Source organism: Mustela putorius, unplaced genomic scaffold, assembly GCF_011764305.1.
Source record: "Mustela putorius furo isolate JIRA1106 unplaced genomic scaffold, ASM1176430v1.1 tig00003845_pilon_pilon_pilon, whole genome shotgun sequence".
Taxonomy (NCBI): domain Eukaryota; kingdom Metazoa; phylum Chordata; class Mammalia; order Carnivora; family Mustelidae; genus Mustela; species Mustela putorius.
In genome coordinates this window covers 75,062,237-75,134,325 of record NW_025421998.1, presented here as the reverse complement: position 1 = coordinate 75,134,325, position 72,089 = coordinate 75,062,237, and the positions used below count along the sequence as shown (strand labels likewise).

The window sequence follows — 72,089 nt, the reverse complement described above, 5'->3', positions numbered from 1 at the left end:
CAGATAGCTTCTTTATCTAATCAGAATAGTCAGAGCATCTGTTTGTTAAAAAGCATTTCAAAATCCTTTTGTTCAGAACCTCTTTCTCAGAATTTTTCAAACTGGACTGGCATCTATGTGCTTCATTTTTAATAGAAGTACTGGTATTTTAAATTTTAATATAATTTTAAAATTTAAGGTTCAAATAAAATGATAAAATGCTCTTATACATATTTATAACTCCTACATATAAAAGAGACATTGGTTATCTTTTTAATACTCAAATCCTATCCCTTTTCCCTTAATCTGATTTGCTGCCAGCTCATTTTAGAATATATATATACAACTAGAATAATACCAGAACTGAAAACAAGGAGGCAACTACTAGACATATTTCATTTAAATCTCTCTATATTGAATTCTTCCTGGATCTGTGGAGAAAGACACAGAACTATTACTGAATCACCATTTTCCATTTATGCCCTAAAAATATTGTATTTGTGGATATGGGAGGATGGCATTTCCCTGTCCTCAGAAACAGAAAGAAAGAAAGAATGAGAAGATCATGGTTTGAGGTATTTACTGAAGACAGATCTGAATCTAGAGTTGTCAGACTCTGGACAGCCTACTCTCCAAATAAATATTCTTTAAGAATATATTCAGTCTTTGTTAATGGGAGCTGTTTAAGTTAATGGAGTTCTATTCTAGTTGATTGGCACAAATGGAAAAATAAAGGGAGGTGGGAAAGTGGAGCCAGTGTGTAAAAATGCCTCTTAAAAGAAAGCGGGCATTTAGGGAAGCAGAGGAAAGACAAGTCTTCAGCAAGGCATTTGGTGAAGACTTTTCTGACATCACCACACACACGCGCGCGCCCCCCCCCCACACACACGCACACACAGGCAGCAACATAACCTAAATGTAGGTATAACCAAGTAGACAAATACATAGGTAATTATTCATACCCAGAGATCACTGAATAATGTGTTATATGTCATTCTAAAGTTTTTTAGTCAATGCCACATGGCTCTATCTTCAGGATTTCCTATGAACATTTTAAACCTTGAAATGAATAAATATACAAATTTTATCACTTGTGCTCACACAGCCAAGTCATTGTAAATGCACTGAATAATGGAATCAAAATTTCGTAAACACCTTAGAATGTTAAAATAATATGCTGTATATTTCAAGATGAAAATTTTAAATGCTGGGTCTTACACTTAGATAAATGATAATTATGATACTTCCAGGTAGAGACTATGGTTTAGTGACAGAACTTATGGAAAAGAAGGAAAGTATTCATTATTAAATATACTTCTCTAATGTGTATTTTTGTTTGGTCCATTCTCTGTTTTATTTGCCTAAAAGAGACTCCAGTGTATAGTAGGCATTCAATAAATATCATTTGAATGAATGAGTCAAGTGTAAATTCTAACTACAAAGAGGTTCGTTAAAACCTTAGGTTGCTTTAATATAAATGGACAGGAAATAGAACAAGAGAAGATACACTCCTATTTGTGCTCTACAGCTAGACCATAGCTATAGTAGGATTATGTCCTTTTCTGAACAACAGACTTCAAAGTTGGATATATAAAGCCAGACTATTCGGAGGGAAGTTGCCAGAATAATGGTGATGCTCAAGACCCAGCAGAAATTCCAAAAATAAGAGGTGAATCATCAGTGTAACTGTCTTTAAATGTACAAAAAGCTGTTTATATAGAAGAGGGGTTAGATTCATTCTGGAGGGTGTCCGTGTGGAGGACTAAAAGAAGTGACAAGAAGAAAGAGTTCAGCTTTGTATAGAGGAAGGATATTCTAGAAGTAAGACCTATCCAAAGATGCCAAAGATGCCTTAAAAAGTAAGAAGTTCCTGCATTTTGAGGTATGCGAGAGTTAGATGGACAGCCAGTAGTCAAAAATGTTAGAAGGAGGAATAAGAACAACATATATTACTGGACTTCCAACCTTGAAGATACCTCCAGTCCTTATTCTTTTAATGATTTTTAAATAAGATTATAGCAAAGGTGAAAAAATGTTTTTACAACTCACAAAAACCATGAAAAGATAAAACAGAAAATACAACAAATCTATTTATCAGTAAGTTATACACACACACACACACACACACACACACACATATGATCCTGGTGTTTTTATCTGAGGAAATTTGATGAACTAGAATGTAGTGATATAAACATATTTTATTTTCAGCTGTTGTTTTCTAGAAGCAAAGCTATACACTTATAAATAAGTGGACAAGACCAAAAATCATTTTATTCTAATGCTTTCATAGTTAACCTATGATGATAATAAATGGTAATAAAAATGATAAAATTATAAAATATCAATGAAAGAAGGGGCCTTCGCAGTTAAGAGATAATCTAAGCCAATTCTTTACAAAAGTTCCCCAAAGCATCTGTCTAGACTCTGATTAAGCACTGACAGTGTGGAGCAATTCATTACCTCCATCCATTTTGAGGTCTGGCCTAATAGTTGGAAATTATCTTGTGTAAAATCATATGTTCCCTTCTCATAATTTTACCTATCCTGCTCCTGTCCGTCAGAACTTCGTAAAATTAGTCCATACCCCTCTATGAGCATCCTGCAAACGATCAAAGACAGCTGTCAGGCCCCTACTTCTTTCATTCACCAAGCAAAATAACTTCAGTTCTTTCATGTCTGTCACCAGTGACCCCAAACCATGCTCACTGCTTAGCCATGTACACGGCTCAGTTTTTTAAAGATTTATTTATTTATTTAGAGAAAGAGAGAGAGAATGAGCAGGAGGGAGAGAGAATCTCAAGCAGACTCCACGCTGAGCACAGAGCCCAATGCAGGACTTGATCCCAGTACCCCGGGTTCACGACCTGAGCTGAAACCAAGAGTTGGATGCTTAACTGACTAAGCCACCCATGTATCCTGACACTACCTAATTTTATTAAAGGATGGCCTTAAATTAATTAAAAGGAAGTCCTTTAATTAAACTAAGGCATTCCCATGGCTAGGCAATGAGCACAGAACACAGTGGTCTGATGAGATCTGCCCAGCATGGAGCTGAGAAGCTATATCCCTGCCTTTACCATGGATATTCAACTCCTATTACTTTTGACCACAGCTAAAATACCTTTCACTACTCATATAAATCATCACCTTACCTACCAGTGGTATTGATCAGGACAAGGAGTTATGTAAGTAGTGCCACGAAATTCCTACATATTATTTCCAGCCATGTGTAGGATATAACTCAATCAGTCAATAATGTGTAGGAGGTAAATATTATCCCCATTCACATATATAAAACATGAAACCCAGAGGTTGAATGATTCAGTGAAGGTCACATAACCAAGAAGAAAAAGAAATAAGAATTCTCTGCGTCTTGGGGTTCCTGGGTGACTCAGTGGGTTAAAGCCTCTGCCTTCGGTTCAGGTCATGATCCCAGAGCCTTGGAATCAAACCCCACATCAGGCTCTCTGCTCAGCAGGGAGCCTGCTTCCCTTCCTCTTTCTCTGCCTGCCTCTCTGCCTACTTGTGATCTCTGTCTGTCAAATAAATAAATAAAAATTTAAAAAAAAAAAAATTCTCTGCATCTAGTATACTGCACTTTCCATTGAACCATGCAACCTTCCTGTATATTTGCCATAATCTCCCCATCTATAGAATAATTTATCACAAAATTATTCATATATTAACATAGATTTGAAGTACAAAATAGTTTAAATATACAACTCTACTATTTGTCTTTTATCTTCCTGTGAACATTTGTTTCTGAACAAAAAGTTTCAGCTTGTTTGGTACTTTCAAACAGCAATGTTTTCTTATAATATTTTTTAAAAGAGGCTACTTTTAATTCAAACTGGCAGGTAATTTTTCTTAAGGTTCTAGAATGATGAAAGTAGCATTTTACGCTAAGGCTCTTGAGACTATAAACAAAATAAGAAGAATTATGTGTTTGAACCAAAAATTATGAACTATGGATTCAGAATTTATTAGCACAGACCTAAAAGCCATTTAAAAGATTGAAAATGATACAGTTTTCACTAGCTTTTCAGTTTCTTTCCAGGAGGGAATTGACAATTCCATTAGAGCCATAAACCTATGTCTACAGAGAAAGTTCAGTTCAGGTAGGATCCTACTTAACAAAGTGTAGCAGACTCCTGGGAAACAAAAAGAAGCTCTCTGAACTAGAAAACCAGAAGAACTTGGTATGTTTAATTTACACACCACCCAATGGCCCTAGAAAATCTATTTTTCATCAGTCCAGAGACATGTAGATGCATCTATAATGATTCTTTTTAACTTCTGTGGCATATTCGGGGATGATGTCGGAAAGTTCCTTTGACAGAGAACCACAGTCTATGCTAACTCACCGAGATTTCTCTTCCTAGTTCTGGTGCAGCTTTGGGGAAATTAGGTGAAAGTCTGCCGTTTCTACTTACTAAATTTCTCTCAAAAGTGGGGGTACTACCCTAGTCAGTTTTGTCAGGATGACCATAGTGGTTTAGCAAAAGATGCTTTTTTGTACACATTCAGTTATAATGACCACCTCCCAGCTGTGCGCACCATGATACTCTCCACAGTCTGAAGGTCAGGCATTTTACTTTGTCAAATTTTACCATATTATCTCACCTCTTGCTCTCAGGCATTTCTTTTGTCCCTGTTTGACCTTGATCCACACTCCACAACCCAGAAAAGTTTTCTCCTATAAAACATTCATTAAGTTCTAAATGAAAAATTTTCCTTATACTTTTATTCTCTCAAAAACAATCGAGCAAAGCATCTTCTCCCAGGAGGATTTAATCGCCTTTTCTCTAAAGATGCCTAACTTGTGACAACCACAAACTTCCAATGTACTGTGATATATTGTAAAGTCATGGAAAGAACATTGAACTTAAAATCAAAATATGTGACCTTGAATGCAATCTCTGTTACTCAGCGTGGTAAAGTTACTTCATCTCTCCGATTCTGGGTTTTGTTCACTGTTGGGTACAAAAACAATGCCTACTTCCAAGCTATGGTGATTAAAAAAAAAAAAATAGGCAAATCATCTAAAAAATAAGCAGGTATCCAAAATGTGCAAATTTTCTATCTAGAGATATAAGTTTTCCAACTAAGGCTATTGACTTTTTTAAGTCCTCAGAGCTCCAACTACATTGTAAATGTTCATCAAACAAAAATTATTATCCAGGGAAGTAAAAACCAATATAGTAACAGAAGGTGGTAAAATCTCTACTGAGCAAATTAAATGTATGCTACTGACTATATTTTACATATTGAAAATACTATTAGAAAAAAAATCACAAGGGTATTATTACCTCCCAGACTTTTTTTTTTTTTAAGCCAGGAAGATTTATTTTCCAAAGTCCATACTTTATATTCTATCAGTCAGAAATAAAAGTTCAGAACCTATAGTAATCAAAGACTTAAAGTGCAGAGTTACATCTTTAGGTCACAGGAAACTGAAATTTGATTTAAAAAAATACTTTCTTAGCTCTTGCTTCTTCTCCTATGCCCCATCATTTTCTCACCAATAACTTTTATCATAGTTAGGTCTTGTTGGCTATCTGATGGCATGAATCAGGTCTAATTTTCTATGATTAATTGTCTATACATTTTTTAAACTTGTTTTAAGAGATTTTATTTATTTCTTTGTTAGAGAGAGAGCACAAGCAAGGGGAGTGGCAGGCAGAGAAACAGGCTCCTCACTGAGTAAGGAGCCTGATATGGGGTTCCATCCCAGGACCCTGGTATCATGCCCTGAGCTGAAGGCAGATGCTTAACCAACTGAACCATCCAAGCATCCCAATTGGCTATATATTGCAAATATAGAATGTTTTTGATACCAAGAGATGTCTGCTTTATCTTCCTTAAAAGAGATAAGGTTTCCTGCAATTATACCACAAACCAACACTAGTGGGAAGAGAGTTGGGTTACTCTGATTTATTTACTCTAGATTAACAAATCTTCTGCTGCAATTAGCTGCTCAATACTTAAGAGGAATGTAGCTACAGGGTTATTATTATTAAATATATAGATATTTATTTTTGTTTTCTATTACATCATAAAGAAAAAAAAGTGTTTTTCATGAAAAAATCTACATCAGGTAATTCTACATCTTCTTCCAGCAATCCTCAGAGAAATCATGGCTCTTAATGCTTAATGGGGTTAAGAAGGGCACTAAAGACCTTTATGTGTAAAATTTAAATAATGGAAGACTTATTCAGAAATCTTGTAGGGCACTCATGTGTTTATAAAATGAATATACTGGCAATAGAAGGGACATTTTCTCATTATTAATATGAACTGTTTTTCTCCTGTGGAATGAATGATAAAGCTACTGATGATTTCCAGGTGTTTTAAAAGACGCCCACAGCAAGCTTGATGCTTATGTGAGTTTAAACTAAAAAGAAGCCATCTAAAGTTTCCAAATGGAAACACTTTGATGTGTGTTGGCAAGGGGGACCAAGAGCCTAAAATCCTAAGGTAAACGGAGTAAAGATCCCTGTGGGATGTATATCCAACATAGAATTTGTTGTATCATCATCCTGGTCTTCCCAACCATAGGGCTATTCCTTGAAGACTCCAGTATATTAAACACAAAGAATGAAGCAAAATTACAATTAACTCACCTGAACTGGAATTTTCCTTCAAATCTGAAAATAATGGCTTGCTTTCCTCCCTAAAGAAATTTGGTACTACTTTTATTTATTGCTATGGGTAGAATAGTATCACTTACCTATCAAATAGTACAGATAGCTATTACTTGACTTTGACAGTTTCTCTCAATGTATACTCACATTACTTTAACAGCTATGCCTCATGAAAAAATTACTTTCCTTCTATTTCTCTTAGCACATGTTACTTTGTAATGAATCCTAAGTAGTCTACTTCTCACCCAATGTGTGTATGACCATGTTCGGTTATTAGTATTCTGGCTTTCTTCATGTGCTATGCCTTGTTTTTAAATATTAGTATATATTTTTCTATTGAAAACTGGCAAAATATTCCCAGAGAAGCATGCAATCACAGTTCTTTTGTACTTGAGAAAACTGAAATACTCACTATGATTTTAGTGAATTCTTCTTTGAGTTTGCATACTAATTTTATTATTTCTGTCCACATAGTAACTTTTACATTATGCTTTGTACTCACTACAGTCTTTACCAAATTAGTTTCAAACTATTTTCTGTCCCTATTAAAGTTTTGTTTAAAATGTTGGTAAGTTGTGCTCCATATCTTTTCTAATGCTTGAAAGATAAATCCAACCCGTTGAAAATTTCTCAGCAGAAAATGGGTTATTTCTACCAGAGATAATGATTTTTGAAGATGCTAGAATATTTTTCAATTTCCCATGTCATCTCCTTCAGAGATGTGTCATATATATGCAGCTTAGTCCCCATGTCATATCACTAACAAAAATTGGCCTAACATAGCAAATCACGAGCATATGCAATTAGAAAATTTGTCAGATGTAAGACAAGATATTTTCTTTTCTAAATATGTGGAGCTCGGCTCCGGAAAATCTGGGTCTTCTTTAAGGATATTTTTTAAAATAACAGAAACCAATTTTGTGGGTAATGTGGTGGGAGGAGAGGAAGGACAACCAAGAAGAGAAAAATATTCATTTATGTGTAAATGGATTGACCACGTTTTCCAAGTATAGATAACTGCAGACAATAAATACTTCCTCTATATTCTCCTAAGGAGACTTCCTGGAACATCCACACTTTTGAATTACCCAAGATCTGGGAAAGAACTAGAACTTTTATTCTACTAATAGATGTGGGAGAGGAAGAAAAGAGCACAATTAATGACATTTTGCACTCTTTCCTCTGGCCTGGCAAGTAGTCAAGCAGTCCCTGGGCAGCAGGACAGGCTTACCACCCTCCCATAGATTTGGCTGTCAGGGGGATAACTAGTTCAAGTGAATTTAGATAGTTTATCCCTTATGGCACAGCAGACAACATGAGCTTCGTGTTGGTATTGGTTTCCTTCACTCCCATCAAGTCCACAGGGTGATGAAGAGGAGGGCCCAGGTTGCTGTTGCCTCCGCAGATCTGTGTCACAGTTGAGAAACACTGTCTTTAGAAAGTGCCCAACCTGTTGTCCTGGCTCCATCCAGCTCTGTGTATTTAAGGCCAACAACCTATAGGCTCAGGTCTATCCAAGGCCTAAAATGATCCTGTCTGACTGGTCCAGCAATATTTCCTTGATTAGGTTTAAAATTGATTTTCCTGCCTCAAGCCTGGTATACCTAGGGGAAGCCTCAGAATCATTTTATCAAAAGGTTAAAATGAGCTACTACATGTAAATTACCCAAAGTATGGTACGTATCATAACATCCTCTTTAACCCCAAGAGGTTTTGTTTCCTCTTTCCTTATGACAGTTTTGCCTTCACAGATTTGGTTGCCCTCCAGTTTCCCCTATAAAGCAAAGCAAAACAAACGAATACAAACCTGGAGGCCTACATAAACCCCAGTCCATTTAGCTGACATACTGGTGTCTTATGTCACTCCTCTCAGCTCCACAGTCCTGTAACCCAATCCCTGCAAGCTGGAATGCTTTTATAATGCAGATCTTCCAAGTTCAGACCATCATCATATAGCTGACTGGAACCACTACTTTTTCCTAATATGCCTCTGACCAGCTCCACTGGGACACTGACATCAACCAAGCCGGTAAACAAATTGCATCTCAAGCTGGGATACCACAACTTTATGGTCATTCTATAGAGGACTGTACTAGAGGATTAAAGAGCTTCCCCAAACCTAAATACATCCCTGCTCTACTCATCATTTTTCTCCTCCTTAAGTTATAGCACATCTCAAGTGCTGACCTTTTACAAAGTCTAAAGCAATGAGAAATAGGACAGGTCCTAATTTTTTAATGTCTCCTACAAGTTCCTCTCATCCATTTACAGAAAATTTTCTTTTCAGGAAACAGGTTTAGAATTTCTGCTTCAAGTATTACTAATTATGCTCCTATTGGATCAAACTTCCTACAGGTTACTATGAACACTGGCAGGAAAAAAATCTTTGAAGGCACTGGAGAGTGAACACTCACAGATTTTGAAGGAGAGTCAAAACATAGAAGACGGGAACTTCACAGGGTGAGTTTTCCATTTTTATGACTTCAGTCCAACAGTAGCCACCAATAGGTTCCTGGCCAAAACCTTACATTCTCTGTGGCCTGAAGAGCCAAGAGACAGAGTTTGGGACAACCGGAACTGCTATAAAGTGAGTGAGGATTCAGGAAAGAAGAAAACCAGAGAGTGAGCCCAATGTTTGAGTAAATATTCTGCCAAAATCCCTTGTTGAATTCTAAACCTTGTATGAACAATTGTTCTGAAAAAGAAATGAAAAAAAAACCCAAAACCAAATTAATAGAATCTTACGTATCTGTATGAGAAGACCAAGTCTAGCATACATGTAATGCAAATCCCAGAAACAGAAGACAAAGGGGGACAGTAAAATATTTGAAAAAATAATGGTTCAAAACTCTCCAAATTTAGTTAAAGACATAAATTTATAGATTCAGGAGAATTAACAGTATAAATATGAAGAAAATTAAGACTAGCCACATCACAAAGGCCTTAAAGCAAAGATAAAATGAAAATATTGGAAGGTTCCAAAGATCACATTATATACAAGGAAACAATCTTAAGAATTATGGGAAAATGAAGATATTTGCAGATAAAATAAGACTAAGGGAATTTGTCACCAGAAATTTATTATAAGATATGCTAAAGGAAATTCTTGAGGCTAGAGAAATGATTCCAGAAAGAAAAATGGATGTTCAGGAAGTAATAAAGATAAAAAATGATGAATATTTGAGTAAATACGAAATAATATTTTACCTGCATTTCTTAAAACACATATTACCAGTTTAGGCAAAAATTGTATATTATCTTGTAGGTTCTTTTTTCCTTAAGATTTTATTTATTTATTTATTTGAAAGGGAAAGAGAGAGAGATTTAGAGAGTGAGTGTATACACATACATGAGCAGGGGGAGGGAGAAGCAGAGCAGGGAGCCTGACATGGAGCTCGATCCCAGGACTCTGGGATCATGACCTGAGCTAAAGGCAGACACTTAACTGACTGAGCCCCACAGGTAGCCCTATCTTGTGGATTCTAGAGTGAATATAGAGGTAAAACACATGAAAAAAGGATGGGAGGTTGGCAAATTGGTAAATTTTTTCTACTCCATTTTATGTGACTAGTTACAATATTTACTTTAAAGAAAAGGTACTAGTGTGGAGAAGGAGGGAAGTTATTAGTCCACATTACACAGTGGCAGACACAATACCAAGCACTCCATGTGTAAACTGTTTGGTAGAAGGATATTTTTTTAAAAAATCCTTTTCTTCTTGAATTTTTTTATATAACTAGACCATTCTTTTATTTGGTTAACCAATGTGTCAGAGAAGAAATGGCAGAGAAGAAAAGTTGGAAGATAAACTAGTCTTTTTAAAAATTTTTCTAGGCTTTTTCAGTCACTATAAAGACTTTGGCTTTTACTTAGAGGAAGTCACAGGAGATCCAAGAGCAAAAGAGGAAGATATGCCTTACCTTGCAAAAGAGCTCTCTGGATGTCTTTTTGAGAATAAACTGAAAGCAAGACTAAATGCAGGAAATCTGATTGAGAGGGTATTATAATAATCCAGGTGATGAATGGTGGGAGTTGGACCAGGGTGGCAGCAGTAGAGAGAGTCAATGTAGTTGCATTCTGGATATATTTCAGGATGGTAATGTATTAGTGAAACGAAGTCTAGAGATGAGAGAGGTGGGTGGGACAGCCCAAGTTTAGGCAGATAAGCTAGAGATGCTCTAGCTGCCTTTGACGTTGGCACCTGAAACTGTTGAGGCATTTCTTCAAGGATACTGTCTAATAAGCAACTTCTCTAACTATATCCTGCTGGCTGACTATATGGTGATTAAATGAATCACTATTACTTTATTTATTTGAAGATCTTTATTATGGTTTCCCTCGAGAGGAGCTGCACAGATAATTTTAAAGTCGATGCGAACTTCAGTTGGATCCAGCCACACAAATGAACAATGTATATGTATATACATGCTGGACTATGTTGTACTGAATTTGGTAGAAATATGGTAGCAATTCTAAGACATGCCTCAAATGGTAATGAGATGCTTCATGGAGAAAGTGTTCTTGATCTGTAGTCTAAAGATGAAATGATACATGCAGAGATGGAAGAAAGGAAAGGCTTTTTAGGTGAACTCAGCAAGGACACTAGAACCATGACAGTTTCAAGGGACACTTAATGCTCTTCTCTGAGTTCCCAGTCTTCTGTATATTGAGATGAGTGATTTCCAATGGGGTGGGAGTTGGAGGACTTTATTGGGAACTCCCTCTGAAGAAGAATGTTCTGTAATTTGTGAAGGATGGGTAATTGAAAGAAGCCCCCTGCCAAAGATCCCAGCTGAAATCTAAAACTCTGGGTTGAGATGATTTGCAAGGTAGTTCAATGAACAGAAATATGAAGTTAGAACTCTTAGTTTCTCAGGTCAAGAGGAAGGGTTTAGCACAAGTGATGTTATGCAATCCAGGGAAGGAAACATAATCTGCATTTTTTTAAAAGAAACTATCATGTTTGAGATACTCTGTTAGGTGTTTATACTGTTATTTCATTTAATCCCCCAAACGAGTCAAGAATTAGGTATTGTCACCCTCATTTTACAGATGAGGTAACCGAGCTTCTGTAAGATCATGTAACTTGTCCAAGACCTGAAGCATCAATTCAAACACCGGGCCTCCTGATGCCCTTTCAGAGTGCTACTGCTTTTTCCACCAGTTCTTGTTTCTCCTAGCAGCCCCAGCTCCTCCTGCTTTGCTTTAAAGTGTTTACACACACACACACACACACACAATGATAGAGATACGTATTAATATAGATAGATACAAAGGAAGTTGCTACTCACAAAAAAGTTAAATGATCTGTAACTTAAAGTACAAAAGATTTCACACCATTGCTTTGTTGTACCCTAACATCTAGTGGGACATAGTTTCCTGTTATATTTTTTAAAGTTTTATTTATTTATATATTCATTCATTCATTTATTGGGGGGCAAGGGAGGCAGAGGAGAAGGAAAGAATCCCAGGCAGACCCAGAGCAGAGCCCAACACAGGACTCAATCCCATGACCCCAAGACATATTTTACTATTTTAAATAACTTAAATTTTCAAAGCACTTTGCCCCATAAGCATACATTAATTGTTTATGAAATCTCATTGTCTATCATCTTTATTTTATTTTTACAATATATTGTTTGTCTCAAATGTCACTAATTATAACACAGACCCTTCAGGGGAAAATGTTCTGCTTTAGAAGTCGCTACTTCAAATAGTAGGTTCCAGGAGTACAGCAAAGTTAAAAAAGCAGGGACAGAACATAGTTTCACTGCAGAAAACATCTGGAAAAGGAATGTGATAAGCAGCATTAAATTTCTCCAAGACAGTTCCTTCTGCAGGCAATGTAAGTTTCTTTCTTCTATGTGCACAGCTTCTGCTATCCTTAAAGTATATATCTTTGTCCTTAGGAGAGTGCTCAGAAATGGGACTGCCATCTCTGGAAACACCCACAGCCACAAGCTGCCACTTGTGCATATTTCTTTTTTACCACCTAGTTGTCCTTCCTTTCCACCTCCTTCATAAATGCCTTCTCATTCACGTCCTGTCTACAGATCTTTTTATGCTTGTTTCCCAAAGCCTTTAACATCACCTGCCCTTATAAGCGCCTGGTGATTTATGATTTAATTCTGCTCAAATTTCCATTCCATTCTCTGTTCTCCATTAATATGTTCAGCCTTAAGACAACCAGGAAATCACGTGTCCCTCCCTCCCACATATTTTGTGAATAATGGCATTTTGGTTGATCACTTCTGTGACCTGGCTTCTTACATCTAAAGCTCTCCAAATGCCAGGGCTCATGCTTAGATGCTCTCATATTTTAAATATGTGTAGAAGCCTTATAAATGCAATGACCTCTTTCTTCCTCTGTTAAATTTTTGCATTAAATATCTTGCTCCTTTTGCATTTTTTCATAGATCCATATCTACCAAAATCTAACCTTCCCATACTTAGGCATCCTTCCAGTTTCCATATTATTTTGCATTACTGTTATAGCCATATTATAATGTTCCTATTATTGTTTCATTTCAGAACAAAATGTAATCCTGGCTGGCTTAACAACATTACCATTCAATTTCTCTAACATTATCTTCCTTGTTTCAGGGCAAACCCTTTCTAATATAATTCAAGGATCAACTTTCTATATTCTGGATACAACACGATGTTCAAATATTTTCTCCTAGTCTGTGACTTGTCCTTTCATTCTCTTAACTTCTTTTCAGATAAATTGTTTTTAATTTCAACATAGATGATAATGTTTATATCAGTACTCTTTACAATTGTCTAAAAATTAGAAATAACCCAAATAAACTTCAGTGAGTGAACGAATAAGCAAACACCGGTACATCCATAGAAAGCAGTTCTAGTCATCAATAAAAATGGATGAACTATTGCTGTATACAACAACTTGAATCTCTAGGGCATTTTGCTGAGTGAAAAAAGTAAGTCTCCAAAGGTTACATACCAAATAATCTCATTAATGTGACATCCTGGAAAAAATAAATATTGAAACAGAGAACAAATCAGTGTTTTCCATGGGTTAGCGGTAGGGAGAGGTTCTGATTTAAGAAGTCAACAAATAGGGAAGTATCCGGGCATGTTGCAATTGTGCTATAATCAGGTGAAAAATCTATGCATGTGTTAAATCTCATAGAACTCTGCGCCCCAAACAGTGAATACTACTGTATGTAGGGTTTGTTTTTTTTTTAAGAGTAGGATACTAAACTCTTGAAAGAAAATCAAGTTTGACTCTGTGCACAGGCATCCATCAGCCCAACATCATAGTTATAAAATCCAAGAAAGGAAGCATTACTAGCTAAACAGTTTATGTTGACAATTGTGATTACGTTAAATTAATTACCGGAAGTCATTCCATCTGAAAAACAAATGCCTATAATCATAATCATATAATAATCATAATATTCAGATTAGAAACAATATATGACTGACTAGGATGGTATCCACATGAATCTTTCTTTTCTAAAGTCTTCGGCCTTCCACCTGCAGACCTAGAGCTGTGTATCTTTACTAACTTCCTTTAGCCTGTTTCATCTGGATTTATTGTTATTTTCCCATGTGTATATTCCAAAATTCAATAATTTTTATTTCTTTCTTTCCATTAAATTGCAAACTCAGAAAATAAACAGTATCTTAAAATTCCTTTTGTATCTACCGCTTTACCTAATTCAATGCCGGGCACACCAAAAGAATTCTGTAAACACTTGTATTTATAGATTCTTTTTTTTTTTTTAAGATTTTATTTATTTATTTGTCAGGGAGAGAGATGGAGAGCGAGTGAGCACAGGCAGACAGAATGGCAGGCAGAGGCAGAGGGAGAAGCAGGCTCCCTGCCGAGCAAGGAGCCCGATGTGGGACTTGATCCAGGACGCTGGGATCATGACATGAGCCTAAGGCAGCTGCTTAACCAACTGAGCCACCCAAGCGTCCCTAAACACTTGTATTTAATTATTTATTGTATATTTCTTTTGTGACCAGATAACCCAGTCCACTCTGGACCTTGTTCCCAGGTGGAACCTGCTTGTCTTTAAAATACAGATTGGATTTTTTTACAACATACTTAGATATTTACATATTAGATCCATGTTGGAGTCCCTTTAATTTTTAATATTACATATCCTCCAAACTTAAACCAGGGTTCTAACTAACATGGTAGTATAATACTCTTATTCTCATAAGCTAGCATTTATTAAACAATGATTTTGTGTCTGACACTGTGGTAAGCAACTTAGAGTCATTATTGCTTTTGTCTTGTTTGCTACCTTCTGCAGTCTTTCCTTAAGAGGATGACAGTCATACTGGTGGACATTTGAGTTACAAATGGGAAGCACCTGAACAAAATAAGTTGCCATTGGTCCCAGGTGCAACTTTCCAAGCATTGTAATTGGCTGGCATTGACTTTTGAATAAAAGTCACTGGTTATGAAAAGATAGATAAGATACAGATTAGAGGACTCCACTCTTTTTTTAAGCTTTGTTTTTGTTTTTGCATTTCCCCATTATGTAAACTCAAATGCACATCTCAGTATTTCTTTTTTTTTTTTTTTAAGATTTTATTTATGTGAGACAGAGAAAGAAAACATGAGGGATGGAGAAGAAGCAAAGGGAGAGGAGGAGTGGGAAGCAGACTCCTTACTGAGCAGGTAGCTAGCTGCAAGTCAGGGTTCAATCCCAGGACCCTGGGATCATGACCTGAGCCAAAGGTAGATGCTTAACTGGCTGAGCTACCCTGGCACCCCGCAGATATCTCTTTTAATGCTTTGGTTTATACATTTATGTAAATAAATGCTTTTATTTATTTTGTATGAGAGGAAGAAACAGCACATCAAATTAATGGTTTGGTGCTCAGTCCTCATTTATATGTTTACTGGAATACTAAGGTGTCTAGCAACTGGTGAACACCTAACAATAGGAATTGTAATTTAGTAAATTTTGTATTGATCATCCAATATCTAACCTGTTTATTCATTTAACAAATGGTAGTGGTCATAATGAAGGGATACTGAAACATAAAAATGGTTGCTGCTGAACTTGAAAATATCTTGAAAGTCAGGAATTAGTAGCTGTATTCTTTCTTTCTTCTATTCTATTCTTTTCTATTCTATTCTATTCTTCTATTCACGGCATAGAAATAGAATTAAATCTAGGAACCTAAAAGTCTAGAGTTGGTGCTGTCAAATATAGCAGCCACTAACAATATGTGACTACTTAAATTTAAATTAACTGAAATGAAACATAGTTTAAAAATTCAGTTCCCATTCACACTAGCCCCATGTTGAGTGCTCAGTAACCGCATGTGGTAGTGGCTCCCTATTGGAGAACACAGATGTAGAATATTGCCACGATTGCAGAAAGTTCTGTCGGTACAAAAGTAGGTAGTTCATGACAACGCATGAATGAGGAGCTACTGTTCTTTGGTGCAAAGCTGTGACTTAATTTATAAAGTAAGTTTAAGATAGTTCAGATTTAGAATTCCATTAAGTAAATTTTGGTTAACTAAATAATAATTATACTAAATATTGTGCAGAAGTACTAAAACCAAAATTAACCTCTATACTCACTAAATATTTATGGAGTACCTCATAACTAAAATATTTTCAAGGAAAAAAATATTAAGCACTGAAAAGATTCTAAGACTTCTAAGAATTTTTACTGATGTAAAAAGGGTATATCTTTGTAATTAGGTTAAAAAAAAAAGCCCTTTCCCTGTAAATAAGAATGCTTAAATGTCACAAGATGAACTCACACTTTTATCTTGGTCAAAAATAATACTTGGCTACCTTAAAACTATCTTTACCTGTAAGTTAAATTCTTCCTCACTGATATAGTGAATTTTCCATGTCAAGAATTAAAATATAAATGCTTATACATAAGCTCTTGCCAAAATCAAACATTTGCTATATTTGACTCTTGAGTAATGAAATATAATCTTGGATGTTTGATCATTCATTCAAATGGAGCTGAAATGTACCAATGCACTCTCTATACAGAATGGCTTTGCCAAATTGATTTCCCAAATTGACAAATGATCTCCAAAGGCATTTTTAGCACTAAAATTCTAAATCTTGTTCTACTTCTTTAAAAAAAAAAAAAAAAATCATGTGGACTTTAGAGGGCTTAGTGCTTAAACCAAAGTAGATGCAAGTATTTACAAATGTAGTTCATCCATCTGTTTATTAAAGCAAGGACATTGAGATTCCTACCTGGAATTATGTTAACAATTAAATTACTGCATGTGCTTGAAATAAAAAATAGTCTTTTTTATATGATTCCTTAAATTACACATTTAGCATCATTCTAAAAATGAATCCTTCCAGCCACATTCTAAAATAATGAGTTTTTGCTGTAGTGTATATAAAAACAGGGTAAATATTAAGGCAGCTAACCATAATTGAGAGTATTTAGAATATTATCTTAAATGAAACCTATAAAGTAATTTTGACCCAATAAGGCAATCTGCAGAGTTCCCAGAAAACTGGTGGTTATTTTTCAGGTTTCAAAATGATTTTCTCCCCAAATTTGGGTGTTGGCATAGCTATTATACTTCTCCAGTTGAGAATGATGATTACGGCCAAAGAGAACAAAGATTTAGGACATGATTTTAAATGTTAGTGCTGGGTGTGAATATTACAAATGTCAAGAAGAATATTGAATGTGATTTCAATGTCAGAAAATGGTTGTTGATAACTTTATATAACTTTATCTTTTCTGTATTAAATTATCTCTCAAGTAGCATAATTTCGAAAAGGCTTATTGCCTGTTATTTATTTAATACCTATTTTATCAACTATGAGGAATTATCTTCACAACAAAAAGCTCTATCATTTGTTTTTGGTTGTTCTTAGGATTTCTCTCCTTCTCTTCCATCTCCCACCTGTCCTTGCATGCTGTCTACTTTGTCCATTAGAGTCCTGCATATTCATCATGGTTATTTTAAATCTCCAGTCTGATAATGGTATGGAGCACAGACTGGATCCTGGCCGTAGAACCAAATGGCACTCAGAGACCTTGGAGGATCGGAGATTTATTTCATACTGGCAGGCCCAGAAGAGAATAATCTCAAGGTCTGAGCCTGGAGCACAAACAAAGAGGATGTTTTATACATTTTACTTCCCGATCCGTGCCACTCTGGCAGGCTGCTGGCTGCCAGTAGGGCTAGGGGAAAGCCTGGAATGGCCTTGGGGCCAGGACTGGGATTCCCCTGCGGGATTGGGGAGCCGCCTCAGAACACAGATTTTCCTTATCAATAATTCCAATGTACCTGCCATTTTGTTCTGTTGCTTACTCTGTCTATTCTGATTATTTTGTTTGCCTTTAGGTATACCAGGTAATTTTTTTTTCTTTTTTGTTAGTTTTTTTGAGAAAGGGAGACAGTGACAGAGGGGAAAGGAGCTAGAGAGTCTTAAGAAGGCACCATGCACAGCATGGGGCCTGACATGGGGGAGGGGAAGCAGTCGATAGTCCTATGATTAAATCCCAGTCTTCTTGTGAGCCTTTGCCCCTGGACTGTAGATTTAACAAATTAGTTTGTTGGGGTTTTTTTTTTTTAATTTTTACATTGATGGGACAGGAGACTAAAGTGGACTGGAGGGTATTTCTCTTCTCCAGGTCAGTTATGCTGGCGTAATAGCCCAGCTGGTCAGGCCCAGGTTAATTAGTTTACCCTGAGGGCCTGCCTCATTAAGCAGCATCAAATCTTCTGCCTCACTTCAAAATGGTTCCTTTTCCCCTCCCTCCAGAAGTAAACTAGAAGTACCAGGGGATTTTTTCCATTACTTACCATGAAAATCCGGTTGAATTCCCAGAGATAAATATCACAATATTGTGGGGGTCCTATGACTGGGTCTCCCTGGAGTGTTAAACTCCTTTGACTTGTCCACACTGAGCCTCCAGCAATTTGCCAACGACAGTTCCGGTTTTCCCACCCTTGTGTTTGTTCCAGTGGCAGCTTCTTCTTGTGAATCCAGTAAGTCATGACTCCTTGAATCAACTCTTTCTCTAACCTTAAGGAAAGAGGCTTGTCCTGTGTCCTCCTCTCTCTTAAGGACCCCAAAATGTAAGGTTTTATAGGAGAGATAAACACGACACCAGGTGAGGGAGGCACAAGGCAAGATTTATTAAAGGCACTCTCCGGCGAAGTTTCAGGGCTCAGGAGAAGGGGAGACGGGAAGAGATGGGCACCCTCGGGCGAGGTACTGCGATTCTGGAAAGCAGAGTCCGGGAAGTCATACTAGGAGGGAATTGGCGGCGGGGTCTTTTATCAGGCCAAGGCAGGGCATGGGCTCACATCCATATATGGTAGGGTATTTGGTGATCGGAGGGTATGAGGTGGGGGTCCTGATACTTCTGTTTCCTGAATAGGTATCAGGTTACCTATGGAGCCGTGACCTGGGCATATATCCTTTTGGCGGGAGGGTCAAGGGTTGAGGAAGTGGGGAGGGGGCTGGAAGATGGTGGCCCCGTGGTCATTTCTCTTATTCCTCCTGCATTCCCAGAGCCACCGACCCAACACAAAAGAGTTGATTTTTCAGTTTGTTCAGCATTTTACTTGTTTGACTTCCAAGCTCCTTATGATGTAGTTTTGGATTATTGGTGGGGTTTAGAGCTGACAGCCAAAAAAGAATTCTTGAAAAGTCTTTCATGCAAAAAGGTGTTTATTAAAGCACAGGGACAAGACCCATGTGCAGAAAGTATGGCTTTACAGGTGTGAGGGTTGACTCATTACATCCTTGGGAACTGAGGAAGGTAAGGGAAAAGGGAGGTTTCCAAAAGGATTTTCATATGCAAAGACTCAGGATTCCAGAGGCCTTGCTATTGTCAGGCTAAGGTTGTCTTACCCTCTAGCGAGATATTAACATTAATATAGTTGGGAGTTTCCTGGAGGAATGTTCTACTCTGCTTATCTCAAGTATTTGTCAATGTGAGGTAGCAAGTTACAAGATTTATTTTACTTGCATTTCCTTTTGCCTTTGTGTTAGGGCATCCAGGGGTGCCTGGGGAATGTCACACACAGCCCACCTGGGAGAGGAGACATTGGTGGTGCGGTGTCGGACTGTGCTTTATCCTCAACTTGCCTTCTGCTCCCACATCACTTACATGCCAGAACCTGGAAACCAGAAATTTATTCTTCGTACCTAAAAAACTAGAAACTGTTCAGGAATCAGTTAATAGGAAAATGGAATACTATTCAATAAGAAAGGGAAAAAAGTCATAATACATGCGATGGCATTGACGGATCTTGTCCTGAGCACGCTATGAAGGCGCACACACGAGTTGTGTCTTTCCACAATGTGAGCTTTGTTCCATCATGAAGCAAAGTTAAATCACAATATGAAGCAGGCTCAGGATTCCAAACTCCATGGCAAGTCACCATGAGATCAAACGACTTCTTAGACAGCACACAAAGCAGGACTGAAGAAAAGCTCCACAACAAGACACCAGAAGGGTGCAGGAAGTTCAGGAACTAATGGCCAAGTCAGTCTGAGGCCGCGCAGCTGAGATAAGGCCTAGGTCTGGTCCAGGTCAGCCCTCGGCACTGACTGCTGCTGATGTTCAAGCAGGGAAGGATCTCTGTTCTGCTCAGAGATCCGCAGGCTGGAACCTTCAGCGGCAATTGCCTTTTTTAAGTGATCAGACAGAGGGGACAGGTCTGAAGAGTCTGATAGTTTACTGCCCAAATCCTTCCCCTCTTAAGGGGATTTAATCGGTTTGGGGTCTCTGCAGCCCTCCTTTGGTTCTGCCTGTTATCAGTTCAGGGCTGTCCACTGATGTGGGTCCTCCAGGCCACATCTCCTGACTGCAGCACCTTACCTGGTTGTGTCATTGTTCAACACAAGCCCCTGCTCGACAGGAGAGACTCCATACCACTCTCTACAAATCTCCGAACAGTATGCCGAGTGAAAAAAGCTTTACTGAAAAGAGTAAACACTGTATCATTTTTTTATGAATTTATTTTCTTTTTAAGCAAAACTAGAGTAGAAAAAAAAAAATCAAAATGATTCTGGAGGAAGGGGATTTACTGGTAAGAGACATTGAGGAATCTTCCTAAGTAATGTTCTGTATCTTGATAGGAGTTTGGGTTGCTCTGAGATATGCATTTGTGGATGCTTACCCTGGGGTTTCCTAGAGAGCTGAGCATTTCATTGTATACAAATGTTATCTTGAGATATAATATACATGCTGGTATATTCAAGGGAAAGTGTACTGATGTCTGTGACTTACCTTAAAATGCGCCAACTAAAAAAGATTTGATAGGGAAAAACTGTACTCTAAGATGATGGACCAAACCAGCAAGGGAATTCCAGTCCCTGTCTCAAAGCCCTTCCAAGTTCTTCTTTCCTACCCCATTTTCCACGTATGCCAAAAGTACCAAGTATGGGGAAGTAGAAGGGTATAAATTCCCCTCCCTGCTTGGGGCTCAGACCTTTGGAGAACAACCTCATCTGAGCCCGCCGGTGTTAAATAAACCTCTCATCCTCCAGAGTCTCCGAGTGCCGCTTGGTTCTTCCATCAGGATCCAGTCCAGGTTCCGCAACAGATCAATGGATGAATAGCAATCTGGATAGATGGGTATGTGATAAGGCTAATATAAAACACAAGGATCAAGGTAGAGAGAATATATAAATTCATTCAAGTTAGCTCAATGTTTGAAACTTTCTTCTGAAGTAAATAAAGGGAATTATAGAAATGTGATTGAACAGGTAAAGTTTTGTCCTCAATTACTTCCCATCTGTGAGCTCATTGAGTTACTTGATCTTCCCTCAGCCACGGTTTTCTGTTCTGTGAAATGAAGATACTGACACTTGACAACAGGTTTTTAAAGATGTTTAGTCAAGAGAAGATACTGGCCCTTAACTTCAAATGCCTCATCATTCCTCAAAGTTCCTCATGAGTTACAATTCCAAGGATGACCATGCCTTTGGGAAAGTTTTTTTTTTTTCTTTTTCTGTTTATTTTTGTTTTGTTTTGCTTTTGCAGTGAGAATATTTAAACTTGGGGACCTTTCCAGGTCTCTCTTAATAGGATTTCATGTTTGGACAAGTCCATGATGATGTAGTTTTTGAGTAGTGTTGGTGAGGCCCATAGCTCATGGCCAAGAAAGAATTCTTGAGATGTCTTTGATGCAAAATGGTGGCTTTATTAAAGCTTGGGGACAGGACCCATGGGCAGAAGGAGCTGCTGCTGCCCCTGGATTATGAGGAGCAACTGATTATATACTTTGAGGTTGAGGGTAGTTTCAAAAAGAGTTTCATCTGCTAAAGAAGACTTACAGGATACCATAGGCCTTGTTATTGTCAAACCAAGGTTATTTTTCCCTCTAGTAAGGCATTAAGGCAGTTGGGAGCTTCCTAGAGGAACTTTATACTCTGCCTGCCTCAAATATTTGTCAAAGTGCTGCAGGTTATAAGGACCTTTAATTTTGTTTACATTTTCTTCTGCCTTTGTTTCCCATATCAAGTGATTGCTAACTGAATTTTAAAATATTTTTTAATGAAAAGACTCTCTGCATTTATTTTTCTTTATATATGTGCATAGTTTACTCTTCAGGACAGTATAAAACTTACTGCTATGTACCCCTCCTACTCACTAGTAAGATAACATGCCACACTCTGCTTTGAAAATTCGCAGCAGAATTGTAACAGCCCCCAAAAGAACATAGGAAGTTTATTTATTTATTTTTTAAATATTTATTTATTTATTTGAGAGGGAGAGAAAGAGAGTGTGTGCACAGAGGAAGGGGAGGGACACCAGGGGAAGGAGGGAGAGAATCTCAAGCAGACTCCCTGCTGAGCGCAGAGCTGGAATGGAGCTCAGTCTCAGGACCCTGAGATTAAGACCTGGGCTGAAACCAAGAGTTGGACACCTCACTGAGCCACCCAGGTGCCCAAAGTATATCTCTTAATCTTTTACTTGATTTATACTTTTTTCCTCAAGATTATTTAAGTTATCATAGTGATGGGAGAAACAAAAGAGAAAGGAAATGTAGATAAAATTAAATGTCCTTTTCACCTGTAGCTCCTTAACAAATATTTGAGGCAGGCAGAGTGTGAAGTTCCTCCAGGAAGCTCCCACTGCCTTACTGTTAATGCCTTGCTAGAGGGAAAACAACCTTAGTTTAAGAGCAAGGCCTATGGTAACCCGTGAGTCTTTTTAAGCAGATGAAACTCCCCTTTGAAATTTCCCTTCTCTTTACTTCTCCCAACCCCAAAGTATATAATCAGTTGCTCCTCACTATCCAGGGGCAGCAGCAGCTCCTTCTGCCCACAGGGCCTGTCCCTGTGCTTTAATAAAACAACCATTTTGCATCAAAGATGTCTCAAGAATTCTTTCTTGGCCATAAGATGGGGCCGAACACACCAACATTGAAAAAAATGACCTCAATAGCACTTTGAAGAAGAAATTACTGACACAGTGGAGGAAACTCAAGTCCTGAAAAAAAAATAAACTACTTTTAAACCTTCAAAACAAGAAAAGAACGTTAAGATTTATAAGCGAGCAAAAAACAATAAACAAACAAAACCATGGTGTTCAAAATAGAGGATTTCCTTTATGATTTTGTTCATTCACTCTAAAAACTTAAGACTCTGCCACAGATTTGATTGCACAGAACTTGAATGAGCATAAATGAGAAGTGCGCACTTCATGCTTGGTCATAGTGATTGCCACCGTCAATTATAGCTCGTTATACTGACTCCAAAAAGAAAGAGCTTGCCTTGAAACACCAACACAGCTGGGAAACACTGAAGATTTGGCATGAGAAAGCACATTTAATTTTTGTTGCTTTCTATCAGAAGAGATTTTATAGCAATAAGTAGTGTAATAGATGTATTTAACATAGTCATAAAAAAGGTTTAAATTTGAGATTGCTTATCTTTTGGAATGAAGCCTTCGGGGAAATAACAGTTCTTTATTATAGCATGACTTTTAGGAATTTTTTTTAATAATGAAGAGTTTTTATTAGTGAATTAAGTGTGTTAAATATAAAGTTTATTATCTTAAAACACAAGAAAGTTGTGTTTGGGTACATCTTTTAAAATATTACCTTTTGAGGAAAACTGATTTCTCTATGTCTAAAACAAACTACTTCAAAATGCTGATATTTTGAATTTTATTACAATTTTTATCTCTCCTTTTTCTTTGATGCTGAAGTGGTAAAATATTTCAGCTGTGTTTGTTAAGCTAAGCACCACTTCTCATTTGAATTTCTATTCTCAGATATAATAGAACAATAAATTTATATATAAACATACTCATGTAAAAATATGTAAGAATAAGCTGCATTTGTATATATTTCTGAATTTTTTTTTGGTATATATTTCTGTTTAATCTAAAGGTTGCCTTCTTAAAAGATCCTCCTGCAAGGTTTATATCTGCAGAACTGAGAGAAATTGCTGTAATATAGAACATCATCAATGCATTTTTCAAATGGTAAATGATTCTTCATATAATAAAAAGGGAACACAAAACTTTCAGTATGTGCAGTGCATATTAACAACCTATCCCAAAGAAATTTAACTCTGAATTACGTTAGCTCCTTCTAGAAGGTAGTTCTCAATGGAGGTAATTTTTGCCCCTATATTACATTTGGAAAAGTCTAGAAACATTTTTTGTTCTCATGATGGGGGCAGAGGGATGGTTACTGGCATACAGTGGGTAGAAATAAAGGATGCTGCTAGATATCCTATAATGTACAGGGAAGTCTCTCAAAACAAAGAATTATCCATTCCAAAGTGTCATTAGTTGTCACAGTTGAGAAACTCTGATCTAGAAAAAGAAAGTACGTGCAAGTCCAAAGCCCATGTAGTCCATTAAATATAGACAATAAGACCCTTGATGAAGGTGAGAGTGTACATAACAAGCTACAGTTTCAGATTCTACCAGTTCCAGTTTATGTTCCCACCAGCAGTATACAAAGGTATCCTTTTCTCTGTATCCTCATCAGCATTTAACTTTTGTCTTTTTGGTAATAGATACACTTTAATGTAAAAGTGACATCTCATTGTGCTTTTGATTTGCATTTTCCTGACAATTATTGATGTTGAGATCTTTTCATACCTGTTGACCATCTGTGTGTCCTCTTTGGAAATACATCTGTTCACTTTCTTTGACCATTTTTTTTTATTGGGTTACTTGGTTTTTTGCTAATGAGTTGTATGAATTTCTTAGATATTTGGATATTAGCACCTTGTCAGATTACTGGTTTACAAACATTTTCTCCCATTCCATAGCTTGCTTTTTCATTCTGTGGATGGTTTCCTTTGCTGTGCAGAAGCTTTTCAGTTTGGTGTAGTTTCGGTTATTTGTTTTGTTTTGTTTTGTTTTGTTTTGTTTTTCCTTTTGTTGTTTTCTCTTTCAGTGCTAAATCCAAAATATCATTGTCAAGACCAAAATCAAGAAGTTTATCCCTATATTTTCTTCTAAGATTTTTACAGTTTCAGCTCTTACATTCAAGACTTTATTCCATTTGAGTCGTGTGTTGTGTGTGGCATAAGATAGGAGTCCAGTATCATTCTTTTGCAGGTCAATATTCAGGTCTTCCAGCACCATTTTATAGGAGAGAGTACCCTTTCCATATTGAGTATTCTTGGAGCTGTTGTTAAAGATTAACTGTATACACATGGGTTTATTTCTAAGCTCTCTATTCTGTTCCATATCTGTGTCTGTTTTTATGCCAATACCATATTGTTTTGATTACCATAGGTTTGTAATATAGTTTGAAATCACTGCAAGGCTATGCAGAGGTCCTGGCAGGCCTTTTTCATTAGCACTCAATCTGTACTGACAGTCATTCTCCCTGTCAGCCAGCTCTGCTGGCCTCAGCAGCCTCCACACCACACATGGGACATGGGAACCTTCAGGGCCAATGGGAACCCTGGTTGTAAGGGCCTGCTGCTTCTCTGAGATGGCAATAAGGGAAAATGAGTCACTCCCTAACCCACAAACCTCTACCCCTTCCCAGTCCCTGGGCCGTTATCCTGCCTCTCTATGTTCAGAAGCCTTTTCCTCTAGCCAGAGAGGCTTCAAAAGGCTTACTTGGGTTTTGGGGGTCCAATTTCATTATTTTGCAGTGGACATCCACTTTTTCACACATAATTTTTTTGGAGAGACCATCCTTTTTTGCTTTTGTCTGTTCTTTGCTTTGAGTTCAGGCCCTTGTGTTTCACAATTTCCCTAGTTCCTAAGTCAGGATACTCCCAAGCCTAATAAACCTACTTAAATTGGAGAGGAGGGGAAACTCCAGGGAGAACACATACTCAAATTAATATTTCAGCAGATTGTCCTTTACACATTGTTTATTTATGATTTCAGTATGTGAGCTTCACCAGGTGGTAAATGCAGATTTAGTCACGTCAGTATTCAAACCGCAGTGTTCAATTACCCACCTGCTGGCTATGGGGGATTCAGGCTTTGTCACAGATCTCCAATCACATGTTGCTGTGCTAACAAATCAGGACTGATTTCATTCTTCCACAGTAAAGAGAACTGAAGTCCACAGCAGAATCTGGAATTCCACTTTCATCTTCTTTGTTGCCATGCTACAGAAACTGTTACCAAGTGAATCTTGAAATCTACTACATCAAAGTTGGCAAAAGTAGGCTCTACATTTGAGACCACTGTGACTGTGGTTACTAAGTAGAAAATATTCTTTACTGCTCTTGAGAAGAATGAACCTTCTGTGTTACATTTAATAGAAATAGGGAACTTATCATTTGTTTGAAATATAGAATGTCCTGGTGACTAGTCGTAATAGCTTTCCCATTGGTCACGACAGCAAACCAAACTGGGAATTCAAAGCTCAGGATAAGACAATTCTGTAGAGTAGCTCTGCCCCCGTATAGCACACTACTTCCTCTGATTCCAGCACCACCAACAATGCCACAACAGTGTTTCAGCAAAGACTTCCCAAGTAGTGAGCAAGAAGTAGTAAAATTGCCCAAAATCAGTTATGTAGTTTTGAGTAGAATCTAAACTCCACTAACCAAGCCTCTATTGCTCAATCACCAGACTCCATCTTCCCTTTTTTCTGCAAACTAGCATTTATTGGTACCCCCTTAACCATTAAATTGTCTGAATCTCATTGATGAACAGAGGTTAAGACTTTTTCTTTCTGAGCTCTGTGACCTCTGTGGATGTTAGGACATACAAATGGGTATTTGGAATGGGGGCAACACCAGAAGCCACTGAGCCACAGGATGCCAAGTTCTGATTTAAAGAACCTCTCTCTGAGTATTGTTAAATGGAGATGGCTTGCAATTCGGGTTTGAATTCCTGCCCAAAGTAGAAAAATTCATAAGAAGCAGCCATTACAAAAGGTTATTTTAATAACATTTATTTTTGACAGTTTGCTGAGTATTCAACTTTTGTGCACTTATCTTGCACCAGATAGGTTCTAAGATGCTGAACCCTATGGACTGCATCTGTGGACTGCATCTGGCCAACTGGCTCCCAATTGTAGGCAGCCAGTTGGAGACATCAGTAAATTAGAGGGTGCTAGAAAGAGGGTTGTGTGTTACCTATTCCCTATCTTCTCTGAAATGCGGTGTTTTACATCCCCTACACAGCTTCTGTCCTGCACTCCCTGTCTAGCTTCTCCTGCTCACATTGGGCTCCTAAACACATCTCTGTATTTCTAGTCTCTAAATTTTGTTTCCTTAATCTTGCCCTAATTCCTTAATTTCTCTATTCATGAAAGTCTCATATCATTTGGGTTTGATTCTGTTTCTTTGGGTTTGGCTCTGATTGTTACAATGACTGTTCTACTTATTACACATATTACGAGTTTTTCTTTTTAATCACTCCATTCATGTTTTAATATATTCTTCTTGAACTACAAGAGTAGATGAAACTCTTCATAAACAGCACTTACCAGAAAAGGGGGGGACCTCACTGCCACCCACCACCAAATACATTATAACAGCTATGATTTAGCAGTTAAAGGATTAGCTTCCATATTACTCAGATTACTAGGGAACGTGAAAAACAAGATCTCCTTAAGACTTCCTACAATATAGAATGTTCACTAATGCCACTAAAATTAAACTATCTTAGCAGTAGATTATTTTGCATGGACAGCTGTTTCCATTGCTGATGTATCAGTCAGCACTGTGTTATTTTCAATATATAGCTGTGCTGGAGATTTATTAGACAGTTTATGGCACCAACAGGTTATGCTGAGCTCAGCAGTGTTGCCAAGCAAAAAGAAATATTGTATGAGGGCAGCATTTATTCTAAACAAAAAACCTACGCATATTTCTTCCTTATTTAAATTTGCTCGTGGAAACCATTTTCCACAGGTAAGTGAACAGTGAATGTGTTTGCAGTGTGCTATTGCATTCCTACCCACTGCAGACAAGATGGGAACCATGTTTTCATAAATAAAAAGCGACAGACCATGTCATTGGTCTCCTCTTTAACTCTTCTCCCCATGGGTGTGTAGGTGGTAGGGGAAGGTTCTGCTTCACACCAGGCAGGGGAATTGAATATTGATGGCATTTGCTGACCGTTTGTGGATAAACAGTTCAGCAGAGAGCACAAAGGTCATGTATGCTCGAAATTTAGTGGGTTTAATCTGATTTGGCTAGTTAATTATAAATATAGTGCTTGCAAAAGTAAATCAGGTTTAAAAAAGAACCACACTTCAAGGAATCCATATGTTAATTTTCAGCCATGTTCTTCCCGTTACACAACTTTTTTGGCATGGAATCCAAATTTAAAAAGTTAATGTACTTGACTTTAAAAAAATCTGGGTATAGTATTAAATCATTTGTAAATGTATTTGATAATTTATAGATAGCATAAACTAAGGAACAAAAGGAAAACCATTGTTGAGACACGATTCCTTAAGTCACCTAAAATTTATTCTTTGTTTCCCACATAAGTCAAATTCACAGTAAATTCTGAGAAACTGTTCAAATGAGCCATTGTGTTACCTCCCCTGCTCTCAGGACTTTTTGTTCACATATGCTCATTATATGCAAGGTGTTAGGCAAAATATTTGCCTCATTACCTAGACCTGGCATCTACAAATATATTTTAAAGATACCAGCCATCTCATGTAGGAAATATAGTTAGGGGCCTCCCTATCTTTAATTAAAATGGATTAAATTTATAGAAAATAAATAACTCGATTAAAGATGTTGAGCTACAGTAAATCCTCGAAGAGCATAAGAGTAAAAGCTGAAATAAAATACAACTTCAGAGTTAAATAAAAACCATTTTGTAATCTGGATGTAGAGCTGAAGAATTTACTTTTACACATGAAAGGCTAATTTAAGTCCTTATCTTTTATATAGACAGGTTATTTGTAATAGCGCTTGACACTCTAAGGGACACAAAGATATAAAGCACCACCACTCAAAAAGCTGTGCTTACAGAGATAAGATACATTCATATATCCCCACAAAAATTATTCAATATCCGACAGTATATGATAGTGATGTGATAGTATATTGCTGTGAAATGATGTCTTAGTTTAGGTTTTTAAGCCATGCATTCACATCCTCCATTCAGTATTGGTATCAACCCCTCCTGCAGGACTAACTCAGGTGCCGAAGCCCTTCCAACTCTCCTAAGGCCAACTTTACCTTCTCTAGTGAAAACAAATCCTCTTCATGACGGGTTCCGCTGGTCCAAACTCCCAGCTCAAAAATCTCATAGCAATGTTTTGATCCAGCAAGGTGAGACTGACAATATAGAACATTTCTACCCTGAGTTCTAAATTCCAAAGTAAAAAGAGGAAGAAAAAAAATTGTTTTTACCTTTTTGGTTTGGGAGTTCTTTTTCTTCCTTTCTCTCTCTCTCTCTCTCTAACTTAAATTTCCTGTGGCTGACAACTGCTAGCGAGGTATTACTGGCGATTTGTATGTATATATATTTTTATAAAGATTTTATTTATTTATTTGACAGAGATCACAAGTAGAGAGGGAAGCAGGCTCCCCTTTGAGCAGAGAGCCCGATGTGGGGCTCGATCCCAGGACCCTGAGATCATGACCTGAGCCAAAGGCAGAGGCTTAACCTACTGAGCCACGCACGTGCCCTGGCAATTTATATTTAATACTCTTCTAACATATAGCTTGAATTTATACATTGAATTAATTTTTTTTTAAATTTATTTTCTAATAAACACACACACACACACAAAGAATAAGACCTCTGTTAGAGGTTACACATATATTATTTAACTTAAATTGAGTCTCATGACCGATCATGTTGTAGATGAAACCAAGGTTTGGTGTGGAGACCTACACATGAATTTAGAGGTCAAAAATGGCTGGGCATAGATTCAAATCCAATCTCTCAATAGAAAACCTAAAATTTTTTCTACCACTCATTGATTGAATCAGGGTTTAGGATTTTATCCTGTTATGATGGGAGCTAGAGACTGAAGGCCAGGACCCAGATAATCATAGCAAGGCTGGAAAGTGGATTTCTTCATTAGTCTCTTTTGAAGGGTTATGTGCTGATGGCCACCGTGAAAAAAATGACAACATAAAATATATATTCAGAATAATATAGCCTAGTGGTTCTTAGGGAAGAATAAAGTCAACAGCTCTGAATATGTATGTTAGTTTACAACCAGATATGTAACACAGAAGATTAGTCTTTTATTATTATTACTACTATTTTTTTAAGTGGGGTAGAGGTAGCCCACAAAGAACAAACATCTGAAAGCAGTAAGAAGTGATTACTCTCACCTAGGGTGGTGCCTCAGGCTTTGAATAGCCCGTCAATAAGTTTCAAATCCTAAGGGAGAGGAACAAGAAAACATTTGGTGTCTAAGGATATAAAAGAATGGTCAGATTTCATAGAGGTGGGAGGCTATTTCCAAATAATGGAAACTTCATTATAAAATGAAGTTATGAGGCACAAGCTTATCTTGATGAAGCCCTGAGAGATCATTTTTGCTTTCATTTCCCTTGCCTTTAGAGACTGTTTTGCAAAAAGTTGCTTTGTCCAAGGTCGAAGAGGTTGCTGCCTATGTTCTACTCCCAGATTTTGATGGATTCCTGTCTCACATTTAGATCTTTTACCCATTTTGAGTTTATCTTTGTATATGGTATAAGAGAGTCTTCCAGTTTCATTCCTCCATGTGTGGTTGTCCAATTTTCCAGCACCATTTATTGAAGAGAATACCTTTTTTCCATTGGAAATTCTTTCCTGTTTTGTCAAAGATTAGTTGGCCACAGAGCTGAGGGTCCATTTCTGAGTTTTCTATTCCATTCCATTGATCTATGTGTCTGTTTTTGTGCCAGTACCATACTGTCTTGATGATCACAACTTTGTGATATAGCTTGAAGTCAGACATTCTGATGCCCCCAGCTTTGGTTTTCTTTTTCAATATTCCCCTGGCAATTCAGGGTTTTTTCTGGTTCCATACACATTTTAAGATTGTTTGTTTCAGCTCTGTGGAAATTGTTGATGGTATTTCGATAGGGACTGCATTGAATATGTAGACTTCTCTGGGCAGCATGCACATTTTAACAATATTTATTCTTCCAATGCAGAAGCATGAAATATTTTTTCCTCTCTTTGTGTCTTCCTCAATTTCTTTCATAAATGTTCTGTAGTTTCTAGATACAGATCTTTTACTTCTTTGGTTAGCTTTATTCCGAGGTATCTAACGGTTTTTGCTGCAATTGTGAATAGGATCGATTCCTTTATTTCTCTTTCTTCAGACACATTGTACTTCATCAAAATAAAAAGCTTCTGCACAGCACAGGAAACAATCAATAGAACTAAAATGCAACCAATGGGTTGGGAGAAGATATCCAAGATCTATAATGAACTTCTCAAACTTGACACCCAAAAAACAAATAATCCAGTCAAGAAATGGGCAGAAGATATGAACAGACACTTCTACAAAGAAGATGAACAGATGGCCAACAGACATGCAAAAAAATGTTCCACATCACTTGCCATCAGAGAATTTCAAATCAAAACCACAATAAGATACCACCTTATGCCAGTCAGAATGACTAAAATTAACAAGATAGGGAACAACAAATTTTGGCAAGGATATGGAGAAAGGGGAACCTTCCTACACTATTGGTGGGAAAGCAAACTTGTACAGCCACTCTGGAAAACAGTTTGGAGGTTTCTGAGGTTGTTAAGAATAGAGCTGCCTTATGACCAGCAATTGCTCTACTGGATATTTACCCCAAAGATATAGATGTAGTGAAATGAAGGAGCACATACACACCAATGTTCATATCAACAATGCCCACAATAGCCAAACTGAGGAAGGAGACGAGATTTCCTTCAATGGATGAATGGATAAAAAGATGTGGTTCAAATTGGAAGGGGAGGTGAATCATGAGAGACTATGGACTCTGAAAAACAATCTGAGGGGTTTGAAGTGGCGTCAGGGTGGGAGGTCGGGGTACCAGGTGGTGGGTATTATAGAGGGCATGGATTGCATGGAGCACTGGGTGTGGTGAAAAAATAATGATACTGTTATGCTGAAAATAAATAAATGGAAAAAAAAAGATATGGTTCATATATACAATGGAGTATTACTCAGCCATCAGAGAGGATGAATATCTACCACTTACATTGACATGGATGGAACTGGAGGGTATAATGCTAAGTGAAATAAGTCAATTAGAGAAACACATTTTTATGGTTTCACTCATATGTGGAACATAAGGAATAGTGCAGAGGACAATAAAGGTGGGTGGGAAATGAATGGGAAGAAATCAAAGAGGGAGGCAAACAATATGAGACTCTTGACTCAGAAAAATTCTGGGGTTTGCAGAAGGGAGGTGGGTGTGGGGTAACTGGGTGATGGACATTAAGGAAAGCAAATGATATGATGTGCACTAGGCATTATATTGAACTAATGGATCATTGAACATTATATAAAAACCTGTGATGTACTATACCTTGGCTAATTGAATTTAAATTTAAAAAATAATAATAAAAAAGATAAAGTTATGGGGGATTCCTGGGTGACTCGCTTGGTTGGGCAGCCTATTTGTGATTCCCACTCAGGTCATGATCTCATGGTCATGGGATGCAGCCCCGTATTGGGTGCTGAGCTCAGTGGGGAGTCTGCTTGAAGATTCTCTCCCTCTGCCCCTCCCCAACTCAACTGCATGTGCTCTCTCTCTCTCTCTTTCAAATAAATAAATCTTTAAAAAAAGAGAGTTCCATGTTATTCATATATTGAATTCTTATGCTAGTTTTTTCTATACATCTGAATAATATTAACTAAAATAGGAAAAGTTAACTATTATGACATGTTAGAATTTACTAGATTTTAGTTATGTATAAATTATAATAAAGGGACACAAAAATGTATTATGAAATCTACAAGTTATTTTTATATTTTTCTCAAAAAAGCAGCAGCATTTCCAGTGTTAATTTTAGAAAAAAATAATGTGTATTATTTTAGTCAACAAATACTTACAAACATAAACTATAAGGAAGACAATGTATGTAAGTCACATTTAAATCAATTTGAAAAATATATTTCCTGATACAAGAGCATGAATCATCAATTTTATTTTATTTGTGAAACTCAGATGCCACCTATTGTTTAAAAAAATAAATACATCGCTTTTGTTAAAATTATATTTCTACTAAGAGTTTTCATGTCTCTGGAGAAATATGAACACTGTACACAGAGAACTGAACCCGGCTTTCTAACTGTGTAGAATAATTAGAGGTTTCAAGGACACAGAAACCATGAGTGAAGCTCTCTGATAGATATATTAGGTGGGAAGAAGTAAACTGCTTTTAAGTACCCATATCTTCAGAGGAGCACATTTTGCCCTAGCAATTATTTTTATATGTATATGATTTTCATTTTTAGATCATTGTCATTTCACACGTAGTTGTAAGAAATAATAGAGAAATCTTACCTATCTTTTGTTCTGCTTTCCCTCCATGCAAAACTACTTCAGTAACCAGGATTTTGACATTGGTAGGATCAGGGCATATTATTTTCATCATCACAAAGATAACTTTTGTGGCCTTTTTTATAGTCCACCCACTTCCTTCTACCCCCCGCCTCCCACCTCCTACCTCCTTAATCCCTTACGGTCACTAATGTGTTCATTTCTATAATTTTGCATTTCAAGAATGTTATATAAATGGAATCAACCCTATAGTATATATATTTAATTTATTTTCTTTTTTACTCCATATAATTCTCCAGAAATTCACTTAGATTGTGGTGTGTATCAATAGTTAGGTGTGTGGGGTGCCTGAGTGGCTCAGTGGGTTAAAGCCTCTGCCTTCAGCTCAGGTCATGATCCCAGAGTCCTGGGACCAAGCCCTGCATCAGGCTCCCTGTGCTTCCCCCCCACCAACTGCTTCCATGCCCAATTGTGATCTATCTGTCAAATAAATTAAATCTTGAAAAAACAATAGGTGTGTAACAATAAAACAAATGTTGAGCAGTGTCCAGTGGTATGGACATATAATTTGTTTAACCATTCCCTCCTTGAAAAGACATCTAGGGTGTTTCCAGTTTGTGGCTATTACAAAGAAGGCTGCTATTAATATGTATGTACTAGTTTTATAATACTATGTACTAGTGCTATTAATATGTATGTACTGGTTTTATAATACTAGTTTTTTAAATACTATGTGTGAACATAAGTCATCATTTCTCTGGGATAAATTCCCAGGAGTGCAATTGCTGGTTTGTATGGAAGTTACATGTTTATTATTTAAAGAAATTGCCGAATAATTTTTCCAGAGTGCCTATATCACTTTACATTCCCATCATGATGTATGAGTGATCCAGTTTCTCTGTATCCTAACAAGAATTTGGCATTGACTATGTTACTTATTTTAGCCATTCTGATAGGTATGTAGTGGTATTCTGTTGCAGATTAAATTTGCAATTTTCCTAAAATGTTGTTGAAAATCTTTCCATGTGTTTATTTGCCATCTGTAATATCCTCTCTGGTGAAACGTTTTTCATGTATTTTGTCCTTCTTCTAAGTGGATTGCTTTGTTTCTATTTATTTTTTTTTTTTACTCTTCAGTTTTGACAGTTCTATATACATTTCAGATACTACCAGTGTTTTGTCAGATATGTAATATGTAAACATTTTCTTCCAGAGTATGGCTTGTATTTTTATCCTCTTAACAGAGGATCAAACAGGGTCTTTTACAGAGCAAAAGTTTTAAATTTTTATCCAGTCTAGTTTATCAGTTTTTCCTTTTATAGACCATGCTTTGGTTGTCAGGTGTAAGAACTCTGCCTAGCTTTAGAGCTTGAAGATTTTCTCTTGTTTTTGTTTTCTCTAAAAGTGTCCTAATTTTACATCTTATATTTAAGTCCACGACCCATTTTGAGATGTGAAACTTAGGTTATTTTATTTTTTGTCTGTGGATGTTCATTTGCTCTAGCACCATCTTTTGAAAAGGCTATCTTTCCTCTCTTGCATTGTAGATACAAACTTGTTCTGTCAAAAGCTAGGCATATTTGTGTGAGTCTATTTTTTGTTCTCTCTATTCTATTCCATTGATATGTATGTCTGTCTCTCTACCAATAGTCTTAACTACGGTCAGTATATAATAAGTCATTAAATTACGTAGAATGATTCTTCCCATTCTATTCTTCTAAAGAACTAAAGCTCTTCTATTTCCATTGTCTTTCCACATAAATTTTAGAATATTGGCTATATCCTCAAAAGATCTTCCTGAGATGGTGATGAGACTGCATTAAACCTGCATCTACTTCACAAGAACAGTCATTTTTTACTGTCTTCTAATCTATCTATGGACATATTATGTCTCTCCATTTATTGAGATTTTCTTTGATTTGTTTCATCAACACTTTTTGTATACAAAGTTCTGTACATGTTTTCTTAAGTATTTCATTTATTCATTGCTAGCATATTAGAAATACCATTGATTTTTGTATGTTTATGTTATTCTTTCAACCTTGACCAACTTATTTTAGTAGGTCTTCTGCAGATTTCTTCAGATTTAATGTGTATACAGCTATCTTACCTGAAAATAAGGACAACTTTATTTTTTCCTTTCTAATCTTTATGCATTTTGCTTTATTTTCTTGCCTACATTCACTGGTTAGAACCTCTAGCACTATGTTGAATAATTAAAGTCATCTAAATCTAAAATTTTCTTTGTGGGAAGATATTTAGCTATATATCTGTATATCTCTAACAGATGTCTACTCATGTTATATATTTCCTCTTGAGTGAGTTTTAGTAGTTAATGTCTTTTTAAGAAATTTGTGCATTTCATCTATGCACTTAAATTTATTGAAAGTTGCAGCATTATTCCATTATAATCCTTTTAACGTCTTTAAGATTAGTAATTATGATCTTATTCATTTCTGATTTTAATTTGAAGCTTCTCTTTCCTTGATCATTCTGGCTTTAGGTTTAGTAATTTTAGTGTTGCTGATTTTTACTGCTGTTTCATTGATTTCTGCTTATTTATTTTTTCTTCATGCTTTATGTTTTTTCCTATATTCATGTAGAATTTTAAAGCATTCATTTGAGCCAGTTCTTCTTTTAATATAAGCATTGATAGCTATAGCTTTCCTTCTAAGGATTATTTTAGCCACTTTGCTAAAGCTATGTCAGAAGCATTCTACAAATTTTGGCAGGTTCTTAATTTATTTTCTTTTAATTTAATATATTTTCTAACTTGCCTTGTGATTTCTTTGAGATAGAATTAATTAGAAGTATGTTGCTCAGTCTGTTAAGCTTCTGCCTTTGGCTTAGGTCATGATCTTGGTGTCTTGGGATCAAGCCCCGCTTTGCGTTCCCTGGTCAGCAGGGAGTTGTGCTCTCACTCTTGTTCTCTCTCAAATAAATAAAATCTTAGAAAAAACATTTTCAAGATATTGAGGGATGCTTCAGATATATTTTTTATTGATTTCAAGTTTCATGGTTGTCACAGAACATAGTTTTAATATTTTAGTCTTTGTAAATCGGTTGAGATTAATATGGTGCCCCAGAATATGGTCTATCAAGGTGAATGTTCTGTGTACACTTGAAAAAAAAATGGCTCTTCTGCTATGGATGGAGTGTTCTATAAATGTCAGTTATGTCAAATTGGGTAATATTCTTTCCATATACTTGCTGATGGTTTTGTCTATTTGTTCTATAAATTAATGAAAGAAGAGTGTTGAAGTTTGAAACTAGAATTGTAGATTTGTCTCTCCTTTTAGTTGTATCAGTTTTACTTAATGTATTATGTATACTTAATATAATCTGTTACTATATGCACACATATTAAGGTTGAATTTTTTTCTTCATTAAATGAACCCCATGTTATTATGCAATGTCCCTCTTTATTCCTGGTAATATTTCTTGTTCTAAATCTACTTCACCTAGTATTAATATAACTAATATCATTTTCTTTCAGTTATTGTTTACATTGCATATCATCTTCTTGTGTTATTTTTAGTCCCTCTTTGTCCTTGTTTTAAGGTGGGTGTTTTATAGATAGTATAGAACTGGGTTTTGCTTTTTTTTTTTGTCTGATATTGATATTCTCTGCCTTTTGATTGGGTGTTTAGAACATTTATATTTAATGAATTGTTGATATGTTTAAATTTAAATGCCATATGTTGTTTTCAACTTATCCCCACTCTGTGGGTCTTTTCCCTCTTTTCCTACCTTCTTTTGGAATAACTGCATATGTACTTCTTATGACTATATCTTATCTCCACTGTTGACTTATTGGTTATATTTATTATTTTTAATTTTGAGATTGCTCCTAGATATAATATGCACACACACATACACACACCTTATCATAGTCTATCTTCCAGTAACACTATACCACTTTACATGTAGCATAAGAACCTCATAATAACACGTTACTATATCCTCTACTCTGAGTCTCAAATCAAGATATCCATAGTCTGTATTCTTATCTGGTGCTCAGGGATTTTTTCCAAGCTCATGTAAATGTTGGAAGAATTGCTGGCTCTTAATTAGGTGATGCCCTCCTAGAGGCCATTCTCATGTTCTTGCCAAGGGCCCCTTTCATCCTGAAAGCCACTAAGAGAGTTTTTGTCTCTTTAAATCTTTCTCATACTTACATCTCTGATTTCTGTGTCTGCTCTCTAGATCTAGATTTAAAGGACTCTTGTGATTAAATCAGGCTTAAATAGAATAAGCTCCTTTTTGCCACTTAAGGTGACATAATCACAGAAATGATATCCCGCTGTATTCACAGATTCCATCCACATTCAGGGTGTGAGTCACTGGGAGTCATTAATTCTGCTTATCACACAAGGCAGGGAGACTCATATAAGTTAAAACATAATTCATAAAGAGAAAAAGAAGAAATTTTCCATCTGTAACCTTTTCAGTTAACTAAACCTTACTGGACAGTAAACTGTTTTTCATCTTACAGTGCCATGTCTACTACATACCTGACATAAAATGAGAACTCAGGAAATATTTGTTGAATCAAACACCTGAATTTCTTTGTAAATACAGAAGTTTAAAATAAACATTGATAAACATTATTCTCCAGCACTCTCAATTGCCTTAATTGCTCAAGGTAATCAAGTGGCCCTGATTCCACTTGCAGGGCCTCAATGGTTGAATACTCTAACAAAATCCCAAGTGAAAGAAGTTTCTAATAAAGAAGCACAACCCCATTGGCTATGTCCCTGCATTATGAGAACTCTAAATAAGAAAAATGCAAAAGGAAAAAAATCAGTCATCATACATACATATGTAATGTAAATCATACATTGATAATAGTAATCAGGAAGTAGGTTCTATGGAGCACTGGCTTGGAAACTGGCAGACAAAATCAGAGAGGTGGTGCTTCTACATCAGTGATACATTGCAAACCATTTCTACCTCTCTCTCCACTCATCTTTCTTTTCTTTCGAACACTTCTTTTTTTCGAACACACTCTTAATACCATCTCTCATTTCAACTTTGTCTTGTTTCCTCTTTTCCCAGCTCCCTCTGTGTCTTCTTTGCTCCTTCTCTCTGCCTCTTCACTTTCCTTTCTCTCCGTGTGTCCTTTTCCCCTCTCACTTTTTCTTCTCTGTCTCTCATTCGATCCCTTGTTCCCCTCTCCACTGTATACTGGTCCACCTCCTTTCCCCAACTGGCATTGGCTCTTTTAAACAATTGTTGCTGATCCTGGAGTGGGAGGATCCAGTCCCACATCTGGCTCCCTGCTCAGCAGGGAGTCTGCCTCTCACGCTGACCTCTCCCCTCCCTCATGCGCGTGCTCTCTCTCATTCTCTCTCTCTAATAAATAAATAATAATCTTAAAAAAAATTTAAACAATTGTTGCTTACCTTTATATAAATCAGCTTTTCATCTTTTGCTTCTGAATATTAAGTCTATAATAAGAACAATATATTTTCTCTGTTATAAGTATATATATCTCTAATATCAGCCTATAAGGACAAAATGAAAGATTAAAGTTTTGTCTTATATAATCTGAACTGGTACATAGGAATGGAAATCACACATTGCCCCAGAATCTCTCTGATCAGTTTCTATTTCTATATACAGCCTAAAGAGTAGGCTCTTACAAAGCTGAGCAATACTTAGATTGTCCACTAGATGGCAAATGATCACATAAGGAGACTGACCATAGAAAAAAAGATTTTATAGAATTCGAGATTTGTTATGAAGAAAAGGCAGATATTTTAAAACAAATAAAGTAATTACCAACTAAAATATCCTAAAAGTACTTTAAGTCTTTATCCAGGACAAAATCCTTCCAAATTCCTATTACGTTATAATTATTTATTAATCAGAAACAAAACAAAAATAAATAAATAGAAGAAAAGTCATGAAGAGGAAATGTTTCCTAGCTATAGGGACTAAATAAATGGTTCATAGTTATTCATCATTGAAATATAAAGTGAAAGTGTACCATAAGCACCCTGTCAGTAAAATGATCTATAATTTTAAAACACAGTAATCACTTATAAGTAGTAACTATGTCTAAAAGGGAAATATGAATAATCATATGAAGAAGACATATTTAAATATCATAGTGGTTTAGTGAAAGATAAATATAATAATGGGGGTAGAGTTGATTATTACAAGGAATTACCAACTTAAAATCTATTGAACCAAATTAAAATCATCTCTACATACTGTCATATGCAATAAAAATGACAAGTAATACATCAATAACCTTAATATTTCAGGTATCCATGCAAATCAATAAACAAGTAGGACTACATCAAACTAAAAAGCTTCTGCACAGCCAAAGAAACAATCAATAAAATGGAAAGGCAACCTATGGAAGGGGCCAACATATTTGCAAATCATATATCTGATAAGGTGTTAATATCCAAATATACGAAGAACTCATACAACTGAAGAGAACAAAGGCTAACAACTTGGTTTTAGAAAGTGGGCTGAGGAACTGAATAGTTTTCCAAAGAAGACACACAAATGGCCAACAGGGACATAGAAAGATTATCAGTATACTACTTACTCATTAGGGGAATGTAGATCAAAACTACAATGGTTTATTACCTCACACCTGTTAGGATGGTTATCATAAAAAAGTGCCTATCCGTAAGATATATACTATTACAAAAGGAGAAAATATACGATTGGGGTAAGGGTCTTGAGATGAGTGATTATCTTGCATTTTCTGGGTAAAACCAATGCAAATAGTCTCCTTAATTGTGAAAAAGGGAGGAAGAAGAGTCAGAAAAAGAGAAGTGAGGATAGAGGCAGAGGTCAGAGTAATTCTATTTCTGGTATTCAAGAGATAAGGAATGTGGTCAGCATCTAGAAGGTAGAAAAGGCAAGGAAAGAGATTCTCCCATAGAGTCTCCAGAAAGGAAGGCTGACATCTCAATTTTAGCCCTGTGAAAGCTGGACTTCCAACCTCCAGGACTGTATGATTAAAAAAAGCTTATGTTGTTTTAGGCCACTATGTAGGTGGTAAATTGTTAAAGCCACAAGAGAAACTAATGCAACTCCATAGGAAAGAAATATCAGCTATTTCTTTTCAAGCAAGAAAGTGATTACCTAAACTTGAGTAAGAGTCACTTAATATCTCAAAAAAGATGACAGGATAAAAGCATCCATCTTATGTAACAGATAATGAAATATTTTTCCCTGTAGCTGGTAAAATAATTGTGGAGAAAGGACTGATTTTTTTGTTTTTTGCTTTTTGAAGATTTTATTTATTTATTTATTTGACAAGCAGAGATCACAAGCAGACAGAGAGGCAGGCAGAGAGAGGGGGGAAGTAAGCTCCCTGCTGAGCAGAGAGCCCAGCAAGGGGGCTGGATCCCAGGAACTGAGATCATAACCTAAGCCAAAGACAGAGACTTAACCCACTGAGCCACCCGTGTGCCCCAGGACTGATTTCTAGATAGTGTACTTAGGTAAGCAAATTTTTAAGAGAGAGGCACACTCCGGAGCTGACAGGTTTCTTGCAAGTTTCACAGGCCAGAGAAAAATTCTGCATAATAAAAGAGACTGATAATGGAGTGCAGGACTGAGCTGCTCTGAGAGGAGTAAGGGCGGGAGGCACAATCCAGCAATAGAACACAGTATATGTCCCGGGGACTGGATGAATGAAATGTCAGGTGTTACAGGACCCCCTTTCCATTTCTATACTGATCAGCTTTTGCTAGAGTAATGAACAATCTCCTAATCTCCGTGGCTTAAACAATAAATCAGACGTCTCACTCAGGAGTGTCCATTGTGGCTCTGTTGCGCCCAGCTGGGTTCCTGGTGACAACTAGGCTTGGGTTCAGAACTGCATTATGTGTGTCTCATGCTGGGACCCAGGCTGAAGGAGCACTGTCTAAGCATGCTGTCCTCAGAGGATGGTAAGAGTGCAGGAGGGGGAGGGGCTTCTCTTAGGAGAGGGCAGCCTGTCACTTCAGGAAGAGGAGAGTGAATATGTGCTGAACAATATTCAGATCTACTATAACCCCATAACACTTCAGACCAACTGGGAAACTTATGATAGACCTGATATCATTGGTAATTTGGTGAAAGCTAGGGTGTATGTTGAGTTTTGCACTGAAGTCTACACAGGACTGAAACAGTAAGCCCAAGGGAATAAGGAAAATAGCAAAAGGAAAAATGGGGTTAGTTTTATTTATTTAACCCAAAGGAAAAGAAAAGTGAACCAACATTTTGATAAGTAACATCTCTTAATCAGGCACTGTGCTGAATAATTTCATTCTCATTTATTTTCACAGGTTTTTGAGGTGAGAAAACAAGCTCAGAAAGGTTAAGAATATTGCCCAAGCTCCTGTAGTTTGTATTCCGTGATGGTAATTCAGGATCGCGTCATTAATCATTAAGGAAAGTTGAATTAAGGAGTCAATGGACATAGGAAGTGACTCTTTAAAAATAGAAGGCTGGGGACACCTGGGAGGCTCAGTGGGTTAAGCGGCTGCCTTCAGCTCAGGTCATGATCTCAGCATCCTGAGATAGAGTCCCACATCTGGCTCCTTGCTCTGTGGGGAGCCTGCTTCTCCCTCTGCCTCTGCCTGCCACTCTGCCTGCCTGTACCCTCTCTGTCTCCCTGACAAATAAATAAATAAAACCTTTAAACTAAATTAATTAATTAAAAATAAATAATATATAAATAAATAAAAATAGAAGGCTAGACAAATATAAAAAGATGGCAACCCCCATCACAATTGGGAAGGACTTGTTTTGCATGGAAATGAGGTTAAAACAAGCTGAATCAGTAGACCAGGCAAAGTCATGGTCCATGGATTTCTGGAACACAGGGGTGCAGCTCCAGCCTCTGGGAGACTGGCTAGTGCCAAAAGAAGCTACAGTTTTAGAGAGATAACCAAGGAAATAAATTCAGAAGAATTTATATTAGAACTGAAACACAGGCACTACTGGCTCATTAAGAGTACCTTTGAAAGTTAGAAAAATGTGTCCTTTCTTCCTTTGTCACAGACCTGTGTCAAAGTACATGGTTTGGCCAATCCCACTTGCTCCCTCTAAGAGGGCAGCCTAAATCTCCACATCTTGTGCTGTCATCCTAGTTTGGTTGAAGGAAGAAGGGGGAGATGGAGGTTAAGGACTTCAGTCATAAAGAAGGGTATTCCTCCAAGCTGTCCACATGAGTGAGAAGAGTAGTCTATTTATATGGCTGTCTGGTGGAGGTTTAAATAATCACCTAAAGTTGGATATGTATTAGTTGGTTTTGTTGTTAAACTTTTTTAAAGAAAGATTTCATTCATTCATTCATTCATTCATTCATTTATTTTTATTTGAGAGAGAGCAAGCAGGGGGAGGAAGGGGAGGTGGAGAGAGAATCTTAAGCAGACTCCTTGCTGAGCTCAGAGACCAATGTGGAGCTCCATCTCAACACCCTGAGATCATGACCTGAGCTAAAACCAAGAGTTGGACGCTTAACCTACCGCGCCACCCAGACACCCTTTTTGCTAAACTTCTCAAAGAAAGAATAAATGTGCTCTATTTTAGATATTCCCTGGCACACTAAAAAGTAATTCACATTTGGCAACATCCCAAGATTTTAGATACTAAGGAGGAGAATTTACAACAATAAGTAACAATTACACTCAAATGTCATTGCACTATACCTACAACATACTGTTTTAGAGTATGCATTTCCTCCAGATGGGTAATTAACAAAAAATTAGTTACAAAGTATACAAAGTTCTTTCTCTATTCTATTTTTTAAATTAGATATACCATGTCAAAATTCCACCTAACCTTCAGGACCCGATTCAAATCCCAGACTAACCTTGGTTAAGGTTCCACAAACGATATTCGGTGATCCTCTAATTCTCGGGTATTTTGCATATACTTCTATTACGAATAAATTTTTATGATAATGGGTAAATTTTTATTGGCATGCTCAGGAAAACTCTACTTATCCTTCAAGCCCAGCCCAAAAGCTCTTTTTTATTTGAAATCACACTCCGTAACCTAATCTAGGTAGTTTGATATTCCCTCCCTTTAAGCTAATATTAAAGGTAGAGTACACACAGTCTGACCCTCACTAACTTAAATAGTTGAGAAAGATTTGGAGGAGGTGTGGTGGGGGTGGAGGTTAACTAAACATTTTTGAGTTCATTGAAGGCAGAAGTCATAAGATAACTTTTTCGTCTTTGCTACCCTGAAATAATAGAACTTAGATCAGAGTTTTTAAGCCTGGGAACTATTGACATTTGGGAGCAGGTGATTACTTTTTCTAGAAGGCTGTCCTGTCCATTGTGGGATATTTAGCAGTATTCTCTTTTCAGGCTTAACAATCAAAAATCTCTCCAAATTTGGCCAAATATTCCCTGGGGGATAAGATTGACTCGTGTTAAGAATCACTGATCTAAATCATGTTGTGTGAGAACTTGATGTGGAATTGTCAAGTGTTTTCCTCCACCTTTCATCTTTCACACCATGTAGCTCTAGAAAGGAATTCAACAAATGTATTTGAGTAAGTGATTTAAATAAGTTGCAAATAATACTAAAATCTTTCCTCTGAGCCATTAAAAATAGGGTTTATAAGGATGATATCTATTCATGAGAGAGATGATGTGGTATATTGGCTAATGAGGCAAATATTGGAGTCAAACTGGGTAGATTCAAATCTGCGGTACATGTGTTTATAGCCCACCTCTCAGCTTCCTAGTTCAGTAACCTTGATCAAGTCATTAAACTTTGCTGTACCTCACTATCTTCATTATAAAATGATGATACAAATAGTACTTACCTCAATAAGACTAAGTGAAGATTACATGATGAGCTATTTAAAACACCTGGAGCAATACATGACAAGTGTTGGTTATTATTACATATGTTTATGTGTACATGTGTCAGTATACTAATATGTCATCTCTATTGTAGAACATGTAAACAGATATAACCATTTTCAAGGCAACATAGGATAATAGGTATAAAGAGGTTCTGATATTTTCTTGCCCCACCCTGTGGATTATTTTGTTTGTATGCCTTGAGTGCTGTGTTTTGCTCTTTGACAATTTCTGCTTTTAGAAGCAGCCTGAGGATAGATTAGGGCTTGGCATTCCTCATGGCCAGGAAGCTGCCTACTGAAGGTTCCTGTGGAGATGGACTAGGGTCTGTGATTTTAGCAAACCCAGTTAGATCTTTTGGGCCAGTTTCACATTAAGTTCTGTGTTCACACTCATCTGCTACCCTTAAGTTTCTGTTTAAACATTACATCCTGGTTTTTACCTCTGCTCCATAGAATTAAGGAAGAGTTCTGCATCCAAAATTGCACTAACGAGTTTAAAATGTAGAGAGAAACAGAGGTTATTATTCAACTGTTTATCCATTCATTTAACAGACATTTAATGAGCACTTAATGTACCAAACCTTGTTATGGAAGTTAAGAATTAGCCTGGAACAAAGCGTAAAAAAATAACTGCCTTCTCACGACTTATAATATGGTGGCTGGAAGAGCACTTTAGGAGAGGAGAGCAACAGGGTTAGAGGCCATTAGACAGGAACATGCTTAGTGTGTTGGTGAATGAAAGAAACCACAGTGGTTGGAGCAACGCAAGCTTGAGCAAGAGGAAGTACTTGAGGCCAGAGGATTAAAAGGGTGGGATGTGGCGGTGCAGGGTCACAGACTGTACGGGGCCATGGGTCATTTTAAGAAATTTAGCTTTTATTACAAGAGATTTAGGAAATAATTGAAGTATTTTTAGCAGACAATTGATATCATCTGAAGTCACTTTAACTGAATCATTCAGGCTGCTGTGTTCCAGATAAACAGGGACAAGGATGCTGTGCAAGGGCAGAAACATGAAGACCAGTCAGGATTCTCCTAGAAGATATTAAAGGAAAATAGTGCAATGAGAAAAATGATGTTGGTCTATGCTACATGGATAGCAGTGGTCAAATTCTGTATGTATTGAAAGTAATGCATTTCAGTTTTACTAACTAATTAGCTAACTGATATGGCCATTGAGAAAGGGGGAAGTCAGAGATGACACCAAGACTTTTGAACTGAGCAAACTTTCGACCTGACTTTTGAAGAATGGAGTTACCTGTTCTTAATTAAGAAAGACAGGGACAGAGTGGAATGTGAGGAGGTCAATTTAGACATGTTAAGTGTGAGATGCCACTAGATTCTGTAGGCAACTGGATATAGTAGTTTGGAATTCCAGAGAGAGGACCAGATTAGAACTCTCAACTTTGGAGTTTTGAGAGCATATAGATGGCTTAAGGCGATGGACTATATGATATCACCCAGAGGGGAATATAGATATAGGGTTAAATCAAATGAATTCTGGATGTATTTTGTAGTTAGAGTTAACAGGATTTGCTGGCAATATAAATGTAGATGTGAAAGATAAGATTCAAGGGTGACTCCAAAGGTTTTGGAGAAAAAAAAAAATGAAGCTATTGATGGACTGATCCTGGGGCTCTCCAAAATTGGAGATAAAGAGGAATCAGCAAACCAAGAAGGTATGGTTAGAAAGGAAATAATCAAACAAGGGAAGTGTGATATCTTAGAAGCCAAGTGTAGACAGTGTTTCAAGGAGCAAGCAATGGTCCTTGAAACCTGTGTCAGATGCTACTGGATTAATATGAAAACTGAGAAATGACAAGGGGGCTTCACATGATAGAGGTCATGGGCAATCATACTGAGAGCAGTGTCAATTGAGAGAGATGGGAACAAAAGAATGATTGCTAAGACCGTATATCTTAAAAGTTCTTATCACAAGAAAAAAGTTTTTGTAACTTTTGTAACAGATGGTAAGTAGACTTAGTGTGGTGATCATTTTGCTGTATATTCGATTATCGAATCACAATGTTGTATACCTGACATTGATATCATGTTATATGTCAATTACACCTCAATAAAAAATAGGTAATGATAGGAATTGCTTTGAGAACAGAGGAAGAAAAATGATAGAGAGGAGAGAAATGAGACAATGGATGGTTACAGAGAGAGATATGATCAGTTTGTTGGTTTGTAGGTTAGACAAATGATAGTGTGTGTTTATGTTAATAAGAATTTGTTAGCAGAGAACTTTATAGACACATGAGAAAGCAAAAGATTGCTGAAACAATGTTCATGGATAGGCTACAGCAGATGGGATCTAGTCCACAAAAGAAGCATTGGCCTTTGCTAAAAACATGGATATATCAATATATATTGATATGTCAATAGGAACAGAAGAGAAGGTAAAATATTTTTGTGGAAAGGATAGGCCTGTGGATAGATGTCTGGGGAGCCTACAGAATTTCTTTTCCAACTAATTCTCTTTTCTCGGTGGATCAAGAAACCAAGTCATTAGCCAAGAATGTGTTTGGAGAGAAGATATGAAATGATCAAGGAAAGTGTGAATGTGGGTGGATCAGGGAACTATCTGAGGATTGCTGGAAAGCATACCAATCTACTTAAGGTGAATTTTCATGAACTAAAAGTGAAGACAGCATGGCTTTGTTCTTTCCTTTAGTCAGTGGCCCAGGACAGACCATTTTAGATGGGAGTTTAGATTTAACTAGGACTGAGGTTTAGGCAGAAAGTAAGAAAAAGATTGAGCTCAAACATTGAAGGTATGTGAAAGGGAGTGATGATGATGAACCACCATGGAATTTAATCTAGTTAAGCAGAGAAATTTGGACACAGTTGGGTGGTCGAGGTCAATGAAAGCTGGTAGAATTAATGAACTATAGGTGCAATGAATTGGAAGGCTTTTGGGAATTTTCTGACATGAGAAAGCAAGCTGGAATGTGAGAGGTAGCATTCAAAACTAAATTTGTAATTGAGATTATAGAGGGATCTCAGTTATTGTTAAAGATGTGTTACATCTTGTGAACCATGTTGGGGGAGGGTGATTACCTATACTGGAGGGCATGATCCCTGGAGAAGATCCACCCCTACCACAAGGAAGGTAATCTTGTTTTCAAGAGTTCAAGTCATTAGGTGTATCCTTGAAGGAGAAGGGGTTATTTGTAAGAAAGTAGGTAGGTTTCTACCAAAAGGCTCTTGATCTACCAGTAAGATTGTGTAGCAGTCAGTCAAAGATCTTAACTGAGAATCTGGGTCTGGACGCTTCAGTACTGAGTTTACCCCCACCCCCACCCCCGTGCGGGGGCGGGGGTGCTGCTGCTCTAGGCTCTGGGCGTTGCCAGGCAACTGAGGTGGTGTGTTGCCTCAGGCAAGTGGTTCAATCTGGTTCTTGTCTTTGATCACTTCCTGTCACTGACTCTCTTCCGGCTCTGACTAGCTTGGAATCTGGGCTGAAGACCTGTCCAGAGACGGCTTCAAGCCTGGTTGGAGGTTGGGTGGGGGAAGTGAGAGGGTGAGGGGGTGGGGAGGTAGGGAAGGGCCAGGCCCAAGGGGCAGGTGGGGCCTTTGGGAGCTGCAGGGACATCCTGATCCAACAGAAGAACTTGCCTCCTGTGCCGCCATGAAGAAGTTTTTCACTTTCTGGAGACGGAAGCATGAGCCGGTGAGCCCCTCCTCAGACCTGCCCGTAGGCCGGGCCAGGACCGGTACTCATCATCTCACCCAGCCAGGCTACAACCTTCGAGATAAGGACTTAAAGAAACTTCACAAAGCTGCCTCAGTTGGGGATTTGGAGAAGGTGAAGAAGTACCTTCAGCGGAAGAAACATGATGTGAACATACGGGACAGAGAATACAGGTGACCAGACTGACGAAGGGCAGTGTGGAGAGGAAGCCGGCTCCCCTGGGTAGTGGAATCAGGAGCAGGACTTGTCTGGCCTACTTCGTCGGTTGTCACTCCGGGTTTCCCATAGTGGAGACGTCTGACAACCATTGCCAGAGGGTCGCAGTCCCAAATTCCAGCTTATTATTTCTTTCTCTTCCCTCCCCTCCCCCCAGTTTGTTATTTCTTAAAGCGCTTACCTGGATATTTGAGGTTATTTTTGTCATCCTTGATTCCCTCCACTCCTCCCATTGCATTAATCTCCACCTGGTACTTCACCCTTTACCCAAACTACTGTTTTTTAATTTGATGTATGTATGGTTGTAAGATTTCGAGACACAGAGACAACAAAACAATGACTTTTTAAATGTGGTTCTCCTATGGTTTATTTATTTATTTTTTCCAATTGCAGAGTATCTTCAAAAATCCCATCACAACCACTTATTGCAAAAACAAAATTAATTTTATATATTAAAAAAAGAAGTTACATGTTTGGCATTAATAATAGAAGATATGTACTGACTATGGCTATCTTAAAATTTGGGGGGGGGGCAGTTTTCAAGTCATAGGGTATGAAAAACATCATTTTTCCTCATAATTGGATAACTGGAAGCTGTCGTTATAAAGAAGGTTTATGTCAGTTTGCCAATAGTTTTATGTCCTTCCCTCTGACAAAAACAGATATCTAAATTTATCCAACTTTTATCCTACACCACTCCATTGAATTATATTACAGGGTCATGGGTAACCTTGACATGACTTCATTTAGTGGTTAATTCTCAGTCTTACCTGGCTGGCATCTCAGCAAAATATCTTACTTGCCCTGTCAGTAGTATTTGAAATAGTGTCTTGTCTTTCAGGGCACTTGGTTTACCTGGCACTTCTACTTCTGTGGGCACTTCCTTCCAGATTCCTTTGCTGATTTCTTTTCCTCTTCCTGTCTGATAAATATATGAGGGCTCAGAACTTGAAATGATTCTGTGTCTTAACCTTCACTTGCCTGGTGAAGAGAGATTATCTTTAAATGTTTATATTCTAGTGCCTTCCAATATTTTATCTCTGGCCAGAACGCTCTCCTAAACTCTAGACTCGTTATATAAATACCTACACTTCAACATGGCTATCTGATAGACTGTGGTCTGCTGGTAAATGTTAATAGCAGGCTCTTAGTTGAGTGTGGGAGCGAAGCAAAGGGAGGAAAAGCCCCAATTTCAAGCTACCAATGTGATGTTATTTGGCTTGAATATTTTCTGAAATTTTAACAATTGGCTCGTGAGAGCCACTTGCTTTATAATCACATCCCTCTGTAGACATTTCAAACATCCCCAAACTCTGCTCCCATTTTTCCTCCTCAGACTTCCATCTCTCTTTCTAGAAATACCAAATTCTTTCAGTTGTTAGAAACCCTAGCGTCATTCTGGACTCCTCTCTTTCTTTCGTATTACCCATCTGACCTTGTTAGCTCCACCTTCAGAACATCGCTAAAATCCAACTATTTCTTGCCATCTTCACAGTTACCGTTCTAGTCAAAATTGCTATCATATCTTAACCAAAATTGCTGCAGTGGCCTCCTAATTAGTTTTCTGTCTTTAAACCTTTTCAGTTTATCCTCAATACAGTAGCCAGAAAGATCCTGTAAAATGTATGTGAAAAGAGTCATTCCTTGCCTTAACAACTTCCACTGGCTTTCCATCGCATTAAGGGTTAAGGTCAAGATCCTTTCAATGGCTCATTCAGACTTACATGACACGTACCCCCACTCTGTTATCTCGCTGATCTTCTGTTCTACAACCCTCCCTTTCATTCATCTCCAGCTTCCCTGGCCTCCTCAGTGTTCCACAGAAATGCCGGAAATGTACTTAGGGCCTTTGGACTTGCTGTTTCCTTTGCCTGAAGTGCTTTTCCCCCAAATATCCACATGGCTTCCTCTCTCACTCCCTTCCCGGGCTTATTTAATCATCACCTTATCAGCGAAGGCTCCCTTGTCTCCCCTTCATACAACAGCAGTTCTTTGTTTGCTGACATTTCCTATCTTCCCTGCCTAATTTTCCTGTTAGCACTTAATACTGTCTGGCATGCTTTCTATTTTAAGTTTTTTGTTTACTTCTTCCACAAGCATGTGTGATCCATAAGAGCCGGTATTTCTGTCCATTTTGTTTGCGGCCCCATCCCCATCATCTAGAACCCTGCCTGGCCATAGTAAATGCTTCCTAGGTATTTGTTGATGACTACAATGCACACATACATATGTACATATTTGTAACTCATTATAAACTGTCCTTAACGTGAAACCAGTTAAATATTTGATCTTAAAGGCATTTGCATGGCCTTTGTAATTCAGTAGAAAGCAATTATAATTAATGTGACTTGTATATAAACATCAATAAGTACATGAAGGAAGTATCAACAGTATATGATCTGACAAGTTCTTGAGTATCATAACTTCCCAAATTAAGACTTACCTCTAACTCTGTGTTTTGTTGTATTGATATAGAACACCTTTGCACCTGGCCTGTGCTAATGGACATTCAAATATTGTATCTCTCTTAATTGAGAAACAGTGCAAAATAAATGTCTGCGATAGGGAAAACCGGTCTCCATTGACTAAGGTGTGTTCATTTTTCCTTTTCAATCGGAATGCATCTGGGTTCTTCTAGTTCACTTTAGTTGGGTTTCATAGTTTAAATCATAGTAGTAAATGTTAATTTAATGTAACACATCCTGAATAGTAAGTTGGTTACTTGTCTGTTCTTGTGGTATTGACAGGCAGTACAGTGTGCCAAGGAGGATTGTGCTACTATTCTTCTAGGCCATGGTGCAGATCCAAATCTGGTGGATTTAGATGGCAATACTGCTCTTCATTATGCTGTCTGTGGCCAAAGTATCTCATTAGTTGAAAAATTGCTTGAATACAAAGCTAATCTTGAAGATCAAAATAAGGTAGTCTATCAAAAATTACTTTATGTTATAGAAAGCAATGGAAGAAGGTATGTATTGGCAGATCATTCATAAGTTGAAACCCATGTTATATGAAGTGTGACTTTTCCAAAATGAAACTGGGGGAAAGGAGAAGAAAAATGAGATTATCAAACACTGATAAGGTTTTCCTTTTTAAAAAATCTTGGTCCATTTTGCTTCAAACTATAACACTGACCTCTAAAACAATACTATATTTAACAATGATAACTCTTCAGAGGCGTATATCAAATGAGAAATACCTGATTTCCCTGTAAGTTTATACTGGTTAAAAATCATAAGCCTCTTTTTGCCTGTCTTATTTATATACTAATGGATAATGATAATAAGGTTAAATTAGAAAAATCACTTACTGTACTAAAAGTAATCCATCTCTCCTATCGAGATGAGGGGTTTCTTGGGTTTTGTTTTTGGTTTTTTTAAGCTTCTTCACACTCAAGTTCACTGATTTTGTCTCTATGACAGCCCAAAATAAGTGTCAGCCTTGGAGGCCTATACAATCTCAATAATAACAACATTATGAAATGTGAATTGACAGTTTGTGATACTTACATTAAATGCTAGATGCTCTTCACTTAAATCCCCCAGGCTGCTCTTCCCCACAATTTGGATTAGGCCTAAAGTAAAAACTTGAATTTTATATTTGAATGACAGATTTCCAATTAATTTTCTTAGTCTCTGAAATCATATTTTTTGAAATCGAAGAGTATATTCAGAGGTTTCTTATTAATGCATTTTCTCTTAAATTGAACTTAAATCTAAAAGGCATATAATGCTTGTATATTTTAAATAATCATTTTGAAATAATTTTTTCAGGATGGGTATACTCCACTATTACTTGCCATTACTGAAAATAATGCAAAAATGGTAGAATATCTTCTGAAGAGAGGGGCAGATGTGAATGCTTCAGATAAGAATCAAAGGTATAATGAATACTAAATAAGACCATACAACTATAGCTACCTAACAATACAATATATATATGTATGTATGTGTTTGTGTATGTGTGTGTATACATTTTGTGATATTGTAAAAGATCTGGCCATATAATTTGGACAAATTACCTAGAGTCCCAGGGTCTGTTTTTCTGTAAAATCAAACTTTTGGGCTAGATCGATAGGTTATTATTATTATCATTTGTAATTAAGAATATTACATAGAAACTCAGTCTCTAAATCCTAGATGCTGTAGTTAATTGGGGGTAGATACCCAGAGCTTCAGACATGCCTCTTCCTAGTATTTTGAAACATCTCGAAAACACTAGGATTCCAGGGAGAAAGGATTAAAAAACCATTGAGCTAGAGCACCTGGGTGGCTCAGTTGGTTAAGCGTCTGCCTTCAGCTCAGGGCATGATCCCAGGTCCTGAGATTAAGCCCCACATCAGGATCCCTGCTCTCTCTCTCTCCTCCTCTGCCTGCCACTCCCCCTGCTTGTGCTTTCTCTCTATATATATATTACTCTCTGTCAAATGAATAAATAAAATCTTAAAAACAACGACAAAAACCTTTGAGCTAGTTGCTTCCCAGAGACTCTCAATTTTAGACTCTGATATAATGTGATTGGTATATCCTTTTGAGCAGATCTGCCCCCTTTTTGCATTCTTGCCCTCTTTCCCTGATAGTCTACTTTTGAACAGTAAATTTGGAAGACTAACTTTTCAAAAAAAGCACAAGATGTGTCTAAGATCCATAAATAACATGTTTATGTATCTCTCTTCTCCAGAACAGCCCTTATGATTGCTCTAAGCGATGAACCAACAGATTTAGTCAGTCTTCTTCTGCAGCAAGAAGTGGACCTGTTTTGCCAAGATATTTATGGATTCACAGCTGAGGAATATGCTTCTTTTAATGGTTTTACTGTGTAAGTGATACTGTATATCTTTTAACAGTTGTATGGGATTTGCTCATAAAGAAAGAACCATGAACCCCCAAAGGGAAAAGCTGGTAAGGTACAAAGCGCTGCATAGGGGTAACCATATTATGAATTCTGGCCACATGGATCCAGGGATCCTTGATTTCATCTGTTTGTAGGGTCCAGTCAGTCTAAGAACTGTGGACAGCCTAAGTCTGTGGATTAACTCCCAGTGGCATGCAAATTTGAAGTATGTCAGCACGGTAATTTCAGGAAATAGTGGCATAGCCAATAATAAAACCTCTGAGTAGTAACATTGGGCAAAAGATGATTCATCTATGAAGCCTTTTTGATTGTTTTTATACATGAGTAACATAAAAATTCAACTTTTGAATATTATTATTCAAAATAATTTTATTTTTTGTTAGCTAACTTTAGTTTGATAAGTTTTCAGAATTCTTAAGCATATTCTCATTAGCCCAAAAGTCAAAACTTTTCATGTATAAATATGCATTTCTAACTGTAATAGTCAATGAGAAAGTGAGATGAAATGAACAGAAAATTGTATATATCTAATGAAGTTAAAGGTATTTTCCTTATAAGTTCATTTTAGGGTAAAACTTAAATTATACATAGGTATTTTTCCTAGTTTATTGTTTTCTTTTTCTTCCATCTACTTTATTTACATTTTAGTAATATCTTTTAATCATGAAGTCCATGTGAACATCACAGGAGTGGGAGGAGAGAAAAAAAGAGCAAGAGGAGAGAAGTAATTTTTATATATACATTCAGATGTTTATTTTTAATGTCTAAATTGAACTTTATAAACTCAGGGATTTATAAACCATAATGGAATACAGTATTTTCTTTGCAATACTGGACATATGTACCTTTATTTACCTTAGTTTAAGCAAACCATGTTATAAAAATTTAAAGAGATAAATTACTGATACTATCTATGTTATGAAGGGCTTCTTCATTTTATAAAAAGAATCTGTTTCTTTTAATTAGGGAATTTTCCTTATCATTTAAAAAGTTTGGATATGGGGGCACCAGGGTGATTCAGTTGATTAACCAGCTGACTCTTGATTTCAGCTCAGATCATGATCCTCAGGGTCCTGGGATCAAGTCCCTGTCAGGCTCCACCCTCAGAGGAGAGTCGGCTTGAGATTCTCTCACTCTCCTTCTGCCCCTCCCCCTGCACATTAAGCCCAAGTGTTATGAATTGTGTCCCGTTCTTCCCTTTTCAAAATCATGTGTTAACTCCCCAGCACTTCAGAATTTAGATGATGGTATTTGGAGAGAGGGCTTTGAAAGTGATGTTAAGGTAAAATGACTGTGCAGTAGAGTGGGTCCTAATTGAGTTTGACTGGTATTTTTGTAAGAAAAGGAGATTAGGACATAGAGACACCAATAGTGCTTGTTGCCTAGAGGGGCAACTTTAAGGTGAAGAGTCAGCAAAGCACAGTCATCTGCTAGCCAAGGAGAGAGGCCGGGAACAGATCCTCCCTTTATCAGACCTCAGAGGAAACCAGCCCTTCTGGCACTTTGATCTTGGATTTCCAGCTTCCCGAACTGTGAGAAAATGTCTGTTGTTTGAGCCCCCCGGTCTGTGGTATTTTATGATGGCAACCCTAGCAACCTAGTATACCAACAATAACCTAAAGCTATTTTTTCTACCTTGCTAATAGTTTATTTGTGATAGCAGGGAAAAAGTACTAGAGAATGGGAGAATGTGAAGTAAAAATGGTATCTGTTAATGGAATTGGCTTGAAAGGAGGCTTGAGGTCAACAAGAAAGGCTTTAGTTAACATCTAAGGTTTTGATCTAATGATTATTATGAATTGATTATTTACAAATCCTTAATTTATGGATAGATATCATCAATTAATTGCCAATTATGGAAGGGAGAAGAAAGTTGAACAGATGTCTAATTCTGAAGATACAGCCTTGGGTAATGAATCTGATATAGAAGAACTGAAGGAAGGTAAGAAGATACAAACTAAACAAATAGTTTTAATGGTTTGCTTTTAGGAAGAGACTCAGTTTTCTCAAATAGTATTTAAATTTGAAATAGAAATTTTCTCTAATTTTGAAATGCTAAATATTTTTAAGAACTGTCCTTTGTAATTAAAACATATTGACATTGTGTTGACTGAACATGTAAAGAGATACTGAATGTTTAAGATAATTTTTATCCATAGTCTATTTATAAAAAACAAAATATGACTAGTTATAATAATTACTAATTATAAAAAACAAAATTTTTAATAAATATAAAGCTATTAGTAAATTTTTAATTTTATTCTGAAAATACTTCAGATAAGTACATTTGATAATTGTTAATATAATATATACTTAATCATTACATAAAACTTAAAATTAGGTAGTAATATCTGTGAATTAAAAATACTGTGCATCTATTATAATAAATTCTGGTGCTTATTTTCAAAAAAACCAAACAGTTATTTAGGTCTTTAAAACAGCATTTTGTTTATTTGTTTTTTGGTGTGTATATGTTACATTGACTTTTTTTAGTTGGATGACACAAAAATTTTTACAGTTATAGTCTGTGAATACACCAGCAAATATACACTCCTCCACTACCCTTCAACTATTATGAAAAAAGAAAAAAAAAAAAAAAAGACAGGGAGCCTGATGGCAACAGGAGATCATATGACTGTCACAACTATTCACTCTTCTTCATCCCCTCAAATCTATCATTATCATACTTAGAATAGTGTTTGGTCCTATTGCTTCAAGGTGAGTGAATTTAAGAGAGAATTTACCTGAATTTTCCTTTGTAACTTAATCTTACACACTCAAGAAATTTTGTTGTTTGGACTCTTGTTCTTCATCCTTATATGTTCCTCTCCTACCATCTCTCTCACCATCTCTCTCTATTTCTCTCTCTCTAATAATGTTCATGCAACTATAAGAAGTAAAGAACTTCTGTGATTTATACTTCAGTTCTTTAGGGAAATAAAGCAGTAGAAAATTAAAAATATCACTCACATATTTTGCGTATTTCCTGAGGTTAAACAATTAAAACACCTCCATTCCTTTTACCCGTGGCAATATATGTTGCTGTTTTTAATGAAAGGTTAGTCTTTGTGTGTTTTGAACCATATTAGAAATATCAGGTCAAGAAAATTATCCAAACACATTGCAAAAGATGGTGAACATCAAAGGTTGCTTTTCTGTCAGATTCCAAGGGGATAATTTAATTATTCATTTCTTATATGACCATTAAGATATAGATATATTGATGCTAAATTATAATGGTTTTGTAGCTCAGGTATAGAATTTAAGAAATAGACCTAGGAGTGAAAATATTTGAACACAAATGAAGACATTACAAATATTATTTGTTTTCTAGACATATAACCTCATTTCTACAAGTCCTTTGCTGCTGCCTTGCATTAGAAAAGTCTGTTTTGAAAGAGCAATTAAATGAAATGTCACAGCATTTCACTGACTACTCATTTGAAGAAAAGTTTGTTAATGGAGAGCAATTTTCACCTTAGAAGATGTGAAGAGATTTCAAAAGACAAACATCTATATCATGAGCTATCAGTTGGAAGGATACAGTTTGTGTTCAGCTTATAGTCAGCAGAAGTCTTTTTAGTCAGAATTTTGAATGGGGTATTCGTAAGTGTAAACTTTGAAACATAGTGTGCTAGGCATACATTAGAGCATTTAAATAAAGTAAAAATATTAACATGTCAGCTATAAATAGAGAAAAACATTATAAGTAACCCCGTGTAAATGGAAATTCTCTTTTATTTGCAAGTACTTTCATTGACAAAACCCTTTTTCTTTTGGAGAAGGACTATAGTAATACAGTTTAAGAAAATTTGGGTATTACAGAAAAGAAAAAAGGAAAGAAGGTATCACTCATAGTCTCATAACCCAAACAAAACATCTGTTAAATTTCTGGCCTGTTTTTGTAACCTTTTAAAATCTGCTTAACTTTTTTTTTTTTTTTCCTCAAAGGGAATTTGCAATTTTGCATTTAAAAACAAAATACAGAGCACATAGTTTTCACTATGCTCTTTGCTATACCTTGAGCACATCCAGGACGATCTAGCTTCAGGATGATTCCCTGGAAGACTCTTCCTTTCATTGTATCCTGGGACACTTCCTCCCTTCATAAGGCACATCAGTGAAGACTTGTCTGGCTGCCCTTCCATTCTGTCGCTTACAGTGCTTTGTTATCTACTCCTCCCCTCCTTGCCTTTTGAATTGCAAGATGCATAAGAGCTTGAGCTTTTGTTCGTAGTTAAATCCTCACTTGCAAAATATCTGGTGATAGTAAATATTCAGTTGCCAAATACAGTCATACCTCATTTCATTGCACTTTGGAGATTTCTTTTTTTTTTTTAAGATTTTATTTATTTATTTGACAGACAGAGATCACAAGCAGGCAGAGAGACAGGCAGAGAGAGAGGAGGAAGCAGGCTCCCTGCTGAGCAGAGAGCCCGATATGGGACTCGATCCCAAGACCCTGAGATCATGACCTGAGCTGAAGGCAGCGGCTTAACCCACTGAGCCACCCAGGCGCCCCGCACTTTGGAGATTTCTTTTCTTTTTTTTTCCACAAGTCGAAGGTTTGTGGTAACTGCATCAGGCAAGTCTGTTAGCACCATTTTTCTCACTGCATTTGCTCACTTCATGTCTCTATGTCACTTTTTGATAATTCTCACAATATTTTAAATTTTTCGTTATTATTATATATTATGGTGATGGGATCAGTGATCTTTGATGTTACTATTGATGAAGTCCCAGAACCTAAGTCACGATCGGTGGGGTGAGGAGGTTTGGAGCCGACGACTAAAGAAAGAATTCTTAAGACGTCGTTGGTGCAAAAGGTGATTTATTAGAGCACGGGGACAGGGCCCATGGGCAGGCGGAGATGCGGCTGCCCTGGGTTGTGAGGGTAGGCATGTTATATACCCCACGGTTGGGGGGAGGTGGTGAAGGAATGGGAGATTTCAACAGAGTTTTCACATGTTAGGGAGGGCCTACAAGGTGCCGGGGGGAGTCTTTGCCCTTATGACTTGATCAATGTCGTCCTTAGGTCAGGCATTAACATCAAGATAGTTGGGAGATTCTTGGTGGGGTGTTATGATCCAGCTATCATTTACATTCCCTTCTACCTCAGTCTCCTCCAGTTTATGGTGGGAGGGAGACATTAGGGCTTCAGGAACCGAGAGTTATTTGCCTCTGGAAATTTGTGCTATTGATAAGGTAACCTCCCTGTTTAGGTCTCTAGGACATCTTGTAGAGCAAGGGAGATTCCTGTTCTGCAGGATTGCGATCCCTGCAAGTTAACTATTTATCATTTTATGGTGATCAGGGGTGCCTGAGGAATGCTACACATATGGAGGGGAGCGGGTGAAGAGGGGGTGCAAGGCGCCAGCTTTTGCTTTGTCCTCAGCCAGCCTCCTGCTCCCTCATCACTATTATAATTGTCTTTTGATGCCATGAACCACACCCATATCAGACAGCAAACTTGATCGATCACTGTGTGTGTTCTGACTACTCCCAACTTGCTGTTCCTTCTCTCTCCCCGTCTCCTCGGGCCTCCTTATTCTCCGAGACCAAAAGTATTGATGTTAAGACAATTAATAACTGTATAACAGACTCTGAAGTAATCAAGTGAAAGGAAAAGTTTCAAGTCTTTCACTTTAAATCAAAAGCTAGAAATGATTATGCTTTGTGAGGAAGGCATGTTAAAAGCTGAGGTAGGCTGCAAGTTCGGCCGCCAAGTAGTGAATGCAAACGACGAGTTCTTGAAGAAAATTAAAAGTGCTTCTCCAGTGAACATATGAATGATAAGAAGCAAAACAACCTTATTGCTGATGTGAAGACAGTTTTGGTAGTCTGGATAGAAGGTCATCAGGTACAGCATTCCTTTAAATCAAAGCCTAATCCAGAACAAGGCCTTAACTCTCAGATCTAGCTAATGATAATAAATAATAATTAAGATAATTAATGAAGTGGCTACACTAAACAACATATTTTCAATGTATACAGAACAGCTTTATATTGGCAGAAGATGCCATCTAGTATTTTCATAGCTAAAGAGAAGAAGTCAATGCCTGGCTTCAAAACTTCGCAAGATAGGCTGACTCTCTTATTAAAGGCGAATGCTGGCGACTTTAAAAAGAAACCATTACTCATTTACTATTCCAAATATTGTAGGGTCTCTAAGAATAATGCAATATCTACTCTGGCTGTGCATTATACATGGAACAAGAAGGACTAAATGACAGCACATCTTTTTACAACATGGTTTGCTGAAAAATTTTAAGCCCACTACAGACAAAAAGATTCCTTTCAAGATGTGACTGCTCATTGACAATGCACCTGGTTACCCAAGAGCTCCGATGGAAATGTGCAAGGATATCAATGCCTATTTTCGTGCTTATACAACATCCATTCTGCAGCTCATGGCTCAGGGAGTAACTTTGACTTTCAAGTCTTATTATTTAATAAATACATTTTTGTACCATTTTGTAAGGACAGAGCTGTCATAGATAGTGATTTGTCTAATGGATCTGAGCAAAGTAAATTGAAAACCTTCTGGAAAAGATTCACCATTTCAGATGTCATTAAGAACATCTGTGATTCATGGGAAGAGGTCAAAATATCATTAACAGAAGTTTGGAAGAGTTGATTCCAATCCTCGTGGATGGCTTGGAGGAGAAGGGTTAAAGACTTCAGTGAAGGAAGTAACTGCAGATGTGGTAGAAATAGAAAGAGAACTTGAATAAGAAGTGGGGGCTGAAGATATAACTGAACTGCTACAATCTCATGAAGTACTTTAATGGATGAGTAGTTGCTTCTTATGGTTGAGCAAAGAAAATGGACCTTTGAGATGAAATTTACTGCTGGTGAAGATGTTATGAAGATTATTGAGATGATGAAAAAGGATTTAGAATATGATGAAACTTAGTTGATAAAGCAACAGCAGGTTTTGAGAGGACTGATTCCAATTTTGAAAGAAGTTCTACTGTGGGTAAAGTGCGATGAGACAGCATCATGTGCTACAGAGAAATCATTTGCAAAGGGGTCCATTGATGCAGCAAACTTCATTGTTGTCTTCTTTTAAGAAATTGCCATAGCCACCCCGCCCGTCAGCAACCACCACCCTAGTCAGTCAGGAGCCATCAGCATTGAGGCAAGACCCTCTACCAGCAAAAAGATTATAACTCCATGAAAGCCCAGATGGTGGTTAGCATTTTTTTAGCCAGAAGTGTTTAGAATATTTTCTTTATATTACAGTGAAGGAACTGAGGTTATATAATTAAGAAGCTTGAACATTCTTCCACTTTTAAGTGGCTAGGTAGGACTTTGAGTCTACTGTATCTTTTCCACTCTGTTACCTTTAATTAAGGTATGTACATTATATTTTTTATACAATGCTATTGCACACTTAATAGACTACAGTACAGTGCAAACATAACTTTTATATGCATTGGGAAACCAAAAAGTTTATCTTATTTTATTACCAAGATGAGAGTAAATAGCCCAGGAACTCAAGAGGCAGAGAGCAGCGTTCAGACCTTGAGGACTTTCTGTGTTAACAAGGACACAATGAGCCACTAAAAGCAAGGCAGAAGAGTCTCCACAGGACCTGTGCCTAGTTAAGGTTGGGATCTGCAGAGATAGGTGTTGTAAATCATATGCTGGTGATGTAAATCTTGCTGGATGGTCTGAGAAAACTGGAAATAAAGATAACCCAAATGAGAATAAATAGAAGCTATTCAGAGTTTGCAGCAAGGGAGTCAACCATCATCACTTACATATGACAGAGCCTCAAAGGAAAGCAGGAAAGTGGGAAACCTCTATTATTGAAAAAAATGGAAGACTTCATGCTCGAAGTCTGATTGGGGTTGGTTGGCATGAAGAAGCTGGAGATTGGTTAATTAGAAGTGTTGCATCTTATGTGATTGATGTGAAGAGCATATTTGGCTTTCTCTGGTTGGTGTTAAATTGGAAGCAAAAAGAGGGAGGAGTGAAATAGTGGGAAATTGGCAGTGTTCTGAGTTTTAAGCCTTGACAAAATATAAGTGCTTAATCAAAGAGAGTTTTTTATTATGATTGTAAGAAAGACATTTGCCAACTTCTGTATTTCATGTATATATTCACTATTTCCATTGATGCTTTAGTAACAGAGTGGAAAAGATATAGTAGACTCAAAGTCCTACCTAATCACTTAAAAGTGGAAGAATGTTCAAGCTTCTTAACTCTAACCTCAGTTCCTTCACTGTAATATAAAGAAGACATAATAATCACTTCCCAAGATTGTTCTCATGAGGCAGATCTTTTCTCCTTTATACTACATTTATATTACTTCAGCATCCTTGGACTCATGTATCTTTGATATAAATTGTATTGATTGGCTACATGATACTCCTTAATTCACTATGTGTTACTCACACAATCCCTTATTGTAAGGTATTACATTTCCCCCCCATTTTTTTCCACCATTAAAGATTGAAAATCTCACCTTGCTATCAGTATTTTCTTCTTTGGAATTATGTCCATTGGAGATAGTTCTACAACTGACATTACTAGTTTACAAAGTATGAAAGTATGTTTCGTAAAATACACTACCAATATTTTTCCAAAGTGTTTCAGTGTTTTAAGATCCATTTGAATCAAAACTTGACTGAAAAAAAGATTTGACTATTGAAAAAAGTGGAAGACCAGAAACTATATGTGACCAAAGCCTCTTTCTTATTTGACTATCTCATTACATTTTATAAGAGGAGAAACCCATTAAATAGATTTATATGAAAGATTTATTTTGAATAATAAATTGTAAAATGAATGTCCTTAAGGGGAAACCATTTTGCATGTAATTAAGCTAGGTACAGAAGTAGAGGGTTGATGATGTTAACAGTTCTTTAAAGTCGTATGAGGAGAAATTTCTTTAAATCTTGTCAGTATCACTCTATGATTGAATTCATGGAACTCATTTGGCATTGGGGATAAAGTTTAAAGCTTTCATTGAGTGAGACAGAGCCAGAAGAGTAGAGAAGGAGAGAATGTGAAATGCTTTTTTTTCTTTTCATCTGCACAGAGTACTTCCCTTTCTGCTCATAATTTCCCCTTGGGGACACACGCTGTCACACTCTGAAACCATGGCAGGGACAGGGGTTGCTGCATGGGCTCCCAGATTAAAATCCCCACCACCTTCCAGATGTGGGAGTAGAGTAAGCTGCAGGAATGAAGCTTCTGCTACTAGAATAAGAGACCTATTAAAAAATAAAATTACAGGGGGCCTAGGGAGTTTTCTGGGTGACAAGGCTTTCCCGGTGTTGCAGCCCCAGGTCGCCAGGGCCCTGGTATTATGCAAGCCAGCTTGGCCTTGGGCCCTAGTGCCCATCTGGATGCCCTACCCCCCCACCCCTAACCACTGAGCTAACTACCACCATATCTGGGTGAGGACACAGCAGCTCAGGGAATTTCCCTAGACGGGAGAAGGGGGCTGGACCAGCGCCTGCGAACTGTATCTCTGAGGCTAGACCGTGAGCGCCCATCCAGAGCCGCTGCCTTGTTGTTAGACTTAGTTTCAAAGGGTTTTGTTAGTTTCTCTGCCTTCCTTGAAAGTGCCAGGTTATAAGCAATGGAACTTTGATGCCAGGGGTCACCACTGCAAGAACTGCTTCTGTGACCTCGCTCTCCTGGATGGGATCAGGTGGCAACGAGAAACAGGAAACTTGGATTCGTTCTGGCGATCCTCTACCCACACCCCAGAACGATGAAATAGGTTTTGTTCTTTCTTGGAAAGGAAGGGCAAGTGGCAGTCCAGGTCCTCTTCCAGCCAGAGCAGAGACTGCAGGGATCTGGGTGTGTGTAGCAATGGGCCCGAGTCCCACTAACAAAGCTCAGGAAATCCACAGGGGTGATGGATGGGGAACATGAAGTAAGTGCCCTATAGTCTTTAGATGGGGAGCCATAGCCTCACGTAAGAGTCATTAAAAAGCATATAATAGGGACAGTGTGAGGCCTATTGGAGGCCTATGGGGTGCGGTGGGGAAGAGGTAGACACATATTCTGGGAAAGGCCTGTGCACTTTTCCTGATTCCCCCTACATGTGCAGCTGGACATTGTCTGCCTTCCCAGTGAGGCATTTTTTCCCTTTCTAATGCTCCTCAGCAGCTGGGGTATTATAGTGCTTAAAATAATAACTTCACATAGGATCCAAGACAGTGTGTTTGTCATTCATAAATCAAAATTTTAACATTGACAACAACAACAATCTTTTAGCTGGATCTTGATCCTTTCATTCTAGGACATATTACTGACAATTTTAAAGAGGTTTAACTAAGTGTAAATAGTAATAAAAAGTACAAAAACAATCATTTCCTTTTTCAGTATACACGTTTTAAATGATCAAATATTAGCATATTATAGAAAAGTTGGTAATGAGAGAAAATAACTCCCATACTATAGAAACTTCTGAAGTAAAAATACTTTTGATAAGATCAGATTTTTAAAAATATATTTTATATTTTAGAGCACTTTTGTGTTCACAACAAAATCAAGCAGAAGGTACAGAAATTTCCTGTATACCTCTGGCCCAAAACATACATTGCCTCCCACACGGTCAATATAACTCAACAAAACTGTACAGTGGTTACCAAGGACGAACCTACACTGACACCTAATAATCACCCCAAATCTGTAGTTTACATTTACTCTTGGTCTCGTATGCACCATAGCTTTGGACAACTGGATAATGATAGTCATCCACATCACACTACCCTACAAATAGGTCCGTTTCCCTGAAAACCGTCTGTGTTCTCCCATTCATTCCATCCTCCCTCCAATCCTTGAAAACCTCTTTTTACTGATTCTACAATTTTGCCTTTTCCAGAATGACCTCTAGCTGGAATCATATAATATGTAGCCTTTTCACATTGGCTTCTTTCACTTAGCAATGTACATTTAAGTTTCCTCCATGTCTTTTCATGGCTTGATAGTGCATTTCTTTAGCACTAAACAATATTTTATTGTTTGGATATACCACAGTATCCATTCACCCACTGAAGGACATCTTGGTTGCTCCCAAGTTTTGGTAATTATGGATAAAGCTGCTCTAAGTGTTCATGCACAGAATTTTTTGTGGACATAAGTTTTCAACTCCTTTACGTAAATACCAAGGAGTGTGATTACCAGATGACATGGTAAGAGTATGTTTAGTTTTGTAGGAAGCTGACAAAATGTCTTCCAAAGTCACTGCACCATTTTGCCTTTCCACTGGCAATGAATGAAGGTTTCTGTTTCTCCACAGCCTTACCAGCATTTGATGAGGTCAGTGTTCTGAGTTTTGGCTGTTTTAGTAGGTGTGTAGATCTCTTTGTTGTTTTAATCAACATTCTTTAGGTAGGCAGGTAGGTATAAACTATATGCTTTACTAAGTATTTAAGAAAAACCTTGGAGGCACCTGGGTGGCTCAGTGGGTTAAGCCGCTGCCTTCGGCTCAGGTCATGATCTCAGGGTCCTGGGATCGAGTCACGCATCGGAAGGGAGCCTGCTTCCTCCTCTCTCTCTCTCTGCCTGCCTCTCTGCCTACTTGTGATCTTTCTCTGTCAAATAAATAAATAAAATCTTTAAAAAAAAAAAAAACTTGGAGTGGGAAGGTGCTCCATGTTCTTGAACAAAAAGACTCATTTATCTAAAATATGTAAACTTTTATTATTTTAGCAGTTTCCTATAAACCAAATCAAAAGATCAAGATTTTAAAAATTAGAATTAATTGTGATGCTATTCTGGTATACTTTTATGATGATATTAAGAAAAGGTTTGAAAAAAGACATTTATAAATTTCCACTAATTATTGTCTTACTGACAGCAGAATAGACGGACAAATGACTGGGCTAGAACAGAAATTTTAGAAACACATCCAAAAATCAATGAGAAGCAGTATTTGATCATTATGAAAATTCAAATTAATAGGAAAAAGCTGAATTATTCTTAAGTGCTGGCTCAGATCTCTAGTAGTGAGCCATAGCCGGGCTAGAGCACAGCTCTGTTAGCGCACACTGAAGTGCTCAGGTATTGTTTCCAAAGCATTCCCTCATTTAAGTCAGAACTTTATGTGGAGCCCAGGTCATCATCCAGACCTTCATGCTTGATTCCCTTTTGAGACCTTTGCTGCTCTTGCTAAGAAATCAGGGCTGCAGCAAGGGGGACACTTAGGGTGGAAATTCGAGAATTAGTAATAGGGGCCAGCTAAAGCAATTAGATTCAAATAGTATTCCAAAGAGGTTATCAGTCTCTCTCTCTCTCCATTTTTTTTTTTTGCTCCTAGATGGTCTCTCGAGACCTAAGTCCTTTGTAGCTGCCAGTGTCAGACTATGAAAATTCCTGTCATCCTCCTGTAGAGCAGTGAGGGACTACTTACCTTAGATTCCCACTACTCAAGTCCTAAGTTTGATATAGTAATGAAAACCACCTCCCATGTGACTTCTGTCTGTGCCTCAGTTTTATGAGAGGCTGTCATAATATTCAAGGTTCAATAGGATCCTCTCAATCTAAAGGACTAAGTCTCTTGGGGAAGTTTCCTTCAAACCCATCCATGTATCACAATCTAAGTATAGAAAGTAGTTTCCATCCTCCAAGACAACTGGGGATCAACATGGAGATTGAGCATTATTCGTGAAGATCTGCTGGTTTGGAAAGTGAGTGGATAAAATGGGGATAGTTTACCACATCAGTCTTGACTTGATCTGTTAGCTATCTTCCATTAGCATGATTGGCCGCTGTTAACAGAGACCCTAAAGTTTCTTATATGCAACCACAACTTTGTTATCTGATGATTTATAAGATATGTAACTTTAGTTACAAGTGACATAGTAGCTGATTGCAAGTTGTAAAATTACAAACCACAAGCAATAAACCACCTAATAAGTAATATAAGGATTTAAAACATTTTGTGAAAACTGCAGAATTTGGGGACATTAGCACCTATATAAAACCCCAGACAGTCGGTTTTATTAAGTATCCAGAATAGGACAGTAATAAAGTTAGTGAGCACATTCTTTTGTTGCTTCACTGTCTCACAAAATATTTCTATATGTTATGTCATTAAGTCCCCACAAAACCATTTGGGACTTAGGAAGGTCAGACAAGAGACACATCTTACAGGTGCTGAAGAGAAAGTACTTGACCGACAAAAAATAGCCATGTGTCTAAACTGGGAGAACTAATCTTTAGGACTTCAGGATCTTATCATGTGACCTCTGGTTAATTTAATGAGTTGTACTGCTCTCAATTCAGAACCACTCAGTGATAATTTTTCACTTAAATGCTAGTATGAAGTTAGTGTTGCTCAGAAGTTTGAAGTGTATAGAAGTTACATATAATTTTATACAATTTTATATAATTGGGTTAGCTTCTGTCTGTTGTATTATCAGAAATATGAGTATTGTGTAATGTGCATGGTACATCAAGTATTAAAATAGTAATGTTATTTATTACATTTTCTCCCTTATAATAATCACCATCTGATTTCCCAGAAAAAAATAATAATGGAGATCTAAATATTCTTTATTTCAAATATAGTTAAATTTATATCAGTTAAATCTTCTGATAGTGAATTTTCTCTCATTGATTCTGCCAGACACAGAAAGTAGGATAATGGAAGTTTTCATAATAAAAGAGCTATTTAAAAATCAATATGTAAATTTTGTTGTTTTTCTTAAAATTCCACAATTTATGATTATTTAAGATGTTCATTGGGAGATTCTGAAATAATGTCTGAAGAGTAATTTATTTAGTTTCAGAAGTTGACTAAGTTACTAAATCCATAGCGTGCCTCTGTATAAATTAGAAAACAATTAAGTATTATTTGCTTTTATGTAATTATAAATTAAATAAGTGGGTTTATTTTTATAACAAATTGTTTCTTGTCATAAATGATAGAAATTTATTTATAATAAAAAGCACCTGTCTATTTAACATGGGATTGTAAGCAAACACAAAGCAATATGAACTTCAGGAAAAAATGTCAAGTTATATTTTTAATTTACTTTTGCAGATCAGTATAGAAGTTAGAAAAGCAATTCCTTATTGAGAATCACAAGTTCTTTTATATGTTGATACATTATCAATCTCTCTATTAACCTTTCTCTTTTGTTAAGTTGAAAAGAATGAGTTCCCATTAGAACAAAATATTTTTCTCCCAATTGTTGGCTAATTGTCAAGGTTTACTGTCTTAATCCTTTCGGGCTATAACAGATTACTATAGATTAGGTGGCTTAAATAAGAAACGTTTATTTCCCATAATTCTGGAGGCTGTAAATCTGAGATTAGGGTGCTAGCATGGTCTGGTTCATGGGCCTTCTTGATTTACTTTCTGTGTCCTTGGATGGCTGAAAGAACTGGTTAGCTAGCAATCTTTGGCCTTTTATGGGGCACTAATCCCATTCATGAGGTTTTCTGTGACTTGATTACCTCCTAAAGGCCCTACCTCCAAATACCATTACATTGGAATTATGGTCTCAACATATCAATTTGGGGGGATATAAATATCTAGTGCATAACATTTTCTAATTTTGTTAGAACTAGACATTTTATTACCATCAGCCAGATTTGTCTTTGTAGAATAAATATATAAACATCCCATCTCTGGACTTAACTTGAAGTTTTAATAGAAGTGCAAAAATAGGGGTACCTGGTGGCTCAGTCATTAGACATCTGCCTTCAGCTTAAGTCATGATCCTGTGGTCCTGGCATTGAGCCTTCATCTGGCTCCCTCCTCAGAGGGAAGCCTGGTCTCCCTCTCCCACTCCCCCTGCTTGTGTTCCCTCTCTTGCTGTCTCTGTCAAATAAATAAATAAATAAAATGTTTTTTTTTTAAGTGCAAAAATATGTCACAAAAACAAAACTGCTGCAATGAGATTGAGACCTGAACGGAGATGAAGTCAGACACTTAAATGGACTGAGCCATCCACGTACCCCTAAATGGTGGATCTTAAATTCACTGAGTAGAACCTCCAAGTAGTTCAGAGCAGTCAAGTTCTTAGCGTGGGACCTTTTCATTTATTTTTTCAGGAAAGAATAGCCATGTTTGCGGAATTCTATCCACAGGGTACATAAAATTACTAGGACTACATGAGTTTACTGCTGTCTCTCTGAGAATAGAAAGTAAATACACTTGTCTCTTCTGTACTCCTCTCCCCTGGACACTGGAAATCTTTTGCAAGGATCATTACCTGGTTTCTAATATGGCAAAGTATAGTGCCTCTAGACCTTATGATGGGTTCTTCATGCTAAACTGAACAGTTGTTAACTATATTCCCTCCTTGAACTAAGAATTAGCTAAGTATGCTATCTCTTTACTGCCCCTAATGGATGAGGTCTAGAAAAATCGTGCTATTTAAATTTGCTGTTCTCCAGTTGTAATACCAGTTCTGTTCATGATGCCATTTCTGTTGACTTTATTGGGTTAGGACTATGATAACTATAATTAACTTGTATCAAATTTTTATAAATCACATTCTCCCTTGCATATAATGATTTGTGATGGTGGGGAAAATTTTAATGTATCAGTTGCCCACCAAGAGTGTAATTAATACTCTGGAATATTCTCCAGTTGTGTTCCAAAGGGATAGTTTGTGGCATAGCATTGAAGAGTATTGTACTCATAATATTATTAAATATTTTCCTATTGCTGATTCAAAATCATTTTTACTTTTTAGTTATGGATGAGAGTTCTGAAGAAGACCCATTAGCAGGTAGGATTTTTACAGATTCATTACCTCTTAAATAAGGGAATGAAGAGAAATGGAACTAAGATTTCTTCGGTGTTTTACTGTGGACTAGATAAGACAGTATGTGCTTAACATGTGTTCTCTGTATAAAAATCATAATAGCTCTGCAAAGTTACCATGCTGTCAATTTCTTCTTTTTATTAATTATAAAATTGTGATTTAGAGAACTTGATTAAATTGGCATAAGATCCCACAGTCACTACATGCTAAACCATAATTTAACTCCAAGTTGGCCGGGCTTTCAGACCACCACCACCCCCTCCAAGGTAGCTTTGTATCCACAGTATCAAGAGACAGGATCCAGTCAAGATCCTGGATCCTCGATCTTCAAGAAGTCAGATTTAACTGTGTTTGCTTTTTCTGAGGGAAAAAACCCAAAAACTAAATCAAACAAACACAGGCAAAGGCCTAGAGTTTGTCTAATATGTTTGATAGTTAAAATAGTAATTAGTACCTTGTTTTCACCATCAAGGGTTTGAGGGCAAATCTGTTAGTGGCGGTCTCAAGACTGTAAATTATTTGATTGCCTTCTCTTTTCTCAGATTAAGACCAGCAAAGGAAAAAGATACTTAGGGTGCAATCCCAGAAATGCCAGGTCTAAGTTTCCAATAGTCCTCTCCCAGGAGAGCTACACAGATAGCACCTAACTTTCCCAGGTATAATATTTGATGACACATGCCAACTCTTGCTAACCAGAGAAGCTCACTGCAGAGATAAATCAGTCTATTACTCAAGGAATTATTACACATCTTGCTTGTTCTTGCCTTTGTGTCTACCAATGTGGAAAGGTTTCTCAACCATTTATGCCAAGCCTTACTATCCATAAAGACCCAGCACAAATCTGTCAGTTTCTTTGAATTCTCCTCTAGCTCCCCCACATCTCTGCACAAAGAAGAATTTGCAAACTGTGCCATCCGTTGGGCACATTTATATATTGCCTTCAAATATCGTTTTACCACTGGTCATGTCCTCTCTCAGCGAAGGTTTTCATATAGTAAATTCTCAGGAAATGAACTGTTATTGATAAATTGTTTACATTTATTATTCATTCTCTAATGCAGAATTTTATTTGCCCTAAACGATCCTTCTAGTCTTTACAGGATACTTCAGTTTTAATACACAAAATAAAATATGCAAGTTCTTATTCATTCTCAATTTTAGACTTTTAGCATATTCCCATTTCCCATTTATCTTTTCACACTAAAGAGATCTAATCTTTAGATGACTTCTAACCACTGACTTTGTTTTTCTCTGTACTTTCTCTACCTCTGGCATTTTAAAAAAGTAGTGCTCAAAACCTCACATCACCTTTTGCACAAGGGAAAGATACTCATTTCCAATAAACGTACAGGTCTGTACAGAATTTTACTAGTATTATTCCATCAAAAAGCTTTCCCAAGGAATGCTCTTACTCTTGAGTACTCTTCCTAGGTAAAAATAGATAACTTACAGTCCTTCAAGTCCTTCATTCAATATTGGGATATAGGTTAGGTATTATCAACATTGAAACATTACTTTGCTCCAGGCAGTGTTCTAAGTGTTTATTATCTTAATCTTCATAACAACTCAAGGAGGGTTGTTCCACTTTTATTGGGGCATCCAAGACATGGGAGATTAATTTGCTAAAACTACAAGCTAAGTGTGATTCCCTTCACTGCCAGGCTACACTGGCCTCACTTGACTCTTAATTTTAAAATTCCTCAAAACTGTAACTTCTGCTTATCTTTAGGATCTCTGGTCCTTTTCTACATAACTACAGTAAAGTTTACTCAAGTCAGGCTGAAAGATCTGAACACTTTTTAAAATAAAATTTCAACTTTTAAGATAAAATCTAAAAAAATATAGCTATCATTTTGACTTCTTGAAAATCATTTTTAAAATGTCATATAAACCATATTGCACGGCTTTCTGGCAACTTACCAGTTTATGAATTTATTCTTTATAGAGTGCAATTATAATTGTGATTTTCCTGATATAAGTCAAATTAAGTGAAACATAAGATATATTGTGCATATTTTCAGACATCATTTTCCTGCTTGCCAACCCCAAAACACACACACACACACACACACACACACACAATTTTTCATACATGACCTAAGTGATGTATCCCCCAGAGATGTGTTCCACCTCTATCTCCAAGCTCCTGAATTCTTTTCCTTTTAACATATTTCAAATATAATAATTCAGTACCATTTGCATTACTTGGTATTTGTAAGGCCAGTATATAGGGAAAAGAAAACAAACCAAAGGTTTACAGTATAATTGAAAAGTACCCTAGTGAGGAGAAAGGCTTTATCATATAGTTGAATAAATACTGGGGTAGAAATAATAGCATGGGATTTGGATCCTAGTTTTAACAATACTTGACCTGTGCCACTTCTGGCAAATAATACATCTATGAGATAAAATGATGGTTAAAAAAGAAACATACAAAAAAGATGAAAGTAAAAGGTTATAACAAAAAATCAATACAGAAAGTGGATGTTTAAAAAATATAACGTTACACCTAAGATCTGAACAGTGTCTTGCAGAATAGTTCTCAACTCCTCCATTCACCAAATAATGTCAGTGGGCAGCAAATGGTATTCTGTTAACTAATGAGAAAAAAACTACTGGTAAAAGTCCTCGCTTGCCTTTATCCTTAGTGTTACACAACCTACATAGACTCTCTACTCTTAAAACAGAAAAAAGGTTGGGAAAATGATTAATGCAAATTAGAACCACTTTAAAAACATAGTTTCTAGTCCTTTAAATGAATCCAAGCCCTATATGGTACATCCTAGAATACTTAAGGAATTTGACAAACTCACTCATAACCTTGGATAGTAAACCTTTTAGTCGAGATGATTTGGTTGAGGTGCTGAGGACGGATACAAGCTACAAAGGACAAAAACTTGTTAGTATCATTCCCTGGTAGATGCACAGTTGCAAGCATGATACCTAGTATACCTCAATGGCTTTACAAATGTCACAGACAATATTCCAAAATACACTTTTTTTGTTTGTAGAAACATAGAAAAGGAAGCAGTGATCACTAGGAGGCAGCATTGATTCACTAAGACCAGCTATGCCCATGTCACAGGTTCCTTCCTAAAAGAGGAATAAACATCACAGCAAAGCATTTGACCAAATTTCACATCATCTCTGTAAAGAAGATGGAGAAAAAGGACTAAATATCTTGTAATTAAACAAATCTGTAGCTAGTTGAATGGGAACACTATGCTGTTTA

The 72,089-nt window shown here is 37.0% G+C and overlaps 1 protein-coding gene across 3 annotated transcripts; it reads left to right on the top strand.

The window, feature by feature from the left end:
* Positions 1-47,745: 47,745 nt before the first annotated feature.
* Positions 47,746-68,945, top strand: ANKRD7 (ankyrin repeat domain 7). 3 transcript variants are annotated; one of them, XM_013050930.2, is made up of 7 exons: positions 47,746-48,211; positions 50,730-50,844; positions 51,002-51,175; positions 52,028-52,134; positions 52,935-53,072; positions 54,941-55,050; positions 68,786-68,945. In XM_013050930.2, exons 1-7 carry the CDS (start codon positions 47,976-47,978, stop codon positions 68,854-68,856), a joined length of 951 nt encoding a protein of 316 aa, XP_012906384.2. In that variant the 5' UTR covers positions 47,746-47,975; the 3' UTR covers positions 68,857-68,945. The 3 variants fall into 3 exon arrangements, with proteins under 3 accessions (XP_012906384.2, XP_012906385.1, XP_012906386.1); XM_013050931.2 differs by lacking the exon at positions 68,786-68,945 and adding an exon at positions 57,060-57,413 and having other exon boundaries at positions 47,747-48,211; XM_013050932.2 differs by lacking the exon at positions 68,786-68,945 and adding an exon at positions 56,443-57,041 and having other exon boundaries at positions 47,747-48,211.
* The last annotated feature ends 3,144 nt before the right edge of the window (positions 68,946-72,089 follow it).

Bases quoted from the DNA above. Each gene is read 5' to 3' on its own strand.
- ANKRD7 (XM_013050930.2), top strand. From the start codon at position 47,976: ATGAAGAAGTTTTTCACTTTCTGGAGACGGAAGCATGAGCCGGTGAGC. The intron at 50,845-51,001 runs GTGTGTTCATTT...TGGTATTGACAG, and splicing joins ACCGGTCTCCATTGACTAAG to GCAGTACAGTGTGCCAAGGA. The intron at 55,051-68,785 runs GTAAGAAGATAC...TTTACTTTTTAG, and splicing joins TATAGAAGAACTGAAGGAAG to TTATGGATGAGAGTTCTGAA.